The 56,097-nt window shown below is 40.9% G+C and overlaps 4 protein-coding genes and 2 non-coding genes across 8 annotated transcripts; all 6 read left to right on the top strand.

Annotated features, from left to right (window-relative positions):
* Window positions 1-6,871: 6,871 nt before the first annotated feature.
* Window positions 6,872-15,348, top strand: prim1 (DNA primase subunit 1). The gene is made up of 13 exons (XM_085444234.1): window positions 6,872-7,114; window positions 8,379-8,536; window positions 8,619-8,725; window positions 8,811-8,884; window positions 8,980-9,116; window positions 12,092-12,150; window positions 12,501-12,610; window positions 12,729-12,820; window positions 12,905-13,037; window positions 13,578-13,647; window positions 13,729-13,841; window positions 14,845-14,943; window positions 15,049-15,348. The coding sequence occupies exons 1-13, from the start codon at window positions 7,006-7,008 to the stop codon at window positions 15,066-15,068; spliced, it is 1,281 nt and encodes a 426-aa protein (XP_085300360.1). The 5' UTR covers window positions 6,872-7,005; the 3' UTR covers window positions 15,069-15,348.
* Window positions 15,349-16,295: 947 nt separating this feature from the next.
* naca (nascent polypeptide associated complex subunit alpha) lies at window positions 16,296-27,145 on the top strand. Its single transcript, XM_085443104.1, has 9 exons — window positions 16,296-16,379; window positions 16,905-16,979; window positions 22,672-24,771; window positions 25,278-25,363; window positions 25,571-25,648; window positions 25,735-25,881; window positions 26,054-26,182; window positions 26,266-26,388; window positions 26,584-27,145. The coding sequence occupies exons 2-9, from the start codon at window positions 16,910-16,912 to the stop codon at window positions 26,596-26,598; spliced, it is 2,748 nt and encodes a 915-aa protein (XP_085299230.1). The 5' UTR covers window positions 16,296-16,379; window positions 16,905-16,909; the 3' UTR covers window positions 26,599-27,145.
* On the top strand, window positions 25,418-25,491 carry LOC146684683 (small nucleolar RNA SNORD59). Its single transcript, XR_014917355.1, has one exon. It is a non-coding gene; the product is annotated as a small nucleolar RNA SNORD59 (small nucleolar RNA).
* On the top strand, window positions 26,439-26,513 carry LOC146684684 (small nucleolar RNA SNORD59). The gene has a single exon (XR_014917356.1). It is a non-coding gene; the product is annotated as a small nucleolar RNA SNORD59 (small nucleolar RNA).
* A 2,526-nt stretch (window positions 27,146-29,671) lies between the features above and the next one.
* On the top strand, window positions 29,672-35,011 carry LOC146684685 (prostaglandin E synthase 3-like). The gene is made up of 8 exons (XM_085443840.1): window positions 29,672-29,884; window positions 31,028-31,141; window positions 31,243-31,312; window positions 31,420-31,518; window positions 31,610-31,699; window positions 33,708-33,764; window positions 33,899-33,926; window positions 34,032-35,011. Coding segments are annotated over exons 1-8 (480 nt in total). The 5' UTR covers window positions 29,672-29,882; the 3' UTR covers window positions 34,052-35,011.
* A 3,440-nt stretch (window positions 35,012-38,451) lies between these two features.
* baz2a (bromodomain adjacent to zinc finger domain, 2A) lies at window positions 38,452-53,353 on the top strand. Of its 3 annotated transcripts, none has more exons than XM_085443243.1 (30): window positions 38,452-38,628; window positions 39,885-40,008; window positions 41,186-42,085; window positions 42,640-44,745; window positions 44,913-45,188; window positions 45,275-45,604; window positions 45,684-45,744; window positions 46,142-46,250; window positions 46,401-46,502; window positions 46,632-46,854; window positions 46,953-47,014; window positions 47,108-47,173; window positions 47,289-47,681; window positions 47,781-48,035; window positions 48,132-48,346; window positions 48,437-48,511; window positions 48,599-48,773; window positions 48,854-48,916; window positions 49,002-49,146; window positions 49,240-49,874; window positions 49,959-50,301; window positions 50,479-50,634; window positions 50,718-50,878; window positions 51,207-51,272; window positions 51,376-51,659; window positions 51,765-51,900; window positions 52,026-52,172; window positions 52,285-52,514; window positions 52,638-52,781; window positions 53,052-53,353. In XM_085443243.1, the coding sequence occupies exons 2-30, from the start codon at window positions 39,885-39,887 to the stop codon at window positions 53,209-53,211; spliced, it is 8,142 nt and encodes a 2,713-aa protein (XP_085299369.1). In that variant the 5' UTR covers window positions 38,452-38,628; the 3' UTR covers window positions 53,212-53,353. The 3 variants fall into 3 exon arrangements, with proteins under 3 accessions (XP_085299369.1, XP_085299370.1, XP_085299371.1); XM_085443244.1 differs by lacking the exon at window positions 38,452-38,628 and adding an exon at window positions 38,923-38,972; XM_085443245.1 differs by lacking the exons at window positions 38,452-38,628; window positions 39,885-40,008 and adding an exon at window positions 40,241-40,373.
* The last annotated feature ends 2,744 nt before the right edge of the window (window positions 53,354-56,097 follow it).

The raw sequence follows: 56,097 nt of genomic DNA on the forward strand, positions 1-56,097 counted from the left end.
TTGATCCAAACCACTGGATGGCTTGGAAAATGTGAAAATTTTAAAAAAGGAGAGCATAATTTTTTTTAGTTTTTTTTTTGTTTTGTGTTTAAAAAAAAAATACATACAAAAAAGTGTAAAATGCTGCCCTGCCTGGCTAGACCAAAAAAATAAAAATAATAATAGATAAGCAGAACTTGAAAATTAACAAACCATGCAGTTAACAGGATTGACATAAATAATTTCATGGGCAAATATCTATGTGTAATTCGTGTAAAAGTATCTACGATGAGCATAAATAATGTCACAGTACAGTCACAGTTTTTTCTTGTCAGACTCTCAAAATGTGGGACACATTTTGTAAGATAAGGTTTACTTTATATATCCCAAAAGCAGGCGTTAGAGCAGCCAAAACATTTTTTTAAAAATGGTGTAAAGCAGAATACATAGTAAAAACAAAAACAAAAAAAAGATTAAAGATGAAATAAAATGCATTTTAAAAAGCAAAACCATTAAATATATATATTAAGGGGTGAAAAAGAATAAGAAGTAGTGCTTCATTCCAAGTGGGACACCTGGTCACACTTATAAATATCATCAGATTCTTGGTAAATATATATATAGTTCTTTTCTACTCTAACTGTGCACTCAACGCACCTATCACCTAGCTTGCCTCATTCACCCATTAACACTAGCACTTTTTTCTATGCTCTTTCTATCTAACATTCACACACATTCATATGTCAATAGATGCATCGGAGAGCAACTTGGGTTTATTTAGCATGCACACTGGAACAGACCACCTGAGCTACAGCCACCCCAAAAAGCTTATTCACAGCTCCGTTTGCCTGTTTGATTCTGAAACATTGATGGCTTTCCCAACTGCCTCTTTAGATTCAATGATACTTATCAAGCTTATGTGCTCATGGCTTTTTTAAAAAAAAAAACTATTTTAAAAATGTTTTCTAAAGGCTCAAAATACTCCAAACTGTGTTTTAGTCATTTTCATGCCTCTTGAAGTCAATATCAAGCATCCAACAGTGGATTTTGGAACTTTAAGTCAGGATAACAAATACAGTGTATAACTCATGACATGCAGTTAAACCTCAGAACTGAAAATATTTGCATTGGAGTTCTAAATTTTCTACTATTTCTTGTTAAAGGCTGTTGGAGACTTTTCACAGAAGCATTATAAAATGTTAAAGAAGTCTGATGGGAGCAGAAAGAAACAAAAAGCCCCTCTGTGGCCAAATGACCTCTAAAGTTCACTAATTATTTCAGATATTATTTATTTAACCTGTTAAAACAAAGATTAAAAATTTCTATTTTAAAGCAGGTTTATGTGCAAAGTTACTTCTGGGCACGCAGGTGAATTTAGGTTATAGGGGCATCCAGCAGTTAATCCAGATGTTTTTGTGCCCAGCCAATCCAGTATTTCTAGAAATAAACAGATTAAAGACAGTATTATACGGTGAGCTCTGCTAAGCAGATTTTTATTACCTTTGGGCAAACCCAGGCAAGCTATTTCCCCCTTTTCCTGGTTATTGTCAAAAGTAAACAGCTCCATGACTCATGGTTAACAGACAAAAATGAGAGTGGTATCTATTTGGTCACCAAATTCCCAAATTAACAGGGCAAATAAGTGTCAGCAGTGCTAAATTACGGTATCTCTTTAAGTAAACACAAAACCCTTCCAGTGACAGTAAATCCACAAGTTTAAGGGGATTTTGATTGTCTTTTGTTTTCTTCCTGGAAAACTTCATGCATCTCTGGCTATGACTCTAATTTTGTTCACAGCTGATAAAAACTGATACTCGTAGGGAAATATTTGCCAACTTTGCTGGAAAATGTGATTCACGTAAATCAACTGCTGTGCAAATTCCTCTTCTGTCAGGCGGTTTTTGTAGGTGCATCCAGGAGTCATCAAAAGCACCTCATCTGTTATACGAGTGGTGTCAGTGAGGGTTTTGTGTGCAGTGTAACAACAAAGTCAGCAATGAGCGCAAGAAAAGACCAGAGAAAATAAAGCATACCTATACACATACACAAGTTTTATTCTCCCCCTTAAACCTTGCCATACCTAAGGTCAAAGGTCATTTTGTCATGAAAAGGCTCAACTAAAATGGTTCAAAGTGTAGGATCACATACAAATAAAGCTACTCTGAATCTGGTGATGTATACGTAGCCTGAAAGACTCTGTTAATTGAATTCATGTGTCACAGTCATGTAAGGATGCAGTTATTTTCACACAAAACATATGAGTGACTGCATGTGTGCACGTGTTTGTGTAACATACAGTGTGCAGCATACAGGGCAAAGTGCTGCCTGCTAAATCAAACAAATGACAGTTGGTTTCATCAGTCTGGACAAAAACAGATAATTCGAGAGTGTCAGCTGTGTGGCAGAGAGGAAATGGAGCATGGTGCGGTGTGCACAACATAAATGCAGAGGGCTTTTTACGAGAATAATGTAATGTGAGAAACTTTGAATGGACCAGAAGCTGCAACCTGACAGAGAAACCACGTAAATGTCTCCTATTGTCTTGCTTCTGTTTATACACTCTGTTACCTCACTTCCTCAAGCTCTATTTCTCCCTACTAGCGTCCTAACTGTATCTTAGTGTGAAACACCCTGCATACTACAAACACTTTGGTGGACTGTTTGTTTTAAACGAGTTTGCAGGAATTTTTGAATGACTCAATCGCGAGGTCAGCCTCCTCAGATTAACATTTCCCCATTTGTGAAATCTGTGAAAAGCCAACAGTGACTGTTTGAAGTTTCTGTGAAACTCAACATTTTATGACTATGTTGTTACTATTCTCTCCAGAATTACATCATTTTATTTAGACTCAAGTAAAACCTCATTAAAGAGTAGCAAAATAGGGGTGGTACTTGCTGTTTATGTACATAAACATAAGATAAAGATGTAACCAAGTGTATGTTTATGTACAGCAAATTGTATTTACAACCATCTATTACCTAAAGAATAAATGTATTACTACACACTGTTCGCCTACATTAAGGTTATAAAGAAAAATTGGTATCCAAGATTTTGTACATCGAATATAATGTAGTAAAAATAAACTTAACTTTCATTTTAAACTTGTTTTGGGGTGATTGTTTCTTTGTTGTAGCAATCTTGAGTTGAGCATGTGGGTTGTGCCCATGAAAAACTTGCCAAATCTTCTCTGTCATTGCAAGACATCTTATTTTGCTTTAACTCACTTAGCCTGGTTCTGCCAAAGGTTTTTCCTTCTCATTGTCACCAAGTGCTTGCTCACCGGGAGACGTCTGATTGTTGGAGTTTCTCTGTATTATTAGGGTCTTTACCTTACAATAAAAAGCGGCTTGAGGTAACTGCCTTTGGGGTTTAACACTAGATGTATTGAATTGAATTGAATTGAATTGAACTGAATTGACTTGACTTGACTTGACTTGACTTGACTTGACTTGACTTGACTTGACTTGAATTGAATTGAATTGAATTGAATTGAATTGAATTTTGGTGTCATTTATTGGATTAGTTGATTAATGTCTGAAGAAACAGGACATTGGCAATTTAACAATTGATTCATTGATTGATTCATTTAACAAACAGAGGCCAGCATCTTATTCTCTGACCAACACAATCACATTGGCTGACTTACAACAAATGCTGGTTGAAGACTGAGATGCCATCCCACAGCAGTGTGTAGCCAAGCTGTTGACCAGCATGTGGAAGGAGATGCGCCAGGCTATTGTAGGTGTGAATGGTTCTTTCCCATCCTACTGAGTCCTCTGTTTGCTAAATTAATCAATTATTACATTTCCAATATGAGTCTATGTCCAATCATCCAGGTAAGGAAATCCCCCCCCCAAAAAAGATTTTGGATGAAGTCTTTTCAGTGGGAGAAATGTTTCGTCACTCATCCAAGCGACTTCTTCCGTCTTTATAAATAGTACATTTGCATAATGACTGACACTAGCACCACTGATTGGCAATGGGCCATGAGGTCAGTTTCGTGGTAATTAATTTGCCAGTTGTCATGACCATTGATCAATGACCATTCCAATATGTCTTGTCTTTTTATGATAAAATCATCAAATCACGTTTGGCTTAGCAGTCTATAAAAGGCATCAGGTTTCACCTGTTACCAGTCATTTTAGTCTGTCTCAAGCCTCCTGCCTTAATCGAGTCGGTAGAAGCCATTCTCATATTAACACACGGTATATGTAAACATATGTATGCAGATACAAACAGACCACAATTAAAATCAAGACAAGCAAGCAGTGGAATCCAAAAATGAAAACAATTAGCTCTCATACCTCCTGTGGTAAGGTTACTGTGTCTTTGGACATGCATTTTTGCGTCACTGCAGACTGGTTTTAGGGTTTCTACTAGCCTGTTTCACCAGGTTTTCCTGATGAAAGGTGACAGTGACACACTTTGGCCATCTAAAGACACAGTGACTTTTAAATCATCGCAAAACTACGACTCCTCATGTACAGCAAACACAATGACCTTTGGTGCTGGCCAGTGGGCTCCGTGGACACCTGACAGCAGTCTGACCTACATTCAACAGCTGAAAGTTGTATCTTCACTCCGTGTTTTGCCTTATCTAACTTGCCCCACTGACATTTAGCATTGTGTCTGGTTGCTATGTGTTACAGTATGTGTCTTCGCGTATGATGAGCCACTGGAGAGCTTAAATAGAACAACTCACAGAAATGCTCGATATTGCAAACTCCTGAATGTAAATGTGCATTAATTTGCTACTCTAATATACGGTAGAATTGTGGATAAAAGCAACAGAAGGCATTAATCCCAAATCTGATTCAAATGATTTCTAGAAATTGATTCAAAAGGGGGGAAAATGCATCGCATCCAATACGCCTTGCAGTGAAAAAAAATTTGCATAATTCAAGTAAGATGAGGTTGAGAGCTCTTGCATTATGCAAATCAGGGTATGAGTGGTATATTAGCATAAAGTGCAGTCATAAAAGGAAATGTATTGGCATTACTTGTCTATCAGTTGCTCTTGGGTGTGGCACATTTCACTGAAGCTGGTTCATTACTATCAATCTAGAGCGTAGGTATTACACGTTTCTGTAGTTGGCTCGCTCAGCATTTACATGTGTGTGTGAAAGTGGAGAGGGAGATTAAATGTAGTGCATATGAAGATGTTTTCCCTTGAAATATTTCCTGTATATTAGAAGTTACAAGTTACTGTTATGTCTTCAGTGGGGAAGGATGATTTTGAAGGTTTGTTGTTTGGTCTGAAATAAGAACAGAGTGTCAGATGTACAGAGATTCAAGTCTGGGGATGAGATGGAATGAACAATATTACAGAGCCAGACATATTTAAAGTACAACACTGCAAATAGAGAGTGTTGTTTCACATTAGAAGTACAACAGCTGACAAGGGCTCTTGTGGCTGCACACCTCTCAACCTTCACTGTGAGCAGCACCACTTCAGTCAGGAGGTGTTTGATGCACCACAGTGAAAGCTGAAACACTAATAGTGCAGCAAGCCAGACTGATGGGCAGGACAGAAAGAGGCTCCATGCCTGACACTTTTTGTCTTGAAAGCGCATGTGGCCTTTTCAAATGTCAAGCAAAGGGTGGATTTGACTGAAGAGTAAAAATGGCATGAATCAATCAATTAACACGAAAAAGAGCTGAATTAAGCTGCTGTTTGTCCTTGTTTAGCTCATTTGGATCCTGTATTTGGCACCATTTCATCCATGCTTCACTGAAAACTGTGGAAGTGTCCTCTGTTCTTTCCTGAGTGTTTACTGCTCATACTAAAGATGCAAGAAACAGAATAACTGAGTGTTTTAGTACAACTGATCTGCCAGGATGATGAAAACTACTAAAAGAAAACAAATTTCCTGAAATGTGGATTAATGTGGGAAAGTTCAAATTATTGTCATGAGACTGTACTGCCCTCTAGGGATGTACAGCACAAAGTGCAGCTTAGGAAAAATTGAATTGATAGTATTAAATCAATTCAATCCCCCCCTCCCCCATTTTCGTTTGTTTGCTTTCAGTTTCTAATTAGTTGTTTGTTTTGTCCTATGCCCCATCATGTCGCATCTCAGACTCCAGTCTTTTTGTTTCCTTTGCTCAGGCCCCCAGGCCCAGAAGCATAAACCATCATGAAACCATTTCAGCTGTGTTGGTGCAAATGAAAGGGACATTTGTATCAATGCTGGGTCTCCCAACATCCACTGAAGGATGTAAGGGCCTGATGCTATGCCACACAGCAAACCTTGCAGCGTGTCTGCATGTTCTAACCTGGAAGAGCGTGTCACATGTGTGACTTGAATGGGCTGCAGGTACCATCTCATGCTACTGGTAGTATCAAGGACAAAAGCAAAAAGCAAAACTGGAGGAGGGATGAAGTGAGAGCAATGGTTGGATGGATTTACAATAATATAGTAATTTATGGAGCTACTTTACCAAAAACCACTTTATTGTATTATATTCTGTGCTCTTTGTTTTTTGTTTTCATGTTTACTCATTGAGCTACTTTATTTTTTAAATAATTAATTTATAATGTTTACCACAGCTTTTTTATTTTGTCATATTGTATTTTGTAGTTATTGCTGCCAAACGACTACATGTCCCATGAACCTCTCTTCATTGGCGTCACGTCCGCCTTTTGTAAGCTTCTAGGACTAATATTACAAGGTTAAGTAAAACCATAAGAAAGAAAGAAGGAAAGCCATTGTGAGTGTTATAGAAACGTTTCGATGCAGCAATAGTTTAAAAAATTCTGATTACCCTGGATGATTTTGTCCTCGTTGATTTTTTATGGCCTAAAAGGGAAACGGGTGACGGAAAATATATTTTTTGCCTTTCAACTTCCGGGTTGTGGTGATGTCACTGTCCCAACCTTGTGTCATTGGTTTTGTCCGTTGCTTGAGAGTTTTCCCGCGCTACCCTCGGCGTAAAACAACACAGTGAGCTGTCACAGTGTAGCTAGCGTCTTGACAATATTTTACCGTATCTTTACATCCAAAGCTAATTTTTGCTACCATATTATGCCATCATCAGACTATGATCCGGCTTCTCTGCCGGACCTTTTACCGCTGTACTACCGGCGGCTTTTCCCATTCTCCCAGTATTACCGCTGGCTGAGCTACGGAGGAGGTGAGTACACAGGCATGGAAACCTAGCATAAATGCGGCTAAATAACTGTGGACGTTGATCTGTGTTGTGTTATGTAGGAAGCTACGTGTTTTGTTAGGCACTAAAATGGTAGAATTATTCTGGATTTGACTTTCTTCCAACTTAAGTAAGTCATCCTATTCAACCATTCTAGCTTGATATTAACGCCTCTACATTCATCAGTAAAAAGTAAAATGATTTTGTATTTATGTATCCCTATGAATCTATAGTAATGCTGTTATTTAACAGGGATGCTGAAATTCTGGTCAGATACTCGTGTTTAAAATAAGCCTCTAGCCAGTTATGAAACAAATGTTTGTTTTGTTCGAAGTGTTTTAAAATAATTCACGTTTTCAGCAAGTTATCATTTATCCAGCATAAACATTGCATTAGACACACGGCTGATCTGCAGAAAAATGTGAGCATTCATCACTTTTATTGATTTTTATGCCATTTAACACCAGAGTGGATCCTCTTCCTCCATAATACCCTGTCCCTGACATCCTCCTCTGTCACACCAGCCCTCTGCATGTCCTCCTTCAGTACATCTACGAAGCTGCACAGTGGTCTTCCTCTTTTCCTCCTGCTTGTCACCTCCATATTCAAAATCCTTTTCCCAGTACATTCACTGTCCCTTCTGTGCATACGTCCATCTCGGCTCTCTTTGTCTCCTGGTCACTCTCAATAAAAACCTGAGAATCTTCATCTCTGCCACCTCTGGATCAACCTCCTTACTTTTTGACAGTGCCCCTGTCTCCAATTCATACAACAGATCTCACTACCATTTAGCAGACCTTCCCTTTCACTCTTGCTGCTATCCTTCTGTCACTTCCATGCCGGCACTCTCTTCTTGACCTCTGTTGTGCACTAGCCATTATTGTAACTGCAGATGTATAAATATATCCACCTTTACTACTGCTCCTCCTTGCAGCTTCACTGTTACACCTGTCTCCCTCTCATTCACAGACATTTATTTTGTATTACATCTACTGACTTGGATGGATGCAGTACTGTACCCTAATTTCCTTCGGGATTAATAAAGTATTCTGATTCTGATTCTGTAACATTTGCTTATAAATGAAACCGTAAAAGTGCAGTTCACAATTTAGCCAGGATCCACTGCTCTGTGATGCTGACATGTAAAACTATTAAGAGTTAGACAAAGAGTTAAAAATGCCCAAATACAGGACTAATGTGTGTGTGTCTTGTTGTGTTATTTGTTTTTGTTTTTCTTGTACAATCTCAGTGCAGAAAAACTACTTTCAAAATCGCGAGTTCTCGTTTACCCTGAAAGATGACATCTATGTACGCTACCAGTCGTTCAGCACGCAGAATGAGCTGGAGAAAGAAATGCAGAAGATGAACCCCTACAAGATCGACGTGGGAGCAGTGTACAGCCACAGGGTAATTTTCCACACCTTACAGAGTTTGTGCATCACAGCAGACATATGTATGGAGTATGTTTGTCTCCCTTTGTTGCCCACAGCCAAGTCAACACAACACTGTGAAGTCGGGGACCTTCCAGGCTCTGGAGAAGGAGCTTGTGTTTGATATCGATATGACAGATTATGATGACGTCCGAAGCTGCTGCAGGTAGGTGAATTATGTATTTATTTCCTGTCGCAGAATATCCTGACCGTTTCATCGCCCACATAACACTTTAAAACTGTCATTTTAGTGCTGCTGACATCTGCTCCAAGTGCTGGACCTTAATGACCATCGCCATCCGTATCCTGGATAGAGCTCTTCAAGGTTTGGTCATCACAGATTCAGTGCCAGGTGACAGCTTGTGTGGATTTTTGTTGAAATTCTCATCAAGCATGTGCTGGTTTTTGTGTTACTTCCAGATGACTTTGGTTTCCAGCACCGTCTGTGGGTTTATTCTGGCAGAAGAGGAGTACATTGTTGGGTGTGTGATGAAGCTGCCCGGAAACTAACTGTAGCAGCACGCTCTGCTGTGACAGAATACCTCAGCCTGGTCAAGGTACGAGTACTTCAACTTTTAATAGAAGTCCTTTGTAAGTACTTTCTACTTCCAAACCTAATCAATTCAAGTTTTTTGTTTCTTTTTTTAGAAACTGTAATTAACAGATGTTATTGGATATAACCACAGTGGACAGGTTGGGATTGCTAAAACATAATTTGAATGTAACGCAGTTAGAGAAAAGTCAGTCAATTGATGCATTGCTCATAAACCACCAAAAGCTACTTTTCCTGCCAGACCAAATAAGACTACTATAATAAGGTGAACTATGATTATTATAATTAAACAAAGTGTCGCACCTACATTACAATGTGCTTCATGTGGATTCATAGAACAGACCACACAACAGCTAGAACAGCATGTGATAGACAGACATGAAGTACAAATATTAAGACTCTTAAAACAAAATAAAAAGAGCATTATTAAAAAGAGACTAATACCAGGGTTCGTACGGGTACTTGAAATCCTCGAAAATGCTTGAATTTTAATATTGTCTTTTCAAGGTTTGAAAAGTGCTTGAATTTCAGATGTGGTGCTTAAAAGTGCTTGAAACTGTATTTCATTCACCACAAATAACTATCTGACTGAATAGTTTTCTTATCAGATAGAGAAAGAAAATGAGTCGCAAATTCTAAAAGCAAAATTTCTCCGACTGAGCTGCGTAGCACCTCTGCATGTCAGTCTGTTTCAATGTGTGACCCGCCCCTCGGGGGTGCGTGCGCTAACATGCCTGGAGATTGCCGTTTTAATGAGTGTTTGATAGAAATGACAATGGTAGACTTTGCGCTCTCGAGTCACATGATAGGTGAGTCCTAGTAAATCATTTTTGAGAATGTGTACATAACACGTGCAAATTTTTAAAACTATTATTATTTTGCTAGCTATCAAACTTGCTGGAGAAATGATTGAAATGCACTGAATGTGATGGGTGCACGGCGGATGATCTGATATTGTCGTGTTGGTGTTGTTCCCAGATCATCATGAAAATGTTGTTCCAGGTTCAACATTGCAAGTGACCGATCACATTGTTGTGACGTTATTCTTTTGCGCGCCAAGCCATTCGTGCATTTATGAAATTCCAATGTTGCAAGGACAATATCAGTTTTGCTTACCGTTTATTAAAGGGTTAGGGTCAGGGTCCGTTGATCGGCGGACAGAGGCGGTTTCTCGCAGCTTAAGTACAGTTTTTTGTTTTACGGCGGTTTTTCCCGAAGTCGCAAAAGTATGACGTCACAACATTCTGATTGGTCATTTGCAATGTTGAGCCTGGAACAACATTTAGTATGATGATCTGTGAACAACACCAACACGACGATATCCGATCGTGCTAGTACGGCAGCGCTATTATAGCAGTTAGTTATGACATGGTGATTTATAGAATATGCTGTGAATTTGGCTAACATTACTTAGCAGTAGCAGTAATGTAAGTTACTTCACTCAAGTAAAAGCTTTAAACATTAGTCCGATACTTAACTAGCCAACTTAAGGCTTAAAGAAATAATGGTAATAAGAGGGACTGATCTACATGGGCACAAAGAATAGCCTCTTTTTTGTGCTACCCAAGTTCCCTCGCTTTCATTCAAAATCTGATTATTGTTATAAATTATAAATGGCTTCAAGCTCAGTGGGGCTCATTATAATTGTACCTAATAATATCACAGATGATAGACTAAATAAATAGATTTTAGGTAGATGCTTGTGCATTCTTAAAGTCTTATATGTTGAATCGAACTATGTCATCTGTTCAAAGCCTCTCCCAGTCAGTGCTCCATGCCTGTCTTATTGTAAATGGTGTTATTAGCACAAACAATTTAAAGGTGATCATTTATGACTTTTACAGTAATACAGACAATGTAGTTAAACAACTTAAAGTTGGTTTTGTTGGGAATTAACTTTAACCTGTTAGGCCCTCAGGGGTTTTCTGAGCTTTCTGCTCGAAAATGAAATGACCAAAATAAATGGAGTATTTCTCTGCTGTTACAGAGTCTGTGTAAATAGTCTTGGTATCAAAAATAAAGGTAACACTTGTGAGATGTCATCAGACGTGTAAATATTACTGCAGATGTTACTATGTCAACGTCGCTGTGACTCAAACATAGAAAAATTTGATTTTTTTTATATCCCTCGCCTAATTTTTAAAAGTATTTTATAGCATGTAACACCTTTGAAAATATGCTTTGGTTCACATTTAACTCTAGAAAATCATAAATTAAAATATGGATATTACCTGTCCAGATTCATGGTGACGTAACTGCTCTAAAATGTTTGGTGTTTGTAGAAATGGTTTATATGAGATTTTAGTTGAGATTCAGAGGTTTCTGTGGACACTACTCTTGTCGGCACTTATATTTCTGACCTCGTGTTATAACAGATTAAAGGTAATCTTCCTTTTGCCCCCATTTTTGGGGGCGTGGGTGATTAACTAGTTAAAAACAAACAAACATCTGTCTCCTATTTTTTTGTGCCACATACTAAAGAAGAGTCAATATCTGATGAGAAGACTTATTAATTTGGCCTTGCTGTGTATTATTGTGGTGTTTGGCGCAGTTTTCTTGTTTTATGGGATTGATGTTTTTTTTCTTTTCAAGTGGAGAATATCTCTAACAAGTTGATTTGTTCACATTTGTAAATCTTAATTTTTAAGAGAAATGCGTTTTTTGAGTTTGTACCCTAAATGTTAAGTGAAACATGCATTCTTTTTATGGGTAATGTGCTGGAAAAGCTTGAAAGTGGACCTTGAAAGTGCTTAAAAAGTGCTTGAATTTGACCCTGAGAAATGTGGATGAACTCTGTAATATGGTACTTATTGAGTTAAAAGATGTGACTGTTTTCCTTACATCTGCACAGTCTTAAGACTCTGATTTGATTGTTAATCAGACTGTTGTCTTGTCTTGTTTCATGAGCAGCATATTAGTGAAATGTATCTTCCTCAAATGGCCTGCAATGTTTGATTTTAAAAATGTGATGTTTTGTAGGGTGGTGATGAAACCATAAAGAAAGTAGTGCTGACTGAACCAATTCACCCTTTTATCAGGTAACTGTTTGATACATTTTGGTGTTTGTCTTTTATAGTCTGTGTCTGTGTTCCAGTAAGATTGTACCCATTTATTTTTCAGTATTTCTCTTGCTTTGTCTCTCTTTCATCAACACAATCTCTGGGCATCATTTTTAATTAGGACCATTTTTGTAAGCAGTGACACACTGTGTTCTTGTTTGCCTTGTGAATTTGCTAATTACTTTCACTGAGACAGCTGTCCTGGATTTCTGTGCTTGGGTGCAGTTGTGAGCACAGTGATCACCATGCCTGCATACAGGGATCACTGGTTACACACACTTGGGTACAGTGCACTCTGTGCTTTTTAAAATTGTGATTCTTTTTCACAGCAAGTCTCTGGAAGTGGTAAAGGAATACTTTAGCCGATATGCACTACATGACCAGGACCTGATGGGAAGCAAGGAGTCTGTAGAAAAAGTGCTGGCACTCGTTCCTGAGGATATCCTTTTCTTAGTTTACCGCATATTTGCCGCATAAAGTAATTGATTGGACCTATAGACATTTGTTGGCAAAGAGTTCAAAGATCTTGTTGAAAGTGACTTGACTTTATATATTACATGCCAGAAGCTACCTACAGCAGGAGTTCGAAAAGGAGAAGAAGCCTGAGAAACGTTGGAAACTGATTAAGGAAGAGGCTTTAAGGAAACAGGTTGGTAACTTCGCTCACAGTTTTTACATTGTTTTACACATTAGAACAGAAGGGCTTATGGTCTTACAATCTGTCTCCTTGAAGAGCACTGCAAAGAAGGGCCAGTACTTTGAAAACGAAATCATGCTGCAGTATTGTTACCCACGGCTTGACGCCAACGTCAGCAAAGGTGTGAACCATCTGCTGAAGAGTCCTTTCAGTGTACACCCCAAAACAGGTGAGCATACTTTAAAGAGGCTTGTACTGGAAATGTCTGGGCCTTTGCTAAGAGTACATGCTAGTAATATTGTATCACACTTTTTGGGCAAAGGTGCTCCTTGGAGTCAAGAGTCATACTGTACATGTACATGATTGTAAACAAGAAGACAAAAATACAGTTACTTGCTTGTTTCCTATATTTTTGCATATTTGTCAGACTTAAATGTTTCAGATAATCAGATACATTTTGATATTAGACAAAGATAACCCAAGTAAATATAAAATTCTGTTTTTAAATGAATGAAAATAATAACATAAATAATAAAAGCTTACACTGGATGGATATAAAATATTGGCTTCTTCATTCTGTTAAATGATATTCTGTCATTCATATCAAGGTTTTTATTCCTGAAATGTCAGCTGTGTAATATTAAAGGCTTTTTATTGATATACCTCCAAACTCAGAGGACCTTGGATCTTTTTTCTTTGTCACCAGGTTGATTTAATCTGACTTAAGTATGAGTGTATAAAACTGTGTCCTCTCTCTCTCTCTGTCCAGGCCGCATTTCTGTTCCCATAGATGTCAGTGAATTAGACAAATTTGATCCCTTTTCTGTGCCCACGATCAGGTAACAATTTAATGTTTGGTGCTCTGTTGTCTGCAGCATGTGAGTGATCCTCATGAAGACTTTTGTTTTATCTTGTTGTAGTCTGATCTGTGAGGAGTTGGATCGGCCCAGGCCAGGCGAAGAGAAAGAGAAATTGGAGGATGCGAAGGAGAAGGCAGACGAGAAAGATGCAATAGAGAAGCGCAAGAGCAGAGGTGCTGGGGGAAAGAAAAATGCAAAGATCTACCTGAAACTTTTACCTAAAATACACCTGGACAGCACATAAAACTGAAATCTTCAGGCCTTTAAATGGGCTGACATAAGGTGTTTTGGGGGCTAGGGTCTTCTTAATGGCATGATGGTTTTTTCTGAGTGTAAAGATCATGTGATGTAAAATAATCATCGGCACTCTAAAAAATGCTCGTTACACATAATTGGCTAAGACGTACAGGCCTAGTCACTAGTAAGCGATCCAAAAACTTTCAATTCCCCTGCAAAGTGGCACATGGTTGCTGAAGGTTGCTGGCTGTTGCTAGGCGAGATTGTTTGCAAAGGGCGTGCTTCATCCAAAATCTTATGATTGTTGTGGTTGCTATAAGATCACCTATTGTTTGCATAATTGCTTGCTGTTGCAGAATTATGAAATGCATCAAAAACAGCCAAAAGATGTTGAAGGACCAGATCAAGGGAAGAGCTAGTGGCATATGAAATGTTGTCATCTGGATAAAAATGAACATTTTGGGTAGCAAAGTTAATACTATTTATGTACATTTTGCCTTTAAATTAAAAGTTGTGCCTAACTGCTGTAACACAACATATCTCAAATGGTGGAACTTTTACTCTGAAGGTGATCATTCTCCATGTCTGGTTTACATCGCATTTTTCACAATTTCACTGCAAATAGTTGAGTGTAAGTGCAGACAAGTCGGTGTCTCCCATGTTAACTATACATGACTGCATAATCTTCTAGCAACCAAAGCAATTAAAAAGCAAACTTGTGACTAATTTCACTAGAAACTGCATTCAGTCACAACTTTTCAAAATCTATGTACACCTGAATGAATGACTGGTGCATTGGAGTATAAAGTTCCCCCCCAAAATTGGAACTTTATATAGTAACTTTATTGTTACTATATTCATATAGTGTAAATATTTAAACATATCTTTGATTTATCTGAGTGTTTCAGCTAATGCTACTTTTACTACATTTCGTCTCAGATTACAAAAGAACCAGCCTGGCGAAGTACATAAAATACTTTGACCAGTTTCTGGATGGAATGGCTCGTTCATGGAAAGGAGAGCGTCTCAGAAACAGTGGTAGGTTTCTTTCTTTTTCTTTTTCTTTTTTTTTTTAATAGATTAAACAGAAAATTTACAGCAACTTTTAATCATTTTGCTTTTCTTCCTTTTTTTCTCCTTCAGATCTTCAGAAAGAATTCTGAACTGGATCATCAGAAGGTGACACCTCAGAACAACGTCCTGTTGGCTAATGTTGCTAATTATGCTTTGTGGTGTTTTTGGTGCCATTTTTCTACTACACATTAATTTTGCCAGAATCTGTTTTATTATGCTTTGTAATAAAAGACTCGCTGATAAAACATTTAATAAAATGCTTAATAAATCCCTGATTTTTTACCATAAAATTTCACAGTAAAGTTTTATTTGTCTAATTGTTGGCTGTATTTGTGATGAATAAATTCAGTATTTCTACTCTTGCAAACACTTTGTCTTCCTTTATTTAATTTTTTTTTTTTTAAAGGGTTTCTCACATGATTCACTTAATCCATTGAAGCTTAAAGATGAGGAGTCCTGTTGATGTGTAAGCAGGGACTCTGCCTCAAATCTGTAATATTCAGGTTATAGGCTTTAATGATAACATCTGTAACTATCTAGTCCATGTAATGAGAGTTTCAGCAGTTCCTGTGAGTCCATTCAATCTGAATGTTTACTGTTCCTTCCTAGCGAGTTACATGCATGAATTATACTGCAATGCGAGATTTAGGTATGTTATGATTTCTGTTTCATGTTCTAACATTATTTTACTACAACACATTTCTTTTCAAATTAATTTTCATCCTTCAAAAACTGAAACTCCATGGAAAATATGATTTTCCAGGTTTTTCTCTGTTTTGACATGTTATGTTTTTTCAAAATATGTATATTTTCAAATATATCTTTGCCTTCAGTTTTGGCAGGTGTTGGCCATTTTGTTTCTAACCAAGTTTTTTTTCTTCAAAAATCTATTACTTTAATCTCAAAAGTTTTTAATTTTTCCAGCACCTAAACACAGCCCTTCTATTTTTTTATTTTGTTTTTGCCTTCAGCTGCACCAATATGCCATAAAGGGATATTCTTTGTCCCATGGGGGACAATAAATAAATAAATGAAGACCCAAACATTTTTACTGTTGTAAAACTGTATAAGCCCAAAGCATTTTTTCTTCTTTTATTTTTCATTTTTTGAGACCTGACAATCTGAGGGAATATTTGGGTATTTGTGACTTAAATTTATTGATTTAATTTCAGAGAATAGAATTCTTTCCTCTTTCACTATAGTACTATTGGAAATGTTATTACATTAAGCTTTGAGTTTTGTTTGTATTCCTGTGTTTCGCGGTAGGATAAAGCTAAACAAACGAGGCCTTTGCCTTTAAATAACCCGGAAGTAGAAATTGTGGCTGAAGCGGATATTATCGTGAGGCGGAGGTCAGAAGTTCTCTCTCACAGCCATCTTGGATATAACGTCCTGAGTCGGTGAGTGTCTCCGCTGATAATCCAACATCATCCAGCTGTTTTTTACTCATTCCCACCTGAATCAAAGGGTTGGCGTGTTTATTGAATGTAGAGTCATTATATCCGTACAACTATTACCGTTGTGTGGGCTCTCTACTCGGTGATAAATGTGTCGTTGTTCCGCTGATTACCGGCTCAAAATGGGGGAGCATGATGTCTTGCAGTCCGCTCACACCTTGTCAGGGCCGCAGTGAGTTAGGTGGCCTGAGATGAGGGAGATATTTGAGTGACAACAAGTAGGTCACTTTAAAGAGGATGAATTTGGAGAAAAATGCGGTAGACTGGGTTATTAGCAGCGAGCTTCCCCATGCTGAGGCTAACTTGAGCTAACACTAAGCCTGCGGGCTAAAGCATGGGTTCATTATGGCCTATTCAGCTAGTTATGACAACTTCAAGTCGGTGTATTAACAGTCACTTATGTTGGGGAGCTCATATGTCCCGACTTATGCAACTAACTAAATATCTAATCCTTATTTTTCTCCGCAGCAACTATGCCTGGTGAAGCCACAGAAACGGTCCCAGTCACCGAACAGGAGATGCAGCAGCCTCAAGTCGAGACTGGTTCGTATATTTTTGGATTTCTCACAACCTGCATGCAGTGCTGCATATTAGAGAGTGGGGTTCTGGATGAGAGGCTCGGGGTTTAGGGAGTTAACTCGGCTGGCAGGACCCTGACTTGACGTAACAGGTGACTCACCAGCTGTGTGTTGGGGACGTCCGGCCCTAAAACACAGTTAATAATACGTGTGTTTGGAGCAGAATGTATGCCCACACTGAGGGGATTTGCGGCAGTAAACGCTAATCCAGGACCCCTTTCTTTCATTTAAACACAGGCTCACAAATGCGTGTGGTGACTTGCGCTGATAGCTGGATTTGGGACACAATGCATGGTGTTAAGTGTGGTTTTCCATGTGCATGATGAATGCCTTGAAAACCAACTAGGTGTGACAAAGTAGTGGCATTGTGTGTTGTGTAATTATTTTCATGTGACATTACAATTTTGCTTTAGCAGCACTTTATAAACCATCTATTTTCGTTGAAGAAAACTGTGCTTTTAAGCACATGTTATACTTGTTTAGGGCAGGTTGTCTGCAGCAATAGTACGTTGTTTAATCTGCAGTTTAAACGAATGAGTCTGTTGCCTTAACAAAAGTCTATGCAATTTCCTGTTGTTTGCAGCAATTTGATAAACAACAGTGCATTATATGCTTGAGTAAATTAAGCCCCACTTGGAAAATGTTTTTATCTGTCCCAGTGGTTTTATTGTGGAAGACAGAGTGGTTTTTGGTGGAAAAAAATGTAAGCTTTTCCTGCAGAGTTTTTGCCACATATCAAACAGAGCTTGGCCTCTGACTAAAGAATGTGTCTCATGCATTAAATTGAAGAAAAAGGCTCAGAAATTAGACTTGGACTTAAAAAGGCCAGTTTTAAAGTCTGAAAAACCCTGACAGTACAGCACAGACCTTAATGATGGCAATAAGTCTGTTTGGTGGTATTATAAAACATATAAACTTAGTAGGACAAAAGGACTGAAACTGTAGTCCACCATGAACAGACCGGTTTAATTCGTGATGGCCATGCAATGTTATGCAGTGCAGTCACTCACTACAGAAGGGATTCAGTGCACTACTACAAATTACACTAAAATAATTTTGAAAGTTAGTCTGTATGCGTTACACCAAGCCAGGGATGTCCAACTCCAGTCCTCAAGAGCTACTGTCCTGCAGCTTTTAGATGCATCCCTACTCCAACACCGCTGAATCACATGGTTCGGTTACCTCTTGAGCATGCCATCATGTTTGGAACAGACCCGGTAGCAAGCCATTCATTTGCTGCAGGTGTGTTGGAACAAGGATGCATCTAAAAGCTGCAGGACAGTAGCTCTCGAGGACTGGAGCCGGACACCCCTGCACGAAGCCATTTTCACCAGAAAAGGGAGGAAAGGCAATTATAGTTATCTGGTGTTGTTGTAAGTTTGTTTTTATAGGGAAATCAGACTTGGTTTTACTGAAAGCATTTAGTCAGATGACATGAAATGACTGAACATATGTTGATAGGGTGCTCAAAGCTTAAAATATATTGATCTGAAATATGTTCCAAAGTTATACATTTAAAAATAAAGCCATCTCATTGTGACAAATTCAAACGAATACTACTTTATTTTTAACTTTAAGCCTGCTGGTAACTTTTGTTGGACACTATGTAAAATACAGAATTGTAATTTTCATAGTGGTTGTATTTGTTGTTTACTCTCTTTATCCATGTAATTGGATATTGGTGAAGGACTAAGAGTAGCAAAGGTAGCTTTGTGCATTTATTTGAACTTTGAACATGCAGATTTAAGACAACAGAGTGATGGCAGATGCTGCACTGCAGTCTTATTGTACTCCCATGATCAGTTTGGACTAGAGTAGAGCTGGGCGATATGAGATTTTTTTCATATCACGATATGTTTTTTTTTTCATTTCAGGCGATAACGATATCTATCGCGATATAAGCCAAATAACTATATTTGTAAGATTTAAATGTGCGGTTGCTCACAAGTAAAATGTGAAATAATCAGCAGCTTGTTTTTATTTAAATATTTATTTCCCATAATAAGTTCAACAGGATAGATGTACTTAACTCATTCACTGCCAGCCATTTTCAAATCAGGTAACTCCCCACTGCCAGGGTTTTTGAGCATTTTTACTCATTTTTGAAGAGCCACAGAAAACTGTGTGTTATGATCATATAAACGCTGAACCTACCAAAATGAAGAACAGACTCTCTTCTTTCATCCAAAAAAAAGCTTGTTTCTACCATTTTCCATTCTTTAGTAATCAGCTGTAGAAGAGAGGTGGGTTCCACCAAAAATGCCTGTTTTGACCAAAAAAAGGGAGAAAACGAGCTTTTTGTGAAAAATACATTTCAAGCAGAAAAGTGCCTTTGACACTAATATTTCTTGCTTTGTGACACCTCTAACATATAAAATAGTTTTTCACTTCTATAAAACAGAAATGACACTGAGAAAGGTTATGTTTTATCAAAACAATTTATTTACAAATATATGAAAAAATAAAATTCACTGACAAGCTGCCCGAGGTTGTATTCTAGCCCCTCCCATTGAAAAACGTAATTGACGTCTATAGACGTCAATGGCAGTGAATGAGTTAAGGAACATGAGACTTTTTCAGATAAATAAAGGCAAATATTGCAAACTACACAAAAGGCAGCCGCTAAAGCGTTTAAGTTTCAAAATAGAACAAACGAAACAGACTACTAAATTGTCAATTCCACTTAGAAACAAAATATTAATTCTAAAAATAAATCTTAGTTTGTTTTACAGAAGAACAGACAAAACTGACTAACTTTTGTCAATATCAAATAAACTGAGAACTAAAAGGAAATTCTCAATCTCTCCTTGTTGTATAGCTGAGCTTTTCAAACAGTTTTAACAGTTACTTTAGTCTGACAAAAGCCAAATGACGAATTAGCGCTTCCAGTCAGAGACTGTCCACGTCCACGCGTACACGGGTATTTTTGAAAACGGAGATTTTCCGTTTGTTTTAAAAAATAATCCCGTCCACACATAAAGGCAGAAATGAAGGAAAACGCTGCTATGAACATGCCAAAGCAGCAGGTGGCGCTAGATTCCTAACCGTGCAGAAATGTTGGCCAATCAGAAGTCTAGAAGCCTCGGTGGGAAAAAGTAAACAAAGCTGCGGCATAGAAGCAGAACCGAGTCGTACGTGTGGAGGAACAGTAACTGTGTATATGTAAGCATTTAAACACTGTAGAGAGTAGAATTAACAGTAACAGTATTGTAGAAATTCATTTCACCGAAACAATAACGTGGCGCACAGTGTGACGCATGCACCAGTTTATTGTATTTCCAGACTTGCTTTCGGCACAATTTACAGTGCACGCTACTCTGTTTTTTGTCAGACTTGAAATAGCCGAAATACCTTCACACTACGGAACTTCTATGGCTCTTCCGTTCGACAATCTCTCCGGCGTTGGAACCATCATCTGTTTTCTCTTCGGTCACGCTCGGTTGATTTTTCTAGTCGGCACACTCATTTCCTCCATTACCCGCTGGCTGCTTCCCAAACAAACACACGTGCGGCTTGGCACTTGTGCTGTACGTAACAAGTCACGCGACGTGACGCTGCGGCTGTGATTGGTTCGGCTCTGCGCTACTTAGTTTGGATTGGCTGTTCTTTTTTATTTTAAGAGGACAAGAGCGGCGAGGTCTATCGCGATAGCTTAATTTCTCTATCGAGTAAAAGTTATATCGCGATACATATCGTTATCGTTCTATCGCCCAGCTCTAGACTAGAGGGAGCAATGTGACGTTCATAGGAACACAAATTAACCTTTGACTGGAAAGGTGTAGTGGCTGAAGCTTTAGACTGGGTGAGTTCTGGATATTGTTCAAGATAAAAGCTGTGAGGTAATTAACAGAGACACATTTCATAGTAATGTTGCCTGTAGATCTGCTAATGCTGCCTGTACTGATCTCCTCTTGGTATAAGAGTACTTTTGATTTAGTCAAGAAATGCTACTGAAGCAGTGAAGTGATCTCGTTCAGCGGTTTCTAAGTGCAGTCCTGTATATCGAGTCTTACACTTTGAATTGACATGCTGCTGTTTCCTGTCACATTTGGACACTGCACGTATTTTAGGACTTGAGCACAGTTTTGTTTTGGGGGGATTTTGGGAGCATATTTAACAACAAAAAACTGGGCTGATTCCTGCATTGCTGCAACTTTCTCACATACACAAATTCTTCTTCACGTGTGGAGCACAATTTTATTTTATTTTTTTTTCCTTGTCGTGTTGAAGCTCGTAGTCTTGGTCCTCAAGTCATCACGGTGAATGCCCTACACCCCGTCACAATGTTCTTAGTATTGAATGAATTTCCTCCTGTGATAGCTGTTTCCACTGCGAGCAAGGCAATCCCACTGGAGAACCCCCCAGAAACCTCTGCTCAAGCTAAAGAGAGCGCTTCTGCAGAAGAAGCTCGCAGTCAGGCTACCTGTGACCAAGCAAATGGTGTAGCTGCAAACCAAGAAGTGACCAGGGAAATGGAAGCAAGTGGGTTGAACCCAATACCTTTGTCTCAGCAAGGGCTCACTGCTGAAGTAGCAGGAGCTTCAGCTGGTTTGGCACCTCTCAATGAGTCTTTGCAATCTGCTGAGGCTGTGAGTGTTTCTTCAGAGCTGCATATTTGTGAAGGAGCAGTTATTGCTGGAGAGGAAAATCAGTTCTTCATTTCAGCCGAAGAATTGACCACCCAAGAGGTTATGCTGACTTCTGAAGAACAGTCAGGAGTACCTGGAGGAAAAATCTCAGTTGATCCAAAGCTTTGTACTTCTGAAGATGGGAAGGCCAGCGATGACGCAGAGACTGTGGTAGAAGGTTTAAAGAATATGTGCTTGGATGCAGCTCAAGATGGAGTAGATGCTGGTGACGTGAACGTCACCATGGATACTCAAAATGAAAACGTTGACAAGACGGAGCCTGTAATACTTCTGTCTGAGGTCATTCAGTCAATGGATGCCGCTAAATCTGAAGCCCAACCTGTTTCCACCCGCCACCTTTCAGGTTGGTTTATGTTCTGTGAAACCAGAATCACATTAAACACCTCTTGTTTATTTATGATTTATTTGGTCCCCACCTTTTCAATACATCTTGTTGGCTTGTTTCTATTCAGCATGTGGTCATGATGACATTTAACACTAAGGTGCCAAGTTGCTTGAGGCTGCTGGCTTTTTTTAAGGGAGAGTTTAAATTTTATGGAAGTATATCATAATTGACATAAAGTGTAGTTATTCTTTGACTTGTTTTGATGCAGTGTAATGTCCTTTTTTACCATCCTTACATGACTTTTTACACATTTGTTTGCCTAAAGTGTAGTTTTTTAAAAATTATGGTAAATCGAATGCATAATTATGACCCATTTCAATAAAAACTTGGATGTAATTGAATTGGGTTAGTTTGTTTTGCCTGGTGTTTGCTTTTACTGGATGTACCAGTTCATTGGTGCTGTGTTTGTGTTGCGTGATTTCGTAAAATGTGCGTCTACACTAAATAGTTTTTCAGTGTGGAAGTTAGTGTCTTGTACATTGAGTGGCTGTTTGCATCCAACTCAAGGGAGGTATGCTTTTTTTTCCTAACCATAAGCCAGAAGATTGGGTCTTGATTTAACCCGCATGAGAAAGACCTCCAATATCAAAACAAAAGAAAAACTTGAATCTTTTTTTGTTCAGCTACACCTCCTGCCCCAGCTTCCTCCAAGCAACCTGAGGCATCTTCAGGCCCTGCTAAGCCCAAAGGCAAAAATGCCAAGAGTGCACAGGGTGCCTCTGCCCCAAAGGCTGTCCCTGGCAGAAGAAAGCGTTCCTCTATGTCTGTCTCTTCGTCCTCTCCTACCTCGCCAAAATCAACTCCCTCCTCTACTCCATTGTCACCTCCCCTTGCTGCCTCACCTGGCAGCTCCTCTGCTAATCAGGGTAACCGTTCAGGCCCAAAAGTTGTCAAGGCTGGCAAACAGGGTAAGGCTAAAAAGGGAGAGGCATTTGTGCCTGCTCCTGTCCCCGAGTGCAAGGCCACAGGAGTTGATGAAAAGCCAACAGAGCCTAGCCTCAAGCATAATGTAGCTGATGATGCTAAACCTGCCCTGAGTGAGACAAAAACCCCATCACCAGGTGCGACAAAGGCTGGTGCAGTGCCACCTGCTTTTAAAGTTACCTCAAAGCCTGCTGTTGCAGCACCACTATCATTTTCAGATACTATTGCCTCTAGTCCTCCTAAGTCAGCTGATGTTAAAGCAACCTCGTTTAAAAATGCTCCACTTATTGCATCTGTTGACGATGAGCTCCCTCCCCTTATCCCACCTGAGAAACCAGTTAAAATGCCAGCTTGTGCATCTCCTGTTGAGAAACAAGGTACAAAGCCTGCTACATCTCCTAAGCCTAATGCTGAGAGCTGCAGTTCTGCTCCTGTAGAGGCTACAAAGACACCAGTTAAACCAAAGGCAGACAAGCCAAAGCCTGTTAAGGTTGCTGAAGCAGCCCCAGTAAAATCAGCTCCCACTGAAGTTGCTAAGGTGTCTTCTGAAATATCAGCTGTAGCTGATGATGTTGCTAAACCAGCTCCTGTCAAAGCTCCTAAAGCAGGTTCCAAGACTAAACCAGCAAACCCTGGCAAAGTTGAGGAGGTTGTGGTGGAAACCCCAAGCAAGCCTGCTCCTACCCAGGCTGCTAAGCCAGCTCCTGGGGCCAAAACTGCTTCTGCTGAGGCTGCTGACAAAGCTTCTAATAGAACTAAACCACCTGCCAAGGAAAAACCTGCTCCTGCAGAAACTAAGCCAGTAGCTGAGGCCAAACTTGTGCCTACTGAGACTGCTAAGCAGACAGCTGAGGCCAAACCTGCTCCCATAGAGGCCAGTAAGCCAGCAACTGTCGACAAAGCCCCAAATGTAGCTAAACCACTTGCGAAGGCAGCGGCCGAGGCCAAACCGGCTCCCTCAGAGACTGCGAAGGCAGCGGCCGAGGCCAAACCGGCTCCCTCAGAGACTGCGAAGGCAGCGGCCGAGGCCAAACCGGCTCCCTCAGAGACTGCGAAGGCAGCGGCCGAGGCCAAACCGGCTCCCTCAGAGACTGCGAAGGCAGCGGCCGAGGCCAAACCGGCTCCCTCAGAGACTGCGAAGGCAGCGGCCGAGGCCAAACCGGCTCCCTCAGAGACTGCGAAGGCAGCGGCCGAGGCCAAACCGGCTCCTCCACAGACTGCTAAGCCAGCGGCTGAAGCCAAACCTGCTCCTTCAGAGACCGTTAAGCCACTGTTTGAAGCCAACTCTACAACCACTGAGGCCACTAAGGCAGCCAAATGTGCCTCCAAGAAGACACCTAAGCCAGTGGCTGAGGCCAAATCTGGCCCCAACAAGGTTCCTAAACAAGCTGAAGAGATTAAAACTGCAGCTCCTAAGGCTGCAAAGCCAAACGCAGAGGTCATGTCTGCCCCTGCTGATGTTAACATGACAGCTGCAGCACATAAGCCAGCTGAAGATGTCAAGCCAGCCAAAGTGGTGGATGTTAGTGCAGCATCAGCTGAGGTTGCTAAACCTGTAAAACCAGTTGCAGACCCTTCACCTGCTCCCTTAAAGCCCACTCCAGTTGAGCCTGCTGTTCCTAACCCAGCTCCCCGTAAACTCACGTTTGCTGAGGCAGTTGCAAAACCTGCCCCTGTTAAACCTGAGGTTGAGTTAATTACTTCAACTCCTCCTCAACCTGTCTCGCCACCTAAGCCTGTCCCCACACCTGCTAAAACCCCAGCCAAGATGGAGCCTGTGAACGACAAGAACAATAATGGTATTTCCTCCTTTCTCTCCTCTTGTGCCGTCTGTTTGTTTTGGGGTTTCTCCCCCCCCCCCCCCCTCTCTATCTGTTAGCGTTCTGAAAGATGTTCGGATGCTTAAATATGCTTTTCTCTTACAAAGGTTAGCTTGCGAAATAAATATATCTCCTATAGATGCTAAAATATAAGATGCTATTAGATTTTGGCAAGTGTGCTCCTGGTTTTGGAATGCATTAGTTCTATTGGTTACTGTTTGTTTAAAATGTAGTGCAGGTCAATGCTGGTATTATCATGTGTTGTCTGATCAAGTTTGGAAATGGCTTTTTTGGCTGGAAAGAGATTGTTCTCAAAGTCCTGAGGAAAATTACTATAATGGTAATAAGATGACAGAAAATGTGCTGTTTTGAATCGAAGTACTTTGTTCCACAATATTGGTGCAGCTTACCTTCAGATTAACTTTCAGGTGTACACATGTAACCTAAGTGGCACATTGTGACAGTTTTTCTGTTGGTCTCTACAGGATCCGGCACTGAGTCGGACAGCGACGACTCAGTCCCTGAGCTGGAGGAACAGGACTCTGCACAGACACAGACACAGCAAGCTCAGGTGAGACTTGAGTCTGGTTTATTGTGTTCACTGGTATAGGTGTCCGTCATTGACTCTTCACTGATGATTTACACAGTGACTTTCGTTCTTCTGAACCTACTGAAGCCAGCCTTTCTGTCCTGAGAAGAGATGAATATAAAACGTATCTAATCGCTGATTCTGCATTTACTCGTTGGTGTAAAACACTTAATGTAAATTCTACTTTAGCTTGCAGCAGCTGCCGAAATAGATGAGGAACCTGTCAGCAAAGCCAAACAGAGCCGCAGTGAAAAGAAGGCACGAAAGGTAACAGTCCCAGTTCACTCAGTGCTCTATAAACATTCTGTACGTCTAAAGATTAGATTTGATAAATTTACTTCCATTTCTTTCAGGCAATGTCAAAGCTTGGTCTCAGGCAGGTAACAGGAGTCACTAGGGTCACCATTCGCAAGTCAAAGAACATCTTGTTCGTCATCACCAAACCAGATGTCTACAAGAGCCCTGCATCAGATACATACATCGTCTTCGGGGAAGCTAAGGTAACGCGCCAACAACAATACCAGTTGTCAGGGTTTGTCAGTAGAGCTGCTGAGTGTGTGTAGTCTTAGCTTTGTGTAATGCAGGCAAATGGACTTCATCACCGCATTCATAAGCTAAATATTTTTGCTAAATGATGTGCTGACCTCTTAACTTCCTCACTGCTTTCCTCAGATTGAAGATCTTTCCCAGCAAGCCCAGCTGGCCGCTGCAGAAAAATTCAAGGTACCGGGAGAAACTGTATCAAACGTCCAGGAAAACACACAGACGCCAACAGTACAGGAGGAAAGCGAAGAAGAAGAGGTGAGATGCAGTTTAGTCAAATGAAGATGGGCATGGCTTTGTGTTGGAGAGATGATTAATGTTTGCATTGATTATTTTCATAGGTTGATGAGACCGGAGTTGAGGTCAAGGACATCGAACTCGTCATGTCACAAGCCAACGTGTCGAGGGCGAAGGCTGTTCGGGCCCTGAAAAATAACAACAACGACATCGTCAATGCCATCATGGTGAGATTTTGACTATCTATCAACAATTTAAACACTTTACTCTCCAGCGCTCTTAAGTGATGATTTAACACAGTGACTTTCGTTCTTCTGATTCATATGAAGCCAATATTTCTGTCCTGAGAAGAGAGCAAAGCTTTAAAATTATATCAGCTAATATTTACACATCCACTGACTTTTGCTTTTGCTGCTTTGCAGGAGTTGACAATGTAATGGGGACCCTGTCGACGAAGAGTTGACGAAAGGTTGCTGATTTAATCCAAACTCATTTATACAATTTATACCCAAGATGGAAATAAAGTCGTGGCTTGATGAAATTAAATTTTGTTTCGTTTGTGGTTCTTTAGTGGGGAAAATGGAGCTCTGCTGTATGAGCAAGTGTAATTATTAGTCTGGTTAAGGCCGGGATAGTCACAGTCCTAATCTGGGAAATGTATATATGTAGTGTGGGTTCATTCAGATTTTTATTTTTTCCTCTCCTGTCTTCTTACGAAGGCCCAGCATACAGACTGCAGGTTAGGTTTGAAGCTGTTACAGTGCTAACAGCACAGAGGTATAATGGAGACACTAGTTTTATTTTTTGTTTTGCAGTAAAAATCTGAAAACTTGACTGTAGAAGAATGTTGGTGTTTTATTTAGTGGGGGATGTGGATTCCTGCTCTAAAAAAACTGTAGATCTCTCCATGTTTTGTGGACTTTGTGTAAGACTGAAGGTATCACATTGTTCTCGGAAAAAATAAAATTGATAAATCTGAAATGACTTGATGCATAACTTCTCATTTGTTTAGGAAATTGCACAAAATGACAGTGAGTACTTTTGTCAGACCTTAAAGGATTTAAGGATTTATTTATTTTTTTCAGGAACTGCTGACGGCGTCATTTGAGACAACTATAATCAAATTTGTATCTGCTTGTTTTTACTTTGTGTATAGTGTTTTAATGTGACATTTATAAGGTAGAACTGTTAAGCTAATATAGAGTACCAATATGTTGGGCGCCTCCTGGGTGTGTCCTGCTGGGAGACCAATGGGTAGACCCAGGACACGGACTCTTGGCTGCCCTGTGAACACCCCAACGTTCCCCTTGATAACCCAGAGGAGCTGGCTGGACAGACGGAGCTCTGCGTTTCTCTGTTTAGGCTGATGCCCCCGCAACCCGACCCTGGAAAAGCACAAGAAAATTCAGTACAGCTAAAAGTAGTTGTTGATTGCAGAAAAAATGCTGCAAAATTATACTTAAAGCATAGCTGAATTAGCTTGCAAATGACTAAGTCACTGGCAGACTGAGCAGTGATTAATATGGTTGGTATACATTCACCAGTGACTATGTTAGGTACACCTGTTCAACACTATTTCATCACGCCAAGTGCATGGCAGCCAAGTTCAGTTTCAGTTCAAATTTTATTCGCCACATGCAGTGGCAGGTTGCCCTGCAGTGGAATGAACCCGCCCCCCGACCTTACACATACACACACACACACACACACAACACAGACCTCACATGGGGATACAAGTCAGAGAACGGTTGCATTACAGAAAAACCACTGAAATGTACACTACTATGGGAAAAGTACAAGAGGAAAAAAAGAGACCTCTGCTCATGCTGGGCTACAGGAGGACAGCATGAGACCGGAAACAAAAAAAACTGCACAGAAAGCACACAAATGTCCACAGTACAACATTATAGAGCACGTGACCAGCAACAGGGTTGGATAGGGGATTAAGGAGTAATCCCAGGCAACACAGCAGCCATCCTGCCACTGCGCCGACTCTCCAGCGCGGGCCCAGACCCGCCTCGTGTTCCCAGGAGGCAACAAGCATCGAAGGCATTTGAAGGGGAGGGGGGATGTGTGAGTGCTTATCAGTGTAAGTGTGTGCGTGTCCATAGTTCAGCTGAGACAGTGTCCTTCACCCTATCAGGCTAAGTATAATATCAGTGTATTTAGTTATGTAGATGTCGTCAGTGAGCGCATGACATTTTAACTGGGCATCAGATAGGTATAGAAAGGTGAATTAAGTGACTTTGAATGTAGCATTTCAGTTAAAACTCAACATGCAACATTCAGATGCTAGGCCTGCCTCAGTTCTGGTTTGCAGGGGTGTTGTGATGGTGTGAGCATATTGTCTTGGTACACTCTGGGTCCAGTTAAGCATTGTTTAAACACCACAGCCTACCTATCGTTGCTGACTGCGCCTATCTCTTTATGACCACAGTGAACCCATCTTCTGATGACAGCTTTCAGCAGGATAACAGGCCATTTCTTAAACTGTTTTTATGAGCAGAAACCGGAGAATTCGTGAGTAGCCAATCATTGGTGAATTTCTTGTGGTAGCCCTTCCCATGATCGGTGACGTCAATGGTTCCACTTTTTCAATAAAACACGTTTATTTTACCTGCTTTCTTTTCCCAGCTGTGATTTATATGCAACACTTTATAAACAGAATGTTGGAATGTAATGTATTTGATATAATGTTGCAACCAGTATCCAGTTTTCTAGACTGTGTTATCAACTTCTGATCATTCCTTGAAAAGGTCGATGGCTTCAAACCCTGCTTTACTCGTTTGACTGCCGTAGTTCACCGTTTAAAAAAAACAAAAACTCATTATGTATTATTTATCTTTTAGTCTTTTTTAAGTAAAATAATACAAACTTCTTAACAAAATTGTGTGTTGCTGTTCTTTTGCAGTTTTGGGGGCTTTTTTGTGGAAATACTTAGAACTGGTTGTGGGTTTGACACTGCCACCGGGTTGGTAAAAAAAAAAAGACAAAAAAAGAAGAAAACTTCATACTAAAACTATGCATGTCCTTTTACATGTTTTAATTCTATATTTTATATTGTATTTATTTTCTGACTGTTTTATTTTCACTTGAGCACATATTAACACAGATTATATGTGCTCAAGTGTTTTAGATTATAAGTAAAATTGTCGGGATATTAGGTCCGTAGGTGTTTGGACAGTTTTTCTTTTTAAATATTTATTCATTTAAACCACTTAAATTAAACCTGAAAGTGAGCTACATCTTGCTTGATTTAAAAACTGTGGTGGCAAAATAAAAATAAATCATTAAAAACAAAACAAAAAAACCGTCAGAGTAAAATACTTATGGATCTATCTGTATTTATATTTTTGCATGCATTTGAGTTGCTAGTTGCAGTTACATACTACAAGGATCCTGCAGCTTCATAAGCCTTGATAAACCGTTTGAGGTGTTTGGACCGCAGTCAGGTTGTAGTGACTTGCCATAGTAGTCGCCCTCTCTCGCATCACTCGCAGCTGTGGCTGAAAGCTCTAGAAACGTCTAGTGCGCTCGGAGTGCGTCAGCACTGCTATTCCGTTCCTGGGATACGCAATAAAATCCGGAGTAGAGTCCAGGGGCTAGAGGCGTTTGCTTTGGCCGTGTGTTGGGCGGCATTCCTTCTTGTTTTACAGGCGCCACCGATCTTTTTCACGAGGCTGTTTTATCTGTGATAAAGAAATTCACTTCACACCAAGACATGTAAGTTGTGGGGAGCGTACGTAAAGGCGCGGTGGAGGGAAAGTACGATAGTACAGGCTGAATGATTAGCTAGCTTTAGCAGCTTGAAACATGCTGTTGGAAAGGCGGGAGGGTGGCATGGCCTCAATGAAGTAGGGACTCAGCGTGACTCGCTGCCTTACAAACTGGGTAAAACCTCACAGTGTATCGGCAAGGCTAATATAGCAGACCGCTTTATCCTTCATTGGCGAAAGAGTCGGTTTATTTTAGCTGTAGCATGGGTCAGGTGTACCGCATGGCACGACTAGCGTAGCGGCACCGCTGTTAGCTTGGCTACAGGAGGCTTCATTAAGACTTCTGGAAGGCTAAGATCAGATTAGCATCGGATCTGCGGCAAGATTTCCGATTTGTAAAGAAAATCAGACTCCATCAGTGGTTTTGTTTGGGCTGTAACGATGTTTAAAGCTAGCTACCCCACACTGCATTGAGGGTTTGTAAGAGGATTTATCTAATGAGACAGTCACCACAATGCTAAGAGAGCAGTAAACATACCTGTAGCTTCCATGCAAAGACCATTTAATTAATGGATGCAGGTCAGCCAGGCTCATGCATGTGTTCTGTAAAATTACTTGAGGTGGAAGTGTGTGGTAATGAAGCCAAATATACCCATCATTTAATTTGTATCCATTGGTGTTTTTAAAAAAAAAAGAAAAGTACATGGCTTTTCTGTTCATCCCTCATGTTCAAAGTTAGAGATGAGCTTTTCAGAACTTGTCATGCTACTAGACCACATTAAGTAAAATTAGCAATACTGGCTCACATTATACCCTAAAGACTTAAAAGTTAAAAGGAAAATTTGAGAAGGGGGCCCCTCCATCCACAACAGCTTGTAAATGTGTCTTGTCACAGTTTAGTATCCACAGATGTCTCACTTTTGATACTGGAGCAGTGTGTGTAACTCGATGCTCTTTACAGCAACCTCACACAAAGGAGGTTTGATAACAGGCTGTCTTGTCTCTTCACCAGCACTCGGATTATTTATTGTTTGTTTGTTTTTGTTTTTTTTCATTGAAGTTGTTTTTGAAGGCTTGAAAAGCTGAACTTTTAAAGGATAAAAGTGAGTTGCATGCTTTTTCTTTTCTCATGCCCTTCATTTTCTTAAAGGCATCCAGCGACTGCCAAGTGGTACGACAGGAGGGACTCTGTTTTTATAGAGTTCTGTGTAGCAGACAGCAAAGATGTTAAGATCAATTTTGATAAAACAAAGTGTGGTTTCAGGTGAGTTTTCCTAATTCTGGCTACATTTATCTGTGCATTTCTTGTTGGACCTTCTCTTATATGGTATATTTATAGTGAGTATGTGTCTTTGTTCCCTGCAGCTGTCTTGGAGGAACTGACAATGTGAAGCACGAGAATGAAATAAACCTTTTCGATGCCATTGATGAAAATGTAAGTTGTACTGACCGCTTTCAAAAATGCTATAAAACATTTATTCACTGCACACAATGCAGGAGTGACCGCATTTGTTTCTGTGCTCTGTTTAAACCTCGACCCAGGAATCCAAACACAAACGCACAGACCGCTCAGTGTTGTGCTATCTACGAAAAGCGCAGCCAGGGAAGGCGTGGCCGAGGCTAACGAAAGAGAAGGCGAAGGTCTGCCACACGTGAGGACATCTGAAAAATATTCAGATTTAAGCAACGACGGCAATTTAAAAAAAAAAAATTGTTGACTTTGTTTCCACAGCTGAGTTGGCTCAGTGTCGACTTTAACAATTGGAAAGACTGGGAGGACGACTCAGATGAGGAGATGGGCAACTTCGATCAATTCTCAGATGTAAGCGCTTTGATAAAATCATACTTCATATTTGAAAAGTACTTAATTAAAAAACACTTTTCACGTAATGAGGCTAATACAAAGCTTTAATACAGACAGTTTCAAATTGAACCAGCAAAAGAAACAACTTTGAAGGCAGATATAGGGTACCTGACTGTAAAAATACTTTTTTCCCCTGCTTTTTATTTTTTTAGTCTAAATAAACTCAGCTAAAGCCAACAAATGCCAGAGACATAGAAAGTAGCCCTCTCTTTTCTCTTCCAGACATGTCATCCTCCTAAAAACAGTAGGTTTAGGCAGACTTCTTGCAGACTCTAGTCTCGACTCTTCCAGGTGAAAATTCCTGTACTTTAACCTACTTCCCCACATGACCTTCTTCAACATACTTTATACTAGGGCTGTTCGATATAACGATATCTATCGGATGACGATATAAAAACGTCTGTCGTTTCATTTTACGCTATCGTTTGTTTCGTGTTACGGCAATATTTCTTTCACCGTTTTGATGGTCACTGTAGTGGCTATATTAATTTCTTACAGTTCTCTTTCTCTTATTTTTAATATAACCACACTATGGACGGACAAGCGCCTGTTTTTATGCGTTGTCGTTAGCAACAACGACAGTAAAACCATTGTGTCCACTTGTTTATTTTCCACATAAACCTTTCACAATAAACCTCAAGATCCTATTGAGACTTTTCAAAATAAATTGAATCACGTGAAAGAGCAGATTATTTACGGATGAGAAGTAAAAAAAGAGCCGCCAGGTGCTAAAAAATAAACCTTAGACTCAAACGTTAGAACAGGCTTTTCCCTGCAGCACGCCGTGTAATAAATACTCACAAAGAAAACGGCAGCCGTTACAACTTATGTCTAAAAATGTATCGTTTCATGCATCGGTTAAAACACTCGACTCCAAGTACACGACGCCCAGCTGGAAACACTTCACGCATGTCGAGCTGCCCGAGATTCACAGAATTTACAGAAAATGTTACATTTTTGTGATTTATATCGTTATCGGACGATAGATGTCTTATATCGGGATATGAGATTTTGGCCATATCGCACAGCCCTACTTTATACTACTTATCAGATCTGCATAGGTTGAAGTCTCCCATCATCTGCACATTTTTCTGAATCTAAAAACGTGACACCTATGTGCAATTGGTTGAAAGGTTATTTTATTACTAGTGTGTCTAATAACAACAGAAATCTGTTGACTACCCGTGTCTGTAAATGATAAACTAAACAAGTTGTTTCTGCTCTGCTATTGCCAACGTTAAAGTGGAACCATTGTGTTTATGTTCGGCCATATGTACTGTTACAATGGTGGATGCTGGTAAATGGTCATATTAAACAAAGTTTCAAATAATGAGCTCAGCAGATTTTCAGGTTGCTCCTGTTTGTTAAACATCAAAGCTTCAAACTGCTCTAAATACTCAGTTTTAGTTGTTTTTAACTAGTCTTGAATCTTGATGAATTCACTGAGAGGTTAAGTCTAAATAAATATAGGGCGTCCACCCAGGAAGCGATTTGCTCATAATGTATCAGTCTGTCACTGTTGGTTGCTAGTGGACATTCCAGGCTCCAGTTGCCTAGGTAACCCTGTAAAGTATTTACAAACCTGTCATACATTAATCAGCAGTATCCCCAGCTCTCATTGGTACTCGCTTCAGTCGCGCACCTAGAAGTTGGGAAAAGTAACCCTGGACTCACCCACTTCCCATTGTTTTTGTTGTGTTTTTTAATATGAATGATCATTTTGAATATAAATTGTGCAAAAGTACTCTGGTAGAGTCCAAGACAATATAGAACCATGTATATTTTCATATAAAGGGCTGGAATAAGTGTAATCGATCTGCTTTAAAAAAAAAAAACAAAACTGTTTTGACTGATTAATGCATGCCTCAAATCTAATCTCATGAGGAAGAAGGGGAAAAAAATCAATCTGTCTTCGACTCGTTGGCATTTAAATGATGTGGCTTTAATTGCTAATCTTATATTGCAGATGATGAACAACATGGGAGGAGAGGATGACCTACCTGATCTAGACGGTGCAGATGATGTAAGACCTCCTCTTCAGTCATCTCTTTGATTGATCTTATATTTATAGATAAGGGAGATTTTAATTGGTGACACTAGAGGTTGTGGACGTAACCTAAGATCGATTTCACAGGTCTCTTATTTTTTTTCTTTCAGGATGAATCTGCAGATAGTGACGATGAGAGTAAGTATTTGAGCTTCTGTAGCATCTACACTTATAGCTGTATTTATTTATTTATTTATTTATTTTCAATCAACTTTTAATGTCTCCTTTTCACTTTGCTTTCAGAAATGCCAGATTTGGAGTAGAAGACCATAAAACTCTGGAGAGAAAACAGAAGAACAGAACAGAGAAGACTATTAACAAATGTATATCTTGAAACTGAAGGCAGTGACAAACAACTGTACATAATGAGTCAGTAGCCATATTTAAATCCATAGCCTCAGCTCCAAACCTTTGACCAATCAGTTCACTGAAGGTTGATATGCATGGTATTGTACAGAGCAGCTATCTCCACTTCCATTTGCTGTACTGCACCTTTTGGATATCTTGTTTTACTGTTAAATATTACAACTAAGCACACCTTATTTGTTGGAGGGAAAAAAACTGTATAGTTGTCCTCAACTGAGCAATGTGTGTTAAAGAGATTGACAGTCTGTCTTCAAATGAATTGGTTCAAAGCTGATTAGGCACAACCATTCCTAATGTTGTGGTTTTTAAGGTAGTCGACCAGTGTAGTTTCTCATGATTTTTTGTTTTTTCTAAGAAAATAATTAGGCAAATTTACCAATTGGGTTCTTCTTCAAGCATCTCTCATGTGCGGTGAATTAGAGATCCAAGAAGACTGTTTCAGTAGCTTAACCTTCCAACTTACATGTTTCCCTTTACTTCTTGTTTAATGCTCGTTTAAAAAAAAAAAAAAAAAAAGAAGAAGAAAGAAAATTGGAATTTTCTGAACTCATTCCAGGCATATTTGCATCTTCCCAGTGATCACCTACTGTACTTTGTTAATCTGAATGAATTCAACATATGGACTATGTCTTTATACCACCGAACGTGCACACTTGTGTCAGACTGCACAAGTGAGCTGACATATTTTGCAGCTTGTAAAGAGGCTTGAAAAACGCAGCTTGATTGAACGATACGGCGACATGTAATGACCAAATTATACTTGCACTGTCAATAAACTGTAAAGGGAGACCAGTAATGTTGAATTAGAGTGGGGATTCTTTTTTTTATTGTCTACATCTTTCTAATAAACTGTTGAATCATTTTTAAATGCTTTTTGTTTTCTTAGATATGAGGTGTCAGGGTTAATGAGTTAGCCTGCCAATATCACTGGCGTTTTGGGACGACTTCTAATCATTGGAAGTTCAGGCTGTGCAAATTTGGACTCTTATTTGAATCGGATGCAAATGAATACAGCAGGGATGATGCAATTATTCTGTCAAGTTTATAATGTGAATGTTTTTTGCCCAACTATAGTAGACTGAGTTTAATTTTGAGGGACCACTGGGGGAGGAGGTAAATTTCATAAATGCATCAGATTTTTTCAAAAAGAAAATGCATCGGGGAAAATAAATTATGACAGTCTCGCTGATCTGCTTGCCACTTTATTAGGTACACCTGTTTAACTGCTTGTTAATGCAAATGTCCAATAAGCTAATCACATGGCAGGAATTAAGTGCATTCAGGAATGTAGATATGCTCAGGATGGCCTGCTGAACTCCAGACTGAGCTTCACAATGAGAGGATTTAAGTGTCAGAAAGGCTGGTCCGAGGGATTCTTCTGCATAACCATCTTACCATCAAACCAGACCAGTTGTAGTTTTGCATTTTCCAATTTTTATTTTAGTTTGTTTTGACTTTTTTTTTTCTCCTTTTAGTTGAGTGTTAGTTTCAAGGTTGGGTTTTGTCATTTCAGTTCAGTTTTTATTGTATTGAAAAATTTTCCTTTTACTTTAGTTTTTATTAGTTAATCTCTTTTTTGATATTACTATATGGAGAACATATACGAGAGGCAAGATTTGGGAAAATCTGTTAAGATACTGCAATAAAAATGTAGAACTTCTTTTGAACACAGTTAACTCTCACAGTCCTGTAGACCTCCAGCAAACCAAAGTCTCACCAAACACCTCCATCAAAGACTCATCAGGCAAGAAGTGACAACAAAGTTTTACCAAATTGACAAAGACTGAAACTAGTTAATTTTCCAAGTTCACAAAATAATTTCAGTTAGATTTCTTTCTTATTTAATTTTAGCTATCGAAAATGTTTGGGGTTTTTTTCACATCTAGTTTTGTTTTTTTGTTTTGTTTTAGCTATAACAAACTTACACCAGACCATCTTGGGTGATGGTCCGGCAAAAAGAAAATATCCAGTCAGTGGCAGTTGTCTGGGTGAAATGGCTTTGTTGATGCCAGAGGTCAGAGGAGAATGGCTAGTCTGCTTTGAGCTGATGGGAACGCAACAGTTACTCAAATAACAACTTGTTACAACCAAGGAATGTAGAACAGCATCTTTGAACAAACAACACATCTGTTAGAAACAGATGGACTGTAGCAGCAGAAGACCACAACGGTTGCCACTCCTGTTAGCTAAGAACAGGAAACTGAGGCTAAAATCCCCACGGGCTCATCAAAACGGAACAATAGAAGACTGGAAAACATTACCTGGTCTGATGAGTCTTGATTCCTGCTATGACATTCAGATAGGACAGTCAGAATTTGGCATAAACATCATGAAAGCATGGATGCATCGTGCCTTATGTCAATAGCTCAGGTCCCTACCGGTGGTGTAATGGTGTGGGTGACATTTTCATAGCATACTTTGGGCTCCTTTGTACTAACTGTCATGTCATATCACAAAGCTCAGATCATCTCAAACTGGTTTCTTGAACATGACACAGTCATCAGATCTCAGTCCAGTAGAGAACTTTGGGGGTGTGATGAAACGGGAGACACACATCATTTGCAGCTAATAAATCTCCAGTAACTTTGTGATCCTATCATGTCAATATGGAGCAAAATCCAGAGAAATGTTTCCAGCATCTTTCTGAATCTTTGCAATTAAAGCAGTTCTGAAGGCAAAATGAGATGCTATACATATCTAACAAAGGAGTTAGTGAGTGTGTATTTTAAGCTCAACTATAAAATGACTGCTGAGTGTATGATGCACTAAATAATTTACTGCAAAGAAAAGGAGGTGGATGGCAGTGAAGCTTCCTAAACTAGAGAAATATTATAAAAGACCTTTAGGGGGCATCAGTGAATTGCATTGGGATCAGCCGGCATGGGATACGCATAATTACATCATTTTAACATACAAAACGCCCACACGTCATTTACCTTGTACTGGAGTATTTGTACTTGAGTAGGATTTGGGGTAACTGTAACTTTTACCCGTGTATTTCGGCGCTATGACCCTGAAGCCTTCAGGCTCCTCGGCCCAGAATATTAGCATACTTCCTCTTCGGGCCTGAATTTCTCACTGATTGTCATTCAGCAGAAGGTGACGGTAATAAGCAACATGAGTTTCCTGTTTTCACCCTGAAGCGCATTAAAATAAAAGCGTGGCTCTCATATACAGAACGTTTATGAGAGACAAAGAGAGACATGGCAGTCATATGATGAATTAAAACCCACTAAAGAGTTCTGCAATAACAAAAACTGTGGTACAAGTACGACGTCAAGAGAGGAAAAAGCTTCTAAAAACTTACTTTGCTGAAAGTTAATAATCTTTTAATCTTTTTTGTTTTTCAAGTGAATGTCAATTAAGATAAAGATTGAGATAAAGCTAAAAGATAACTGGCCAAATATGTATGAAAGTGTTTCACGATGACTGGTGAAACTTTCCACTCAAGAAGACTGGAAGGCTCAAGGTTAAAAATATTGTAATAATAATATTTACCATGGTGATGTAATGATAACAATTATGCTTCTCTAAATGAAGCTATTGCTTGATTGACTTACTTTTATTTTCCTCCAACACGTTTCAGACATGATAAATGTCACAAGCACATACTAATTGCGATCATACTATTGAAGCAATAAGTATCAGAATTAGAAGCATTTAAAGTAATCATAAAGATGCCTTTACATAGTGGAAGGATTATATGTCAGAAGCCTTGCTATTCAACACACACAAGTAAAAAAGAGGAATATATTAATATTATTAAATCTGAACAATATAGAGATAATATGAATTGCAAAAACAAAAAATATAATCAAATGATAATAATATATAAATAGACAATAACATAACAAAATTAACATAAAATATATGTCAATTAACCATAGCAATTATGTAGTAAATTATTTTAACTTTGTCTCTTTAATGCTGCTTCAATTCTAGACATCTGTAATAATAATGCAATAAAATTATTATAATTCTTCATAATAAAAAGGAACTATTTTTCATGTTTTACGTGCATTTGGTTGGTAATTCTTTTACTTGTAATAGCAGATACTATTGTTAGTATTGACTAATAATAATAATAATTCCTATATTATTATAATTATCAATAATAATAGTTATTATTATTATTATTATTGCTAAGTTTGAGCTTTTATCTATTTGTATTTATAGTTTAATGTCCTTGTTTATTTTTTATTTGTTTAGTTTTATTTATTTACTTTTTTTTGGGTGAAATTTAGTGAACAAATGTAACCGGATGCATACGTAGTTATTGTTGGGACATTTGCTCCTGTTCGCTCTGTTCTGTGATCATGGCTGCACCGGACCACACCAGCCATGTTTGCTAATTTAAAACCCAAAGGTTAGGGGAATAGTTGTTTATTATTTATCGCCTTGCCATCTTCACCCGCACATCCGTTAAGAAGAACGTTTAGAGACACCTGCGCCTTCGGGACCCGAGGACTGAAAGGTCGGACACGCTTTTAGAGAAATATCGGGGAAACTTTGGACGGTGGAAGTGTGGGAGGATCGTGATGCTCTGTGAAAATTGTCTGTGCTCGCAGCGTAAACAATGTAACTTCATCTGGCTGCTAGCTAACGTTAGCCCGTGAACAAAAGGGGAGCACGCCTCCATCTGTTAACTAGCGAGCCTGATGAGGGGGTTGATGTTGGTCATTACCGGCAGACCGGTGGATATTTATTTCGTTCGCGGAGCTCTCTATCACTGATGGGCATCATGGATCCAACGTAGCGTGGTTATGGTACCTGCTACCCGGCTATGAGCTAACATCGCAGCGCTTACTCTGGATAAACGTAAAGGATGCTATTAAGTTAGCTACGTGGCTAGCGTGTGTTAGCTAGGCTCTTTTGTGATGATTTAGCTAAATAACCTTGGAACTGGAGCGGGGTGGGTTTTCGCACGGAATTTCACGTTAAAATAAACTGTCTGAATGGCTTTTTGAAGAGTTGAACGTGTATCCAACGTTATCAATGGTTAGCTCAGTTGACTCGCAAGTGGTAGAAATGGGGGTTTGTTCGTTTGAGAGCGCAGCTAGCGCGACAAGCTAACGCCTGCTATTGCAACGGCCTTACTGAAATAGGAAATCAAGTGTCCTGAGGGCTATTTATGCATTGCAGACAGCCTTTAAACGGAGAGTGGCGTAGAAAACAATTATCCAGGCCTCACGGTGTGAAATATTATCACTCCCATTGTTATTGAGCTGAGGCCGCCGGGTCTTCAGACTGTTTGTGTCTGGGCCGTACATTTATCACCGTAGACCTGAAGAGCCTGAGCTCGTGTTAGCAGCAGCAGTGCCTCATCAGCGGTAATGATGAGCTTCTATCGTAATATCCCGTTTGTCCATTACACTCGCTAGGGCCTGGCATCTGCTGTTGCTGGCTGCGACATTTTGACGGTTGTTGTTGGAGCGAAATGGTGCTGCCTGTCACAAGCCGCAGCTGCCAGAATCACCGAGGAAAGACATTTCGTGGAAGAAATAGCACGCATTACGTAGCGTCGACTGCCTTCAAAAGTGCACGAAAAGAAGCGAAAATGAATTAAATAATATGTTTGAGAGCCATTTGGTCATGCAGATTCTCACACATTTAATCCGTGCTCAGTACCTGCACCGCTTCCATACGTCATACTGTAGACTAACATTAGGTAGCAGACTGAATGAATACATTTAATAAATTAACTATTTATTTATTTTTGATGTTTTTCAGATGGATTCAAATAATCATTTCAACTATGGCACTCACTCTTCAGCAAACTCAGGACTGAAACTCTCCTCAGGGGATTCTCTTTATACTAACGGGTCCTCCATGAGTTTTCCTCAGCAGGGGAAGAGTGAGTATTTCTGCACCTTAGAATAAAATGAACCTTACTGTTTATATATAAAAGAAAAAAATTGTGGCCTTTACCATAAAGTGGGATTAGGGGGCTTACTGAGTTCTTACTGAGAACTACAGGGTTAAAACCCTGGGTTTTCAATGGTAGGATTGTTGTTCAACTTGGAATATATCACCGTGGTAACTTATAGTGCAGAACTCACCTGCTAGAGCGGTTTATGTTCAAGATAAGACAACATCAGGTATATGAATTCATCACTAGAGCATTTCTTTGGAGAAAAGACCTAGAGGTTTTAGAAACTGAAATTTTTGCTTTTATTTGCTGAACATCAATTAAGAAACTCAGATTTCCCTTTTCTTCAGGTGAGACTTTATTATTCCTGATGTTTTTTTGTTTCCTGCAATGATATTTATTGTTATATTATCCTTAATATATTTATGCGGTGCTCACCTAAGCCATGAAACTGATGACATTTCCACAAACTACAAGTAGGAAAAAGTACCCTGACCGGTTTGAACTTTTTGTGTGTGTGCTGTTTCCTTCTTCTCAAAACACTTGACATCACTTGGGCTGCAGTTGAAAGAGAAAGCTAGAAGTGTCTTAGGCACATCTTGACATTGAATGAACTGTAATACTGAAACGCCTGGTAACTTACGCAGCATTTTTTCCAGCTTTTCTTTCTTGCTTCAGTTAGGCCAGATGTTTTTGGCATACTGGGCCTTTTCCAGTCTTACTGACTATATCACTTAAAGTCCGCACACGTTCATACAACAATTGTAATACTGTCCTTTTCCTCTCTCACATGCCCACACACTGCTTTCAGTCTGTATTATGTGTTAAAACTCCTTATAGTTTTTTTTAATATTTTAATTTTATTCCTTTGTAACATCAGTACTCTACCTTCAGTAGATTTGTGGATGATTGGTCAAATGCTGCCATTGTCACCCTTTTAATGTGCACATGGTCATAGCTAGATTGGGAAACCCTGGCTTGATTTATGGAGTTGGTAACCATATTGACCACTTAGCCTGATTGACAAAGTGTGAAACCAGATAAGGGAATGATGTCTTGGGTATGTTGAAATTGCTTTGCAGTACAGGCCCCAGATCTCAGTGACTCAGAGACAGATTTTTATCATTATAGCTTTTTTTCAACTTGTATTTCTTACTAACAGATATGAATGGCGAAATGAATGTGAATGGCGTCACTACTGTACTCGGATCCAGTGTCCCTGGTTCCCACCCACCATCGGCCCCTTATCCACACTTGAGCAACCACCACCAGAGCAGCGTGGGCTATGACTACTTGTGGGGAGGGCACCCTCAGTATGGCCCAGCTGTGAGCAACTCTCCTGCGCATGGGATGCATCAGAAGCAGTCTACACCTGGGATGGTTCAGCCTCAGTCACAGCATCAGTTCCAGGGTCATGGACAGTACCAGCTGAATGGGGGGATAGAAAGCTCCCATCAGGCCCCTGTTTCAGGCCCAGCGAACATGCCTCTCACGGGGAACCAGTACTGGAACAGGAGTAACCCTGGCACCCAGCAGATGAGTTATAATTCCCATGGCATGTATGGGACCTACCAGAGTCAAGCACATCCTGGGATTACACCACCACAGCATCACCAGCAGCAGTCCTTACAGGCAACCCCTCATCAGGCATCACAACAACACTTCCATTCCTCCCAGCCTCTCCCACACCACCGCCACCAGCAGCACCAGCAACCACAGCATTACGGCATGATGCCGAATGGGATGCCGTATTACCAGCATCAGCACCCGTCCCTGTCATCACCCCAGCAGCAGCAGCAGCAGCCGCCACCACAACAGCAAACTCAGCCACAAGCCCAGGCTCAGATGATGCCTCCAGCTTCTCAGAATTTCACTCCTCCACGTGGCAGCCCTCAGCACCACAGCTTAGGCAGAGGGAGCACTGGCAGCCCTCTGCCCGTGGGGATGTCCTCGGCACAAATGATGTCACCATCAGCTGTGCAGGATAGTGGATCTCCAAAGGGCCACAGCAGGGAACGGAGCCCCCACTCTAGCAATGTGGGGATGTCCTCTCCAATGCAAGGTGACCCTTAAATATATTTTTGTTTTTTGCAGTTTCAATCAATTTAATCAATCTGTGTATAGTCTATTTCCTCATTTTAATGCCAGCTTTTGAGTGATACAAATAACTGTGATAGACTGTGTTAGTTGTTAAATGTGAATTGATTACTTGACCAACAGAAACAGCTGATGTTTTGTCCTGGTAATCAGAAAGCCAAATGTATTTAGACAAAATATTGCAATTTAATGAGTCACCTTTTAATTCCTGGAAAAGGATAAATAAATCATCAAGTGTTTAATTCATAATAAAACAGAAAATATTTCCAGTCTTAGTTAATACAGTGTTCAGTATTACGTCACTCGTTGACATTATTTATTATTGGGGACAGTGCCATTATTTAACCAGCAGGTGCCAATGTTTGACTATGTTTAATGTCTGATCAGTCGAAATTATTTTTTTATTTTTATTTTCACTATCTATGTTTAGTATGAGAATAAAAACCATGTGTTTCAGTGTACAACAATCTCGCATTATATTAACAGTTTTGCTATGTTTTTTTTCCCTCCTTATTTTAGGGCATACGAGGGAAACTGTCAGGGAGGTAGACACAAGCTACAACGGCAGTGATAGGTCACCTGTTGCCCAGAGGCTACCCAAGACTGATAGTCACCAATCCAAACCTCCTGCTGCTCATGTGGGTCCTCCGAGTGATTATCGTCAGCTTTCGGAACAGCCAGCAGCTCAGCGCCCAGAAATGTCTTCCCCAGTCAGAGATCCAGCTGTTAACCCACCTCCTCAGTCGCAGCTCTCTGTGGCTACAGCAAATACATCTGTTTCTTTAACCAAGTCCTCAACACCACCTCAGGTGTCTGCAGCTCCTGCTTTCTCTGGATCTCCTACATCTGAGGCTGGACCCACTATAATTTCATCTCCTGATGTAGAATCTACTTCACCACAAATATCAACACCTCCCAGTGTATCCTTTGCCCCATCTCCAACAGCTGCTCCCAGGCTCTCTTCTCCTCCCCTGATGGTTCAAGGCCTCAGGCCTCCCCCTCCTGGCATGAGTGATATATCACCTGCAGGATTCAAGCATCTGTTAGTGGGGTCTTCATCCACCTCATCGCTTCCTGTATCACCTTCAAAGCTGTCTACACCTCTTGCTTCGACTGATAGTTTGTCTAGACCTGCAGCAGTTTCTTCAGTCTCTTCATCATTGGAGTCTGCATTTCATCAAAAGCCTGCAACTGTTTCTGGACTTCCTGTACAACAGTTGCCTCCTTCCATAGTGTCTGCATCTACTTACTCTGAACCCAGCTTGTTGGTTGAGAGGCAAATGGTTCAAGAATCTAAGCCACCTTTGATGCCACCACGTTTCTCTGATGCATCTGGAGGTCAACATGAAAAGCCTGGACCCCCAAAACTGATTTCTGACTCTGTGGCTGCAAATTCCTCATCTGGCGGTTTAGCTCCATCTCAGATGTCTTTATTGGGACCTTCAACCTTGACACCACCTGGCCCTTGCTCATTGCCATCTGCATCACCCTCTTCAGTGGAAAAAACTCCTCTAGTTGGCAGTGAACCAGCATTCACACTGCAGGGTCAGAAATACACTCCTCAAGCTGTTGATTTGGGTCTTTCCATTGCTTCATCACCACCAGGGGGCATGAATTTGCCCTCGATCACTGACCATGTAAGTCCTACAGTGAGACCTCTGTCTACCCTACCTCTTCTAACCACTCAAGCCTCCAGGACTGCACCCCTACCCAGCCCTCCTGCCTTGGTGTCTGTGCCTCCTGTAACGGGTACATCTTCTGGAGTGGTCCAAAGTTCTGACCTTGAGCGACATCCTCCTAACACCGCTCCTCCTCGTGTGCTAAAGCAGTCACCTTCCAAGTCTGAGCACCATGGCCATTGTGAGGACAGGAAAGCACTAGCTGATAAAAGAAATGAAAACGCAGAGGAACACCTCCCTTTGCTTGATTCAGGCCTGGTAAGGATGCCACAGCTGGAAGCACCTGAGAGTCATAAATCTGAAAGTCAGCCATCCAAATCCCTCTCTGAGCTTCCTGGGAAAACTTTACAAACCACACTCGCTCCTGATCAAAAGCCCAAGAATGGGCAAACAGATTCTGAAAATCACCACATGCCAAGTGATGTCTGGGCAGCAGAGGACTGCACGATAGACCAAGCTCCTCTCAGAAAGTCTCCATACCTTAGCAGGACAAGCTTTGCAAACTCTTCGCATCCGGCCTCTCAGTATGACGGCAATTCAACCTGCAACACCCCCTCTGGAATCAGTGTCGACTCTACTTTAGAAAAGACCTCTCTTTTAGGCGGTGATAGCTCATGGATAGAGGACTCGACTCACTTTGACAACAGCTTTCACGTGAGAAAGGGCAATTCTCAGTTTGACAACACTTCCTGCGCAGAAGAGGAGCCATCTAGTATATTTGACAACTCTGTAGATAGCAGCTTTTCTGTGGAAGACTCCAGAGACAACACATTAGACTCCACCAGGGAAGGAGAGACCTCAGAAGCAGAAGAAACCAGGAACGGCTGCGAAATTACAGGAGAATCAGTGATGGAGTCTTCTCTAGACAACACCTCTCAGACTGAAGAGCCTCCTGTTGATTTGAGTGATGTGTCCAACACACACTTGTTTGTGTCATCTCAGCAAGGTACAGTTATTTCTTTTCTGATCATTAAAACTAGTATGGCATCATTTGACAGGAAGAAGTTGTCAGTTTAAATAATAGAGTATTATTCTTTATCAGAATATTCTTTTCTCTGTTGGAACTGTACGCCTAACATCACTTACTTAGTCTTGAGCTCTGTTCATTCTCAGGACCTGAAGCAGGCTGGGATCCCAGAGGACATGATACACCAGACTCATCTGGAGGCATTAATACTAAAATCGCTGCTGATGACACAATGACACCACCAAGTTTCAAGATGAGAGATGAGAACTTCATCGCCTTCAGTACCCCAGCACAGAGCCCTGCTGTACACCCACTCCAACAAGTTACTGATCAGACTTTGCCAGCTGCCGGAGGAAATCTGAAAACCCCAGGGAAACCACGCAAACCTCGAACTACTAAGGCAATATGGATTAAACCTGCAGGTATTTAACAGTCGACTTCCAACAGAGTGCTATTCTAATAGTATTAGATTTTACCTTACAATATTTTTTTTCTCTTTTGTGTTCAGCTCCAGAGGAGGTCCAGCCGAAGCCTCGGGGTCGAACCCCAAAGGTGGAGAAAATGAAGTCTAACGAACAGGAAGGGACTAATGTGGAGCCAGCTAAGGGCAGAAAGAGAAAGAAGTCTCTAAAGGTTGATGCGCACGAAACATCTGGGGAGGCTGGGCCTTCCACAGAAGAGGTTGATCCAATAACAGCCACGATTGACGCTGTTTTGGCCAACGCTTCATCTATCAGCCCAACAGTCGAGAAAGCCAAGAAGATGAAAAGGGTGAAGAAACAAGATGCAGAAACAGCTGGTGATGATGCTGATGAAAACGACGACAGCTCCACTGCAGGTAATGAAAAGGCCATTTTGTTGAAAGAAGATGTCACTGTTTAAGAGTTTGATGGTAAACCTTTGGTTTGTTGGAACAGGTGAATCTGGCAGACGAAGAGTGGCAACAGAGGAGCAGGTCCAGTTCCCTCTGCTGCACGGGTAAAGTTTCCTTTTACTGTTTATTGAGCTTTTACACGACACAAATTCAGTCAGAACTCGTCATATAAAAAAAAATTCTAAGTCAACACAGTCAAATATTCACATGACAGAAGCGCTATTTGGATTTAGTGAGCACGCTTATCTTTGCTGAAGCTTTAATAACTGATGTCAAGTTAAATTATTATAAAAACGTCTTCATTAACAATGTCAATTTTTCAGTGAGGTTTTGTCCTTGCTAGCCAAATGTGATACCATGGAAACCTAGATGTAAACAAACTAAACCAGACGTATATCTGGAAGGATGATAAATTCATATTTGTTGTTTACAAAAATATCCTTAAATTAGTTGGAAAAAGGTATGACAAGACTGTAATGATCAACGCTGTTTTAATTGTAGTTGGAAGAGAGAGATTCGTGTGAAGAAAATGGAGAACCGGATGAAGGGCGAAACTTGGTACTATACTCCTTGTGGAAGGAGGATGAAACAGTTTCCAGAAATTATCAAGGTGAATTTCCCAGAACTTTTTAATTATTCTTAAAAAGTTATTTGAAACTCTTAAAATCATGGTCTTCTCATTTATGGTTTTATATTATGTTAAAACTCGGATTTTTGTCTCATGCTTCTCCGGCTGTGTCTTTATTACTTAATGACACAGTACTTGAAGAAACACACAGACAGTGTGGTCACGCGAGAACACTTCAGCTTCAGTCCACGCATGCCTGTTGGAGACTTCTACGAAGAGAGAGAAACTCCCGAGGTCTGTATATTTTCACATTAGAACTATAAAGTATTCAAATACTCAACAGTTAAACTTTAGGTATTAAAAATGCTTAAAAAATATATAGGAAAATTGTTTTTGAAAGTCTGTTTTCTCTGTGTTTTATAGGGTGTGAAGTGGGTCCTTCTGGCTAATGAGGAAGTTCCCTCTATGATCATGGCCATCACTGGTCGTCGTGGTCGACCTCCAAATCCCGATAAAGAAAAACCTCGCAGGGTTCGTGGGGTAAAGGGAGGACAGGTCCGTCGCCCCGGTAGACCTCCTAAACCGAAGATGATTGATTTCCTTAGCAAGGTTGATGCCAAGCTGCTTAAACGACTTGAAGCCAAGGGTGAGTAAAGAAGTTGTGCGTAATGTCTTTGCTCATTATATAAACTCATTCTTTCTACTGCGACTAAATAATTTTTAATTCCCTGTGTTTAAAAATAGAAGCTCTCACAGAGGAGGAAAAGGAGAAATTGGCTAAAATCAAAAAGAAAATGAAAAGAAAGGTATGTAGATCAAGTTGATTGTAATCCTGATCTGTTACACTATTCATTTATCATCCTGATTTTGTTGGTGCCGTTTATTTATTGTTTTTTTAGGCAAGAATGAAGAGAAGGGAGGATGCAAAGATTAAGAAAATGAGAGATGAAAAAAAGAGAGCAAAGGTAAAGAAAAATGCTTAACACTCGTGTCCTCAGACGCACATCTTTATCACCTCCACCTCTTCATCATTTTGTGTTTATTTCTTATTTTATTTTATTTTATTCATTTTTGTTTTAGCTCGAGCAAGAGGCCCAGCACCTAGAGGCAAAGGCTGAACCAACTGACCCATCAGCGCCACAGGCTTCACAGCCGGCATCAGAGTCTGCTGCAGAGCCTAAGAATCTCGGCCGGAGGAGGTCAATTAAGGTTGAGCCCACCCCACCGGTTCAGCAGACTGACACGGAAAGGGTGGCCCAGGGTAAGAGGGTGCTGGGGGCTCGGAGTAAAGCCAAGGCCCTGGCTAAAGCTCAGGCGGAGGCAGAGGCTGCAGCTCAGGCTGTTCTGGCTGCTAAGAGGGCAGCAGAGCGGAGAGCACAGGCCCAGCGACGGATGGAGGAGCGGAAGAGGCAGCAGTTGATAGCCGAAGAGCTGAAGAAGCCCACAGAGGATATGTGTCTCACTGATCACAAAGTGAGTTTTAATTTAACCCCCTTTTTAGAAAATGTTTTTTTTTTTTAATTTTGATGTAAAAACTGATGTTTTGTGACCTTTGAACTTTGTTTCCAATAGCCCCTCCCGGAGCTGTCCCGTATTCCTGGTGTGGTGCTTTCTGGAACAGCTTTTGCACACTGTCTGGCTGTGGTAGAGTTCTTACACGGGTATGGAAAGGTGATCGGTCTCAACATACCCAAGGACATCCCCAGCCTTGCTACCCTGCAGGAAGGCCTCCTGGGCCTGGGTGACAGCCAAGGAGAGCTGCAGGATCTACTGATAAAGCTGGTGGAGGCTGCACTACATGATCCAGGCCTACCATCGTATTATCAGGTGTGTGTGATACACTTCAAGCATTCTGCTTATTAATGTAACCCCATTTGGTATGTGGCGGAAACCCGTTAGTCTGAGTTTTTCTTTAATCTCCAGTCGGTAAAGATCCTTGGGGAAAAGCTGGTTGAGTTGGAGCTGACCCGCAGCACAGTTTCAGAAGTACTTCGCATTTTTTTGGAAGCTCATGGCTATGAGACAGAAGTGTGCAACACCCTGAGAACCAAACCATTTCACGCCCTGCCTCCTGACACCAAGGCAGCCATCCTGGGTTTCCTTGTGGAAGAGCTTAACAGCAGTAACACTGTGATCAAGTATGTTCAAGATGATTACTTGTTCTAAGACTGCTTAAAGGGAGAGTTTACTCAAGAAACAGTAAGATCAGTGTTTGTTTTAAATTTCAGTGATATTGACAACACAGTGGAGAATATGACAACCTACAGGAAGAACAAGTGGATCATTGAGGGGAAACTCCGAAAGTAAGATCAATGTTCTTAAACGCTTATTTTCAGTTCTGCTACTTATCCAAGCAGTATTAAATGTTGGACTTGTTTTCCTCCTGCCAGGCTGAAGGCGGCGCTATCACGTCGTACAGGACGCTCAGAGGAAGAGCTGTGTTTTGAGGAGAGGAGGCGTAGTGCAAGAGTAGCTGAGGAGGAGAACCTCAGCCTGGAGGAGAGTGGTGTAATCCTTGAGAGAGGGAACCGCCGTGCACGCAAAGAAGAACCCAAACTCAGTGATGTATGTTTCAGCTCTACTGTTTTAACTACAGCACGATCATGCATGCACTTGAGACTAATTGAACTCCTTCTTTGCTGCAGAGCGAGAGCCCTACCAATGCTAGCATTCCAGAGCTTGAAAGGCAGATAGATAAGCTAACTAAGGTAAAGCTGATATGACACAGGCACAGTGCTGTATACATGTTTGTTGCTTAATATTAAATATTCCTTTGCTCTTAATCCTCCACAGCGCCAAGCGTTTTTCCGTAAAAAGCTGCTACAGTCATCTCATTCCATGCGGGCTATACTGCTGGGGCAGGACCGTTACCGGCGCAGATATTTGGCCCTACCTCACCTTGGAGGAGTTCTCGTCGAGGGCCCTGAAGAGCTGCTGAGTAAGTCTGAGTCTAAACTCGAATATTTATGCTTTATAAACCATTGACTTGTCTGTCGTTACTTCAGCATTTCCTTACTGTTCTATCTTGTAGCTTCTGGAGAAGTCCTTATAGCGGAGGTGCCTGTCACCTTCCTTAAAAAAGAGCCCAAAAAGGAGCCCAAAGTTGAGGAAGCTCCCTTGCCAACCACTCCTCCTCCTACTCTGCCTTCCTCTCCGACTTCTGCGACCCCAGGCCAGGCCCAGACCTTCTCTGCGGAGGAGGAGGATCCCCTCCCGGGCACTGCATCCCTCATGAGCAGGCCGAGAGGACGCGGACGTCCCCGGAAAATCAAACCTGAAGTTGAGCTTCACCTCCGCACAGCAAAAATCCGCCGCCGGCGTAGAAGTAGCGTCAGGTCCCGGAGTGAGGAAGGGCCAGGATCACCAAATAGCGGGACACAAGACCTCACACAAGCGGCTTTCCAGAGCTGGCTCAGCCAATCACAGGAAGCAGTGATGAATGGCACATGCTCATCAGCAGGGGAAGCTCCAGAGGGTAATCGACCGGAGGAGAGTGTTAAAGAGCTGGCAGAGAAGCAAGGACAGTGGTTCAACCTGCTCCCCAAACAACCGTGTGATGATAACTCTCTGACTGAGCTCCAGACGCCCACTTCACCCAGCTCACCCCCCAAACTTCTCCCGCAGATCCCGAGTGCTCTGTCTGCACTTACTGCTCCACTCGTGCAGGTTAGCCACCAGAATGATGATAGTAAATATTACAACAATGCACAGTCTGTATAATGTAAAAATCAATAATCTCCTCCTTCTTAGCCGGACCCACTTTTGCCTTGCCTACCTCCTGCTGACCCTGTGGTTCCAGCACCACCAGCACTACAGGACATTCCACCTACAGGCCCTGGTTGTGCTGTCCCAGCCAGTTCTCCACCAACAAACCCTCAGCTCCTTCCAACTCCCAATCCTCCAGCTCCATCCACTCCTGCCACACCTGCCAGACCAGCTCGCAGGCGAAGGAGAGGCAGCAGAGGGAGCAGTCCTGCCCGCAGAGGGCCCCGTGGAGCTGCAGCAAAACGCCGCGGCCGCCCACCAAACTCAGTTTTCCAGGAGCTTGAACAGCAGTACTTCACACAGCTAGTGGTCAAGCCTATCCCAGCATGTAAGTACTGAAATGTATCAGTTTTACCTCAGAAATTATTTGAATTCCATAAATATGCATGAAGATTTCTGTGGCCTTCACTGTTTTCTGGGGTGACATACTCTTCCTGTGTTTTTGGTTTCTTTTTTCACTTGTTTAATGTGTTTAATTTTGCTTCTTTTTCTTTCCCCCCTCCAGCAATGGTGCGTGGCTGGTGGTGGATCAAGACCCCAGAGGAACTGTTTATCACCTTGCAGTCCCTCCATCCAAGAGGCATCAGGGAGAAGGTGCTCCATAAGCATTTAGCCAAACACATGGAGAGCTTGGCCGAGATATGCACCAAACCGATTAACGGTGAATGTTGTTAACTGGATCATTATGAGCTTTCCCATAATTGTGCCATATTTGTTCTCATTAAGATTTTCTCATCCAATTAGACCCAATCTTTGAGTTGAAGGTAGAAGAGAAGGATGCTCTGCTAGAGGCTCTGCAGCAGCCCTGGCAAGTGCAGGAGAAAACAGTGGAGACAGACATCAGCGCACTACAGTGGGTGGAGGACCTGGAACAGCGGGTTATTGCTGCTGACCTCCATTTGAAGGTAGAAAATCACAACTAAAACCACACAATAAAACAGAACCACTCTGTATTCTTAAAGCTTTAACAGGAGTGAATTAATGTGATTTAAAGAAAATAAAAGCAGGAAATGTTTGCACAAGAAGTTCATATCCTCTGCAGACCTCGATATCCCTGCTTTGTGTGTGTCTCTGCTGTCAAAGAATTCATACAATGCTCCAGGATGCAGCTTTAGGTTTGAATATGCGTAAACTTTAAATGGCAACAAGAAAAGTATCTAAGTTACAACAAATGTGCATGTAGATTTTTTTTAATTTTTTGTAGTAAAACTTATTTTATTTTGTTTTTTCAAGGCACTTCCTCAGAGCGCTATGACCGATGCTGAAACAACCACAGACGCACCAATGGCCGAATTTCAGGTAAACCTTAAAACACTGATAACACATTTCCTCTGTTGAAACCCGATGTGTGTTAAAGTCAGTCACTGATACTTAAATTCCTCCTATCTCTGTCTCCTTTAAGCCCTACACAATCCCAGATCCAGACTCCACACGCGATGACCTCCAATACTACGAACATGACGCTGACCCACGTGACGACTGGATCGTGCGAACCAAGAAGGAGTGGTCTGGCTTGCCGCGAATCGCCACACACCCGCTGGACCTGGGCGTGCTGCGGCTAGCCAACCTCGAGCGAAACATCGAGAGACGCTACCTGAAGGAGCCGCTCTGGAACCCCGCAGAAGTGATGCGCCTCGCTCCTCTCACTCCCACACCTGGAGAGGAGCATCCCATGGATGTCATCAGGTGAGAAAAACAACCTGGACTAAATGGGATAAATGAATCCTACATTTCATATGGTACACTTTTTTTTTTCTTTTTTTGGGGTTAACTAATTTTCTTCTGTTCCAGTCTGGAAAGTGAAATCACGTCTCGACTGCGGACATGGCGTCAGGCTTTAGACCGCTGCCGTAGTGCTCCCCAGCTGTGTCTGTGTTTACTTCAGTTGGAAAAGGCCATTGCTTGGGAGAGATCTGTGACTAAAGTGGTAAGAAATCTTAGAAATGCCTGGTTGGACTTAATTTCACTAAATTCTTCTCAAACTCCTAAGGTTTCTAACCTTTATGGGATAAATGCTTCTCTCTTTTCTTTCTTTTTCTTTTTTTTTTAAAGATCTGCCAAGTTTGCAAGAAGGGAGACAATGATGAGTGCCTGCTGCTGTGCGACGGCTGCGATCGTGGCTGCCACATGTACTGCTTGCGGCCTAAAATCACCCAGATTCCAGAGGGAGACTGGTTTTGTCCCACTTGTGTCGCTAAGGTGAGAACTCCTCTTCTCACTCTTGACGTCATAACACTTTGAGCCGTTTTTCAATCTTAAGATCGTATCCCTGAAATTGCTTCGTTTTAAGAAATATTCTCCTTTTTTGTAGGATGAAGACGATTCACTGCGCTTGTCCAAAAAGCGCACCAGGGTGAAGAAGAGACGTTACGAAGACGACAGCTCCGAGGACGAGGTGACAACACGACGCAGTGGCGGAATGACGACACGGCACAAAGACGTGACGACACCTCCCTCATCTTCTCGTCACTCCGGAGAAGGAAGCAGCGCTAAACGGCGCCGCATGACAACACGCAACCAACCCGACCTCACCTTCTGCGAGTGAGTCCCACCTGCCATGAGTGCACCAGCTCTGCATGATATGATTTTAAAGTCTTCTGAGATGTTTTGACAGCTACATTGCGGGGGATTCGTGTTAATACTCTTAAAAAAAATTCCTGCCAGGATCATTCTAATGGAGATGGAGGCTCATGCAGACGCCTGGCCATTCCTTGAACCTGTCAATCCCCGACTGGTGCCAGGTTACCGCCGAATCATCAAGAACCCCATGGACTTCCTCACCATGAGAGAAAGACTGTTACAAGGAGGGTAAGTGCTGATTATGCTGCACGTCTCATTAATGCAAAGAAGCGTAGGGTTCACTGCATTGCAGTGGGGAGGGGGGGTAGTCTTTCTCTCTCTCGCTCTCTTATATGAGAACTGAATGGAAAAGCACAAGAGTCTTTAGATCACAATGATGTTAGATCAACTGCTCTTACTTTATACAGTTCAATGATTTGGATTTTTCAGACATTTTTAATCCCTGCCAGTCATTTGTCCCTTGTTCTAAGCTTCTCTGCCTGTTTATCCTCATCTCAGGTACCTCAGCTGCGAGGAATTTGCAGCAGATGCTCAGTTGGTCTTCAACAACTGTGAGCTCTTCAATGAAGACACGTCAGAGGTGGGAATGGCAGGACATTCGATGAGGCGTTTCTTTGAGAGCCGCTGGGCGGAGTTCTACTCAAATAAGGAGAAATAGGAGCCTACGACGATCCCCGCTGATGGTGGGGCTGTAGACTGTTGGTGCTTTCACCGTCCCAGTCACACACTCTCCATTACTGCTAAGACTGTCTGGAGTTTCTTCCAGCTATGTGTATTCTCTGTAAAGGTATATATGTATAGATTTTGGCTATTTGTCTGTTATTGTTTCCTCTACCGGCCTAACCTTTTTCTAAGGGCCCAAAGCTGAACTGGGTTGAACTTGTACCCATTCCCCATCGCAGATAGCGAGAACGAGTCTCTGTTCACCTTCCATTGTTCCGTGTCTCCGCATCTTCACCTCAGCACCTCATTTTTGTTAGCGTTCTCCTGTCATGTCCTTTCACGTGAGCCCCATGTCGTAGCAAGGCCTTTGGTCAAGCCCCTCTGTGGGTTGATGACGCGGTCTCAGGCCCTGAGTATTTTGGCCCTCAGACTCACCCTGAAGGTCAGGGACCGATCACACTATTGCAGCCATCATGCTGGATACTGGACCTGCTTAGCCACCACTCAATGACTAGACGTATCGAAACTCTTCAGAGCTTGGGCCATTTCTTACCTGTTCATTGGAAATGTAATGTAACGTGGTCTTATGCCTAGAAGTAATTTTTTTGCTCAATATATTTTTATTATATATTCTATATATAAATATATATAAAGATTACAATAGCTGGGATTATTTAATAGCAATAGCTTGTAGTGAATGTGTACAGATTACCTTATAGAGATGTCTAGATGATTTATGAAAAGGCCAGTTAAACTAAAAGGAATCTGTTTCTGGACTGTCATGAGTAGACGTTGTATAACCTCCACTTAAAGTCTTGCACGCACACGTGAAACACTTTTCCACCACCACACACAAACATGCACACAGTCCCACACAAACACACAGACACACACCCATCTCCTGCTGCTGTGTGAAAGACACTGGTTTCCGGAACTGGAGGATTTTTAGTGTTGGTCGGTCAGTCGTAGACTATTTATTTCACTTTCCTGTCTGATAAGAGTAAATATTCAGCTAGCTACACCTGATCTGTGTCTCTGACTGTGTGCAACCAAAAGGATGGCACTGTAATTTTAAGCACTTATTAAATAGTCCGTTTGCGAGAACACACAATGAAAGTTTGCTTTTACACTGTAATCAAGATTGACAGGAGTGTATTAAAGCTTCAGACCTGCAGTTCTCTCACACACACACGTTTTTCTGTAGCTCGTCTGACCACACGAACACCTCTGAAAGGCTACAGTAGGCTAAAATCCTCTCTTTTTAAAGACTAGAATTGCAAAGGAGCTGACGATGAAGTGCTGGGCACAGTGCTGCCTGGGTTTCAACCTTACATTCCTTTTATTGATACATATTTTTTGTGCTGTACATGGGCCAATGTACAATGTTGCACGGCATGGTTGGTGTGCTATGAAGGCGACAGGATGACTCCACAGTCTGGGTTTTATTTAAACTTGTTTCTTACACTGAACTCAACACCGCTGATAGGAAATAAACGTGGATGTTCCCTATTACACTTAAAGGGACAGTGGGGTTTTTTTGTTTTTTTTTTTTCAAAAAACAACAAAAAAAAAGGACAAAAACCAAATGTGGTGTTAAGTGACTTTTTAATAATGTACAGTTTTGGTGACTTTAAATTTGTTCCTTTATATTTTTAGGACCAATTCATCATTTTTAAGAGGAGGTATTACAAGACTCTGTTGTATTAAGGTGATGTAACACGTGTGCATCTGTAGAATGTACTGTGAGTTGAATAAAGAACCACATCTAGTAGAAAGTACTTATTTCTGTATTTCTGTTTTGCCCTTTCTCCACGGAGCTTTATATCTGGATGCTTGCATCTCTTCTCTGTCCGTCTCCCACTCCGCAGTTGTTCGATTTCCTTCAGGTGCTTCAGTTTTATCCTAATCTGGAAAAACTACCTAGTAACTGGCTATTTAACTGAAAGTTTTAAAGGTTCTGCTTGCAAAGTTCAATAGAAAAACTATTATATGTTCTACTCGAGCAGTTGGGTATACAGCTCCAATCTTAAAACCATCCATCTTGTAAACTCTCATCCTGACAAAACATCTCTGTGGACAACGATCCTTCAGGGATGACCTGTGGTTTCAAACGTGGGTTGCTGGTTTGGGTTAGTTCTAGTAAATCCTGCTAATGTTCGATTGAAAATACATTTTTAAATTGTAATCTTCATATTTTTCAAACCGTTGCTGAATATCTTTGCTGTAATACTTGGGGAAAGCGCTGCTTTTGGGTTGTACCCGCTTTGACTTCAGAACGAAAGAGATTTTGCTCCATGTTGACATGATGATACCATCCGAATGTTGCAGCGAAAACTGAGACTCATCCAACCAAAAAACATTTTTCGTTAAACGTTAAAGCAAGCAGTCTGGCATTCTCCACTGACATCACCAAGACATTTTCACCCGGAGAACTGCCGCTCGCTGGATATTCTCTCCGTTGTAGACAATTCTCTGTAAATCTCAGACGTACTCGGATCATCTTGTACTAAAAACCATAAGATCGCTTAAATTGCGCATCTTCCAAATTCAATGCTCATTTTGAACTTCAGCAGGTCATCTTGACCATCTCTACACTCCTGAATGCATATAAATAACCTTTAATGCCAAACAACTGCTTCCCCTCTGACTCAACCATTCACAGAAAGCTAAGCAGATAATATAAACGCTGGATGGATTTATTTCCTTGTAGATTTCCTGATACCACACACTGAACCGCACATCAGCACACAGTTGAAGGTTTCATATTTGAAATATGTGGTATGTTTTTGGTGGAATCAAAACATTTCTGTATCACCACTTTAGTTACTTTAACTGTAACTTTGACACCAGTGTTTCTAATTTCTTTGAGAGTGTGCTGAAA

This window comes from Copadichromis virginalis, linkage group LG20 (assembly GCF_057382275.1).
Source record: "Copadichromis virginalis isolate Kocher_CV1m ecotype Utaka linkage group LG20, C_Virginalis_male_GT1.1, whole genome shotgun sequence".
Taxonomy (NCBI): domain Eukaryota; kingdom Metazoa; phylum Chordata; class Actinopteri; order Cichliformes; family Cichlidae; genus Copadichromis; species Copadichromis virginalis.

Bases quoted from the DNA above. Each gene is read 5' to 3' on its own strand.
- prim1 (XM_085444234.1), top strand. From the start codon at position 7,006: ATGCCATCATCAGACTATGATCCGGCTTCTCTGCCGGACCTTTTACCG. The intron at 13,038-13,577 runs GTGAGCATACTT...CTCTCTGTCCAG, and splicing joins CAGTGTACACCCCAAAACAG to GCCGCATTTCTGTTCCCATA. The intron at 13,648-13,728 runs GTAACAATTTAA...ATCTTGTTGTAG, and splicing joins TTTTCTGTGCCCACGATCAG to TCTGATCTGTGAGGAGTTGG.
- naca (XM_085443104.1), top strand. From the start codon at position 16,910: ATGCCTGGTGAAGCCACAGAAACGGTCCCAGTCACCGAACAGGAGATG. The intron at 16,980-22,671 runs GTTCGTATATTT...TTTTTTGTTCAG, and splicing joins GCAGCCTCAAGTCGAGACTG to CTACACCTCCTGCCCCAGCT. The intron at 25,649-25,734 runs GTAACAGTCCCA...CATTTCTTTCAG, and splicing joins GTGAAAAGAAGGCACGAAAG to GCAATGTCAAAGCTTGGTCT.
- LOC146684685 (XM_085443840.1), top strand. The intron at 31,519-31,609 runs GTCTGCCACACG...TTGTTTCCACAG, and splicing joins TAACGAAAGAGAAGGCGAAG to CTGAGTTGGCTCAGTGTCGA. The intron at 33,765-33,898 runs GTAAGACCTCCT...TTTTTCTTTCAG, and splicing joins ATCTAGACGGTGCAGATGAT to GATGAATCTGCAGATAGTGA.
- baz2a (XM_085443243.1), top strand. From the start codon at position 39,885: ATGGATTCAAATAATCATTTCAACTATGGCACTCACTCTTCAGCAAAC. The intron at 47,682-47,780 runs GTGAGTTTTAAT...TGTTTCCAATAG, and splicing joins TGTGTCTCACTGATCACAAA to CCCCTCCCGGAGCTGTCCCG. The intron at 51,660-51,764 runs GTGAGAAAAACA...CTTCTGTTCCAG, and splicing joins CATCCCATGGATGTCATCAG to TCTGGAAAGTGAAATCACGT.